The following is a 72,089-nucleotide window of genomic DNA, read 5'->3' on the forward strand; positions in this document are numbered from 1 at the left end:
AAACTATAACTCATTTCGATAAGTAGATTTAGGCCACAAGTTATAATTTCTGAACATAAGTGTAACTATAAGTATATCTAAAACTGCTGAATTTCTATGGGTTTGTATGTGTAAAACGTTAACCTAACTATAACGTCTCTGTAACCTTTGGCTTTTTCATTGACTTATACATAGAATTTTAGTAAAATTAAAAGGCCTTGCTTGATTAATTGTGTAGAATTATACACTACTCCATTGCTACACATTCAGAACTTCAATTCATGTGAATGCATCATATGAAAATTACTGCAATTCAGTATTTTGAAGGTCTAGTGCGGCCTTGCATAAGTAGTTATTAGGGGCTGATTCTCCATAAATTATTTATTGTGTATACTTTTGCAGACGCTCAGAGTGAATCTTCGACTTCTTAAGAGCTCAAATAGAATTATAGGCCTATTCCTATGATGGGGCAACAGTTACAGTCTCTCTGAAGTAATTCTTGAAGTCCTTTGTGAGTTCTTTGGTATTGAAATGTGAAAGTATGTTCACTTACGTGAATGTACCTGATGTATATTTTTTCTCGTATCTAAATGAGCTTTTGTTTTCGTCGCTGGGATTTTGTTGTTCCCAATCTTAACCAATTTTGGAGTGTCCCATCCACAAACCCACCCTGGATATGGAATCACTTCTCCCCTTGGCTGGATGAAATCCCTGACCACATTCCTGATAGGAATGTACCTGCCAAATGTTTATGTGTACCTGTAAACTTCCAGGTTTGTGGGTGATCACCTAATTAGGGAGGTTTCTCAGCCCTGAACGTCTACAGCCTGCAAATTGTACAAAGTTTGCTCATATGAAATAGTACCCCAGGGTGGTGTAAGAGAGCCTACGTTCACGTTTTGTCTATAGAAAACGTGATTTTATAGGTGGAGCTAGCTGGACGTGCCAGGGCAACATTCTACTTAGATTTTAACAAATTGGGGGCCTCATTCTACAGACCGTGGTATTTGGATTCAATACCTGTTACCAATGTTTGCATTTTTGCAATATTACCTCCCCATTGATATTCAACAATGTGGTTATATCAATCAATCAATCAAAAAATGTATAGAGCGCGCTACTCACCCGTAAGGGTCTCAAGGCACGGGGGGGAGGCAAGGAGAGGGGGGATTACTGTTCCAAAAGCCATGTCTTGAGGTGTTTTCTGAAGAGCAGGAAGTTCGGAGTCTTGCGGAGGTTGGTGGGGAGGGAATTCCAGGTTTTGGGGGTGAGGTAAGAGAAAGATCTGCCTCCGGTGGTGGCGCGTTGCATGCGGGGGACTGTGGCGAGTGCGAGGTCGGCAGAGCGGAAGTGGCGAGTGGGGGTGTGGAAGTTCACTCTTTCGTTGAGGTAGGTTGGTCCAGTGTTGTGGAGGGATTTGTGTGCGTGGATGAAGATTTTGAAGGTGATCCTCTTGTCAATTGGAAGCCAGTGAAGGGTTTTGAGGTGTGAGGAGATGTGTTCATGGCGTGGGAGGTCCAGGATGAGGCAGGCGGCTGTGTTCTGGATCCTCTGGAGTTTTAGCTTGAGCTTGAGCTTGAGTGTGGTGCCGGCGTAGAGGGCGTTTCAGTAGTCTAGCCTGCTGCTGATGAGTGCATGTGTGACTGTCTTTCTGGTCTCTGTGGGAATCCATTTAAAGGTTTTTCGTAGCATGCGGAGGGTGTTGAAACTGGAGGCGGTGATGGCGTTGATTTGCTGGGTCATGGAGAGGGAAGGGTCTAGGATTAATGGAGGTTGCGTGCATGGTTTGCGGGCGTTGGTGGGGATCCTAGGGCGGTGGGCCACCAGGAGTCGTCCCATATAGTTTTGTTGGGGTTGAAAATGATGATTTTGGTTTTGTTGGAGTTTAGCTTGAGGTGGTTTGTTGTCATCCATTTAGCGGTGTCAAGGAGACCAGCGTGGAGGTTGGTTTTGGCGGTGGTAGGGGTTCAGGTGAGGGAGATGACGAGCTGGGTGTCGTCTGCGTAGGATATGATGGTAATTCCATGTGGTCGGAAGATGTTGGTGAGTGGGGCCATGTAAATGTTGAAAAGGGTGGGGCTGAGGGAGGACCCTTGGGGGACTCCGCAGATGATCTTGGTGGCTGTGGAGTGGAAGGGAGGGAGGTGGACTTTCTGGGTTCTTTTTGATGAGGAAGGAGGTAAGCCAGTCTAGAGCCTTGTGTCGAATCCCTGCGTTGTGGAGGCGTGTGCAGAGTATTTGGTGGCCGGTGGTCTCGAAGGCAGCGGATAGGTCCAGGAGGATGAGTGCGACGGTTTCGCCCTTGTCGACTCTGGTTCTGATGTCGTCAGTACAAGCGATGAAGGCGGTCTCAGTGCTGTGATTCTTGCGGAATTCAGACTGGGAGGCGTTGAGTGCGTTGCTTTCCTCTAGTAAGTGAGACAGGCGGATGTTCACTAGTTTTTCAGCAACCTTGGCGAGGAAGGGGAGAAGCGAAATTGGGCAGTAGTTGGTGAGGTCATCAGGGTCTTCTTTAGGCTTTTTCAGGAGTGCGGTGACTTCTGCATGCTTCCAGGAGTCTGGGAAGGTGTCGTAGTCGAAGGAGCTGTTGATTATGGCGCGAAGCTTGGGTTCGATGGTTGGGCTGGCTTTGTTGAAAATGCGGTGAGGGCAGGGGCCTGAGGGGGGGCCTGAGTGGATGGAATTCATTGTTTTTTCAGTTTCTTCATCGTTGGTAGGGGCCCAGGTGAGAAGTAGGTTGGGGGGGTGTGTTGTTGCTGATTGTGTCGGTGATGGGAGTGTTGATTGCCTGTGGTGTGAAGCTGTTGTGTATGTGTAAGATTTTGAGGTGGAAGTGGTTGGAGAGGGAGTCGCAGAGGTGTTGTATGTGAGTGGGGTCGATGTTGCTGGCTTTGGGTTTGGAGAGCTCTTTGATGATGGTGAAGAGTTCCTTGCTGTTGTGTGAGTTACTGTCTATGCGTTCCTTGTAGTATGCCCTTTTAGTGGTGCGTATGAGTTGGTGATGTTTGCGCATGGTGGTTTTTGAGGGAGGAGAAGTTGGTGGTTGAGGGTTCCTGTCTCCAAGCTTTCTCTGTTTTGCGGCATTCACGTTTGGAGGCTTGGAGTTCAGTGGTGAACCAGGGGGCGTTCTTGATATTGCGGTGATGTTTATTCTAAGAGGGGCAAGTGTGTCTGCGCAGGTTGTGATCCATTGTGTGAGGTTATGGGCGGCAATGTTGTGGTCGTTGGTGTTGGGGGGGTTCTGTGCGAGTTGGGAGTTCAGGTGTTCTGTGGGGATCTTGTCCCACATGCGGTAGGATGTGGTGTGTTGGTGGTGGTGAGTGGGGGTCTGGAGAAGGAGAAGTGGACGCAGTGGTGGTGAGTCCAGTGGAGTTTGGTGGTGTGAGTGTAGGTTATGTGGTTGCTCGAGGTGCGTCTAGTGTGTGTCCTGCTGGGTGGGTGGGTGATGTGACCAGTTGTTTGAGGCCGAGGTTCGTGAGGTTGTCTAGAAGGGATGTGGAGTTGTGGTCGTGGGGGTTCTCTAGGTGGAAGTTAAAGTCACCAAGGAGGATGTAGTCTGTGGAAGTGAGGGCGTGAGGGCTGATGGTGTCAGCGATGGCGTCACAGACGGGGGGCAGGGACCTGGTGGTCTGTAGATGAGGGTTCCTCTGAGGGTGGTGTTGTTGTTTATGTGAATAAGGAAGTGCATGTGTTCTGCGCTGTCTAGGGTGTTGTGTGTGTTGGTGGTGACCTTCATGGTGTTTTTGTGTATGATGGTGATGCCACCTCCTGGTTTGTTCAAACGGTCTCTACGATGGAGTTTGTAGCCTTCTGGGGTGGCAGTGGCGATGTCGGGCTCAGATGAGGGGTTCATCCAAGTTTCCGTGAGGAAGACAATGCCTGGTGAGTTTGATGTGATAAGGTCCAAGAGTTCGATGGCATGTTTGTGTTTAAAGCGGGTGTTTAGGAGTATGCAGTTCAGGTGGTTGTGGTGGCTGTTGTTGTTGTGGTGTGTGATAGTGTTGGTGTGGGGGTGTTTGTAGTGTTGTGGGGTGTGTTGGTGTGGGGGGTTTTGGTGTTGCTGTGGGTTGTGGTGGTGTTGTTGTGGAGTGTGTTAGGGTTGTGGGGCTCGTTGGTGTTCGGGTAGGGTCTATTGGGGTGGGTGAGGATGTTGTGGTGTTTGTTGTGGGTAGCGTTGGGGTTGGTGTGGGGTGTGTGGGTGTTTCTGGTGTTTGTGGGGGAGCATGAGAACCGGCAAGCGTGGCAGGTAAAAGGTCCCTGCGTGTGTTTGGGGTTGGCTTGGGTGCAGGTGAGGAGTGGTCCTTCGTTGAGGGAGTGGGGTGTGGTAGTTGAGTAGTGTTGTCTAGGGGGGTCTGGGTTAGGGGGACCAGGAGGACTGGCGCTAGGCACGATCCAGGTGCAGACGGGCAGAGACGGGCTTGCCTCTGGCGCACCACCGGCGCGGACGCGCATCGGCCGCCATTAAAAGGGTGGGGTGGGAGGGTGGAGCAGCTGGGAGGCGGGAGGGAGGGCAAATGGGTGTGCGAGGGGGCAGGGCCGCAGTGGAGGCAGCGGCAGGGGAAACAGTGACCGGCTGAAGCCGGAAGAAACGGGCCGTGAAAATAGGCAACGAAGAAATACAGGGGGAACACGGGGCAGTATGCGGTATGCGAACCAGCGCAGAAAAACACAACGGGTCAGGAAAGTATGGCTATGACAATAAGGACGCAAAAAACGGCAATACAACAGCGATACAAATTACAAAAAGTAAAAAACACAGAAGGATTACTTATGCGACAAAACCGGGGAATGCCTACCACTATGCACCAGGGATGAGGAGCAGGCGGGTGCCTGCGGGTGGAGAAGGCTTCGAACTGCTGTCCAGGTGGCAGTCGGCAGTATCAGGAGCACGGGGGAAGGCTGGTGGAGCCAAGTGGACACCTGGCCAGAACATGGCCGATTGATGCAGTAGAACCACATGATCCCACTTCGAAAATATAATTTTTACCCCTTCACAAAACCCACCAGATGTTAAATGTTGAAATGTGTGCGTGGGGAAAAGAGCAGCATTAGGCCACCATTAGTAATCCTTCATCCGATCCAAACTCCCATTTGTGTCTGAATCTGGATTTCCGCGCAATATAGAATCAGATCCATAGTAGTTGAAGTTAATACAAATGCCTAATTTTAGTCATGTTTGAGTTATGAAACGTTTGACAATTGGAGCCTTCAGCATTTTGGATGCGCATCAGAAATGTAACCGACGCCCCAAAGGAATTTCCATGGAAGGCTGTGCACAATGACTCAAAGGGAAAAAAGTTGGTGGGCTGGGCCACACACACCTACAGAGCAAACTTCACACCTAACAAAACCTTTCCAGAGCCCAAAGACATTGAGTGAACCTGAAAGAATTTCAATTTCCTTTTGAACTGATTTTCATTCAATGAGCAGCGAAAGAAAAACAGCAAATGCGTCAAGCACAGGAGAGCCTTGACAGAAATGAGTGGCTGACAGCAGGAACTCGAGAGTAATCAATCGTGGGCGCAGGGCTGTCTACCCTGCCCTGGAGGAGCAATGGCAAAAAACACGTCCTGTCAGCTCTGCCTCTTGAGAAAATGACAACCACTTCTCCTCTGGGCAGCCTGGGAAAGGGCTGTTAAGGTTATTAGCTATCCACATCTTGACTATAGGAATGGACGATCTAGAATTTCAGAACTAACTGCAGAGTGGCCAAAATGATGTCTGCAAACCCTCTCGTGAGCTTAGAAAAAGAACTCTCAGTGTCACGAGCTCTTCATTAGCTCTCCAGTGGTCAACGCTGAGGCATAGGATGTCCGGAGATGTTCTTAAGTGCTTGTCAGTGGAGGCACCAGGTGCAACCCAAAATGGCTTCTTGGCCAGGGCACGCTTTTCAACAAGGTGGAGTGAATGAGCATCGCAGGTGCAGAGCAAATGCCACAATGATGATATCAGCAGGATGAAGTGCCTGTCAGCATGCCGTTGACTACATAACACCCAGGAAGGAGGAAAACAGATATAACTTGAGTCCACAATGTAATTTCGTCACGTTTATTTTGTGGTATGATATGATATAATACGTTATCAATACTTATACAACGCTCACTAGGTCTAAAGGATGAGGGTTCAATATGAGAAACGTGCATTTGTTGTATACATGACATGGGTTTCTACCCTGGACAGTCTGCACACAATATCAAGTGAAGTTCAAGGAGTCTGAAACACTGCCAACTTCCAGAATACTGTTTTGCACCCTGGGAGAACAGATACATGCGTTTAGAAATGCTCCATTCTCTGGCCCTTCTCATTATGTTTAGGCGCCCTTTGATGATGTGACAGTCCAAGAGTCATCCAACTGGGTAGCTAAGGTCCTGCAAGAGTCCACCAACGATACACAGGGCAACCTCTCTTCACATTAGTCATGACTCAGGGAATGGGCTTCTTACGTTTGCGCATAATAGGGTTAGCTGGATGAGTACATGCTTGTGTTACATTATCAAAAGAAGCCCCAACTTAATGTGGTGGAAGAGTAGAGTCTTCTGTCCACCTGTGAAGTTCAGCTAGTTGGCTGTCTCTTTGTCAGCAAGGCGCAGCGTATTTCATCCTTGACGCTAAGGCTTTTGCTGTGAAAAAGGGTGGTGTTTATTTAAGTAGTAAGGAGAAAATCAGTTGCGGATCATGATATGTCAATTGTGTAGCTAGAGGTCACAGTACAAGGCTCATGTATACCACCTGCACTCTGGAAGATGTATGCCCTTTCTATGATTCCTCCAATACAGGGGTCGGTCTGGGAAAATTACGTGGTATCTTTTGTACTTTTCATCCATATTGATTATTTCCTGAGTAGAATGAAACCCGTTTATAAATTGCTAGGCCCATGACATTTCCTTGAAGTGGCAAAGGTCATATGAATTGAAATGCTGCATCAGGTAAAAAGTATATCATTTTTCTGTGGGTCAATATTCACTCCATGATTGGTCTATTTATTTTACAATGCAGTTAAATTTGCCTCTTAGCTATCACTAATCAGGGCACCTTCCAAGTAATGTGTCTAATTTTTTCTATCAGTCTGGTGTACTCCCAAATCCACGAGTCAAAAAATGTGCAACAATGAAAAACCGTTTATTCTCTGTGGCACCACCCTGTGAATAGCCACCGTCTGACACTTATGACAATTCGTGGCCATCTCACGATCTGAAAAACCTATAAAATGTTGCTTGTTGTCAAGTAATGGCTAAGGTCCCAGTTCGAATATTAGCCCTGGTTTGGCATTGGAAGTCATAGTTCTGAGTCATCCTGATAGTAAAATGGCACCGAAAACAACACCTACATTTTCCCATTTGCCTCACTATGAGCATCTATTATCATCTGTGACTGTTCAAAGTCTCACTTAAAAACTGCAAATCTTAGTAAATTGTCTACGAATGGGAAGCATCATCAGCCAATTTATTTCATAAAAGCTATTGCAATATCAAAATAAATATTTAATCTAACTGAAGGTTTAAACCGGTATACTAAGCAACGCCATATTTAGAATGAAAAGAATGGAAATACCATTGGCTAACTAGGCTAATTTATATTAATTACACTGTTTCAAGAGTCCTACTCCAATGATCCCAAGACAGGTTCTACGTGGGAGTAAAAAGGGAGAACTGATTCATGAGATTTGGATTACACTTACACAAAGGCTGGTCAAGATTAACACTGGTATTTTCTCGCAGCTAATGATAGAGTATCCATTTTGAGCACTGGATCCTTCTCAAATCGATCACAGACCTTTTTCCAGGTAAAGTTCAGCTATTTATTGTAATTGTGTTTATTTGAAAATTCTTACCCAAGACAGCAGCCTCTATCTATTTATTGTGCAGTGTGCTTGCCTCTTTTTTTAATTCCAGTAAACCTGCCTCAATGGCACTTTATCCTGCGCTCAAAGGAACTCTGATTTGTCCTACATACAGATAAGGGTTTACTTTTCAGGAAGCATTCTCACATGGGAGATCCCCAGGAAGCCTTTCTTATCTCCTCAAGCCCCTTTCATGAAGGTTAAAATACACTAGAAGAGGGGCTGGTCCACAGGTGTACCCAAAGCATGAAGATCTTAAGGCAGCAATACCATCCATAGAATGTAAGGCTAGCTCTACCCTCAAGGAACACAGCGTGTACCTGGTCGCAGTTTTTGAAACCTATGAACTCATTGTGTCAGTCATTAGGGCCTTAAATGTACCGCACATCAGACTTCATTCACTTAAAGGGTTCCCAATGTGCCAAATAAACCTCCAGTGGGACCTCGAGTGAGTGGCAGCTAAACCTCTTGAAGAGCCTAACTCTGGCACCTGAGAAATTAGTCAAACTCTTACAGGTTTTTGAATCCCAAGTGGCCCACAGGCCTGATGAGCACACATGATCCCCAAACAATTGTCAAGAGTCACCTGCTCTAGATCTGTCCCACCTACAATGATGATATTCTAGAACAGGGTTCTGCAAAGCCGGTCCTGGAGAGCCGGGTCCATGCCAGATTTTTTGCATATCCACATTTAGAAACAAGATGTTTCAGAAATCTACATTTCTCTAAATGTGGATATACTAAAAATCTGGCATGGACCCGGCTCTCCAGGACCTACTTTGGAGAACCCTCTATAGTATACTTTGGCCTTGTGAGCATAACCTGTGTCTTTGTAGCATACATAGTAACACCACCCCACAAAACAATGAAGGAGGGAATGCAGATATTTTTTCGTCTAGACCATCAGTATAACATTGTCAACAAATTACAGAACTCTGATCTTCAGTATATCAGCTTTAGAAACACTCAGTAATCCCTAGGACAGCGTTTAGAAATGGGGATGACCAGTGCTTAATTTGTGCTTGTTGTTTCCGCTGCAGAGCACCAGCACTTATTTTTGAGGGCAGGCGCTTGTTTTTCTGCCTCAAGCATTTAGTGCGAGCAAAAGACACACATGGGAAGATGAGGAAGAGAAAAATAAATAAAGCAAAACAAAGGGAGAAAGCAGAAAGCTGCAAGAGTGAGCTGAATGGGCAGGGAGTGGATTTAAATGGATTGAATAGGCCTGAGATGGCTTCAGGAATGCGCTGCCTCAGTATTCCGTGCTCGCACCTTTAAATGCAACAGCCGCATGTTTCAGAGGAGAGTTTTGGGCACCAGCACGTTTTTAATTACAAACTAAGCACTAGGGATGACATCAATCATTGTTCAACAATTGGGGTCAACAGCATTGGTTCCATCAGTGACAAATCAAAATTAAGCATAATTCTTTTGAAACAATCAGATATGTTTTTCGCTGTTCTATTGGTCACACACTTAAGGAACAGTACACAAATGTACACCTTTGAAAATGCATGCTTTTTTAGTTTTCCAAGCCAAGAGAATAATGGCACACTTAAGGAACAGTACACAAATGTACATCTTTGAAAATACATGCTTTTTTAGTTTTCCAAGCCAAGAGAATAATAATATATTGAACCTGTGGAATTTATGTGCTATACCCATTTAATGTTATTAATAAAAGTATGCAGTATGTGTAGAATTTTAAAAAGATGACTGGTAGAAAAACTAATCAAAGGAACACTCAAAAGGCGACCGCTGAATTGGATCTTGGGAAAGAGAGATTAAACCGATCGAAGACAATAAATAGAAATGGGAGAGCAAAGACACTGCAAATTACATTTTCAGTGAATGTATTTAATACTTCAGCATTTTTTCTGCTTTTTATCTTTTGTATGAGGCCATTTTTTATTGAAGGGCAAGATGTTCAAAAGGCTGCAACGGTTCCGCAGCATGGTTATATTAGATTCTGCCTTTACATGTCACAGGCTAAATTGGAAACAAAGTCTTCCACCGTGTTATTATCTGGTGTAGGAAGCGTGAGGATTAACCTTCTGTTATTAATATTCTGCTGCAGCGGCGTTCTTATTTTTCTGAAGCGAGGCTGGCACAGATATTTCTCTACTCGATATCAAAGCAAATATAATTTTCAGGAATATCACGTCATGGGTCTTTTCTGTAGCGGCATTACTGCTGTTACTGTGTATAAAATCGGTGTTAGATGTCAAATCCTAAAACAAATTTGTGATCGGCAGAACAGAGGATGATACAAATATACATTGTTCGTGGAAACCGTGCATAAATAGGACCCTCATTTTGCTATTACAGCATAGTTGTGCTTCCCTTCTCTTAGTCAGAAGAAAATTACAACGGTGGTCTACTTTAATAAATTATTAATATTCATGTGAGATCTAGCAGGAGACAATAGACTTTGCAAAAGGCAAGTCTGTGAGTAGGTTTGGAAATGGGTTGAGTAGTAGAGAAGCCACAATTGTAGCTGGTCAAGCAGCGCTCCCAGTTCAAAACCAATTCAAAACCTCACGCTTGATACTGAAGGCTTTGTGTACTTGGGCCCTTCACTCTCTTTTCTTGAAGCTGATGCCTGTGTCCTGTCAGAACTGGTGCCTTTGGTCAGCCTGCCATAACAATCTGTTTCTCCATCTCGCGAGATACAAAGGAGCTCAGCCTTGATTGTATTCGCAGGGCACTACCCATTACAGTTGTCTCCATTTTCCTTTGCATAAAGATGAATGTCAGGAAATACAGAAAAGGCCTCAAGATTCTCCTCTACTGCATAACACACGGACCAGTCAGAGATTAAAGTATTCCATTTGCAATCCTGCTACGTCACAGTTTAGTGCTGTAACCCCTATTAAATGAATAAAATGCATTGAGGAAGAGAGAACGAAAGAGAGAGATAGTTCAATGTGTAATATGTGATTTGCAAGCAGCTAACATCCTATTTCCTTCTTCATGCCCATTTCTCCACCTTCTGTTTGTGTTTGTATTTTCAGTGGTTTGACATAGTCTTAAAAACAACCAATTTATCAAGCCCTAAGGTGTTGTGATGAAACCACCTTAGAGGAGGATGAATGTCACACTAAATAGACAAATATCATAAAGTGAGGAAGTAATACTCCTTTGGGTGGAGTCAAAGCCCACTCTCTGTTGTGTTATGTTATGGCAATTTGTATAGTGCACTAATCACCTATGAGGGTATCTAGTTGCTTGAGCATGTGTGTAGGTGTGTGATCCCTGTGGCGCTATTCTAACAGCCAGGTCTACAACTTCTTTTGGAACTCAAGAAATTATGAGGAGGCTCTGATCTGTTGATTGAGGTTGTTCCATGTTTTTGGGTGTGATGTAGGAGAATAAGCAACCTCCTGCTCTGCGTCTGTGAACATATGGAGTGTCTGCGAGTGAGAGTGAGGCAGAGCATAGGTGTCTGGCAGGCTGGTGGAAGTGTATACAGCTGTTCAGGTATGCTGGTCTAGTGTGAGGCTTTGTATGTGTGCGTGAGAAGTTTGAATTGGTAGAGCTTTTGAATGGGGAGCCACTGAATCTCTTTAAGATCAGGTGCGATGTGGGTGCAAAGTGGGTGGTTGAGTATGAATCTCATGGTGGTGTTCTGAATGATGTGAAGTCTGTGTAGGAGTTGCTTCCAGATTCCAGTGGAGAGTGTGTGTTGAAATGTTTGTGATGAGTGCTTGCGTGATGGTCCTTCTGGTGTTCTGTGGCAGCCACAAGAAGTTCTTACGTAGCATGTGGAGGATGTGCAAGCAGGAGTTACTCACTGTGTTGATTTGTGCAGTCATGTTGAGGTTGTTGTCAAGGATGATTTCCAGATTTTTTGCGTGGTCGGTGGATGTTGGTGTTTATCCTAGGTCCAACGGTCACCAGGTTGAGTCTCATGGAGCAGTCTTTTTTCTCAAGACCAGTACCTACTTCCGTCTTGTCAGAGTTGAGCTTCAAGCAGATGGGCCTCATCCACTCAGCTACAAAGGCCATGCAATTGATGAAGTTGGTTCTGTTGTTGATTGTCTTGTCTGTCAGTGAGAGGCTGAGTTGTGTGTCATCAACATAGGAGACAATAGTGGTGTTTTGGGATCAGATGATGTTGGTGAGTGGTGCCATGTAGACATTGAACAGGGTGCATCTGAAGGATGATCCTTGGGGGACTCAGCAGATCAGGTTCTTGGTCTCTGATGTGAAGGGTGGCAACCTTACTTTTTGGGTTCTTCCCATGAGGAAGGAGCAGATCCAGTTAATTGTAGCTCCTTGGATGTGGCAATCTTGTGGAGACTTCTGATGAGAGTGTTGTGGGAGCTGGTGTTGAAAGTTGCAGATAGTCTTAGCAGGGTGAGGGCTATTGTTTCTCCTTAATCTAGGATAGTCTGCATGTGTATGAGGCTGGACTGGCTTGTAGTGAGTACCAAGGGGTACTTACACCTTGCACCAGGCCCAGTTATCCCTTATTAGTGTATAGGGTGTCTAGCAGCTTAGGCTGATAGATAATGGTAGCTTAGCAAAGCAGCTTAGGCTGAACTAGGAGACGAGTGAAGCTCCTACAGTACCACTAGTGTCATATGCACAATATCATAAGAAAACACAATACACAGATATACTAAAAATAAAGGTACTTTATTTTTATGACAATATGCCAAAAGTATCTCAGTGAGTACCCTCAGTATGAGGATAGCAAATATACACAAGATATATGTACACAATACCAAAATATGCAGTAATAGTATTAGAAAACAGTGCAAACAATGTATAGTTACAATAGGATGCAATGGGGACACATAGGGATAGGGGCAACACAAACCATATACTCCAAAAGTGGAATGCGAACCACGAATGGACCCCAAACCTATGTGACCTTGTAGAGGGTCGCTGGGACTGTAAGAAACCAGTTAGGGTTAGAAAAATAGCCCACCCCAAGACCCTGAAAAGTGAGTGCAAAGTGCACTAAAGTTCCCCAAAGGACTTAGAAGTCGTGATAGGGGAATTCTGCAGGAAAGACACAAATCAGCAATGCAACAATGATGGATTTCCAAACGAGGGTACTTGTGGAACAAGGGGACCAAGTCCAAAAGTCACAAGCAAGTCGGAGATGGGCAGATGCCCAGGAAATGCCAGCTGTGGGTGCAAAGAAGCTGCTACTGGACAGTAGAAGCTGAAGATTCTGCAGGAACGACAAGGGCTAGGAACTTCTCCTTTGGAGGACGGATCTCTAATGCAGTGGAGAGCCGTGCAGCAGTGTTTTCCTGAAGAAAGACCACCAACAAGCCTTGCTAGCTGCAAATTGTGCTGTTAGGGTTTTTGGATGTTGCTGTGGCCCAGGAGAGACCAGGATGTCGCCAATTGCGTCTGGGGACAGAGGGGGCATCAAGCAAGACAAGGAATCCTCTCAAAAGCAGGCAGCACCCGCAGAAGTGCTGGAACAGGCACTACAAAGTGGAGTGAAACGGTGCTCACCCGAAGTTGCACAAAGGAGTCCCACGTCGCCGGAGGACAACTTAGGAGGTCGTGCAATGCAGGTTAGAGTACCGTGGACCCAGGCTGGACTGTGCACAAAGGATTTCCACCGGAAGTGCACGGAGGCCGGAGTAGCTGCAAAAGTCGCAGTTCCCAGCAATGCAGTCTGGCGTGGGGAGGCAAGGACTTACCTCCACCAAACTTGGACTGAAGAGTCACTGGACTGTGGGAGTCACTTGGACAGAGTTGCTGGATTCAAGGGACCTCGCTCGTCGTGCTGAGAGGAGACCCAGGGTACCGGTGATGCAATTCTTTGGTGCCTGCGGTTGCAGGGGGACGATTCCGTCAACCCACGGGAGATTTCTTCGGAGCTTCTAGTGCAGAGAGGAGGCAGACTACCCCCACAGCATGCACCACCAGGAAAGCAGTCGAGAAGGCGGCAGGATCAGCGTTACAGAGTTGCAGTAGTCGTCTTTGCTACTTTGTTGCAGTTTTGCAGGCTTCCAGCGCGGTCAGCAGTCGATTCCTTGGCAGAAGGTGAAGAGAGAGATGCAGAGGAACTCGGATGAGCTCTTGCATTCGTTATCTCAGGAATCCCCAAAGACAGAGACCCTAAATAGCCAGAAAAGAGGGTTTGGCTACTTAGGAGAGAGGATAGGCTAGCAACACCTGAAGGAGCCTATCAGAAGGAGTCTCTGACGTCACCTGCTGGCACTGGCCACTCAGAGCAGTCCAGTGTGCCAGCCGCACCTCTGTTTCCAAGATGGCAGAGGTCTGGAGCACACTGGAGGAGCTCTGGGCACCTCCCAGGGGAGGTGCAGGTCAGGGGAGTGGTCACTCCCCTTTCCTTTGTCCAGTTTCACGCCAGAGCAGGGCTGAGGGGTCCCTGAACCGGTGTAGACTGGCTTATGCAGAAATGGGCACCATCTGTGTCCATGAAAGCATTTCCAGAGGCTGGGGGAGGCTACTCCTCCCCTGCCTTCACACCATTTTCCAAAGGGAGAGGGTGTAACACCCTCTCTCAGAGGAAGTCCTTTGTTCTGCCATCCTGGGCCAAGCCTGGCTGGACCCCAGGAGGGCAGAAACCTGTCTGAGGGGTTGGCAGCAGCAGCAGCTGCAGTGAAACCCCGGGAAAGGCAGTTTGGCAGTACCCAGGTCTGAGCTACAGACCTGTGGGATCATGGGATTGTGCCAACTATGCCAGGATGGCATAGAGGGGGCAATTCCATGATCATAGACATGTTACATGGCCATATTCGGAGTTACCATTGTGAAGCTACATATAGGTAGTGACCTATATGTAGTGCACGCGTGTAATGGTGTCCCCGCACTCACAAAGTCCGGGGAATTGGCCCTGAACAATGTGGGGGCACCTTGGCTAGTGCCAGGGTGCTCACACACTAAGTAACTTAGCACCCAACCTTTACCAGGTAAAGGTTAGACATATAGGTGACTAATAAGTTACTTAAGTGCAGTGTAAAATGGCTGTGAAATAACGTGGACGTTATTTCACTCAGGCTGCAGTGGCAGGCCTGTGTAAGAATTGTCAGAGCTCCCTATGGGTGGCAAAAGAAATGCTGCAGCCCATAGGGATCTCCTGGAACCCCAATACCCTGGGTACCTCAGTACCATATACTAGGTAATTATAAGGGTGTTCCAGTAAGCCAATGTAAATTGGTAAAATTGGTCACTAGCCTGTTAGTGACAATTTGAAAGAAATGAGAGAGCATAACCACTGAGGTTCTGATTAGCAGAGCCTCAGTGAGACAGTTAGTCATAACACAGGTAACACATTCAGGCACACTTATGAGCACTGGGACCCTGGCTGGCAGGGTCCCAGTGACACATACAACTAAAACAACATATATACAGTGAAAAAATGGGGGTAACATGCCAGGCAAGATGGTACTTTCCTACAGCATGTCACTGGTGGTTGTAAAGAGTGCTGTTTTGGTGCTGTAGTTCTTTCTGAATCCTGATTGGTGTGTAGTCTAGCTGGTGGTGAGTTTTGAGGTGGGCTGAGAGTTGCTTGTTGACGGGCTTCTTAATCATTTTGAAAGGGTAGAGGAGTAGGGAGATCGGTTGAAAGTTCCTCAGTTGGTTTGGGTCTGATGATGATTTTTTTAGGAGTACGTTGACTTAGGCATGTTTCCAGCCATCTGGGAATATTATGGACCTGACTGAGTAATTGAAGATGTGGCAGAGAACAGTGGTGATTAGTGATGGTTCCAGGTTGTACATGTGGTGGGGGCATGAATCCGTTGGGGGCCCTGAGTGAATGGTACATATCACTGTCTCTATGTCCTCTCTGTTCCCTGAGGTCAGGTTGGTGTGTGAAATGGCGGTAGGTGTTTGTGCTTTTCTGTGGAAGAAGTTTGATGGGTTATTTCAGAATACTTGGGTGAGGGTGATGTTGTTGATGGAACCTGGGGGTGTTGTGAAGTCTTTGACAGTTGAGAATATTTTCTTGCAGTTGTTGGAGCTTCCTTTGATTAGGTCAGCTAGAGCTATTTTCTTGGTATCTCTTAATTGCTGGTGGCCTTGTAGGTGGATCTGTAGAATGTTTTTTGGCTGTTTTTCCATTTTCTCTCTAGTTGTTTACAGTGCTGTTTGGTGCTTCGGAGTTCCTCTGTGTACCAGCTGACTTGCTTTATGGACTGTCTTTGCTTGTTGGGCTTGGTCCAGTTGTTGAAGTTGGCGACGCTCTGGTGCTCAGCCAATCTGATTATATTATTGTTCTCCAGCTGCAGTTTGGTGGGCTGCTACTGGTGGATGCACTGACTAGCCATGTGTTGATTTGGAAGAGGATGATGAAGTGGTCGATCCAAGTGGGCAGGAAGAATGCACTGTATCTAATTCTCTCGCTGGCAACCAAGATGGGGTCCAGTACATGTCCTGTGGTGTGTTGGTTCAGAGATGAGATAAGTGAGTCAGATGTTGCCAAGGTTTTTGAGGAGTGCAGGAGTGGCTCTGTCTTCCAGGAGGAATTTGAGATTGTCAAGGAGTATGTTGGTTCTGAAGTCGATAGTGATAAGGCCCCAATAGAAAATTAAAATCAAATTACTGATTACTAATGTGGGAATGGTCTGCTAGGCCCAGAAACTGTTGTTGCTTTAATGTTTGAAAGCATGCTCTGAACTTTAAGTAACCTATGCTGCATGATTTGCAAAACTTGCTAGGCTGGCACATATCTCCATTTAATTATTTCTTCTTTAACATCTTCTTGACTTATAAGATGCTACAACATTTCTTAAAACAATAGATCCAGTATTACTTAGACCCTTACCCACCTACCAAACTGCTTTGGTATGCACTGACGTGTAGTTAGAAAATAACAACTGCTTGTGTGATTGAACCATTAAAATTATATGAATAATGGGTAACGAGTGGGCGTTGCACTTAGGTATGTAAAATTGTTTTTCCAGCAGTGTAGGAAAGCATGCAAAAGGAAGTACGAGTATCCAACCTCTGCTGTTGATCAAGAGAAACATGGTTCAGTTCTGCAACATCTCAAGAAATATATAGCTTTGTTAACAAATGTATTGATCAAACTAATTATAAAAGGTATCTTAGGGAAAAAGTAGGGTGGAGGCTTGTTTGTCTGTTTGAGAAGAGCAGAGATTTCGAGGATGGAGAAGAGTGCGAGAAGATAGAGAGGGAGTGAGACCACAGTGACCTTTGCTTTGGGCCACTACTTCTTCTGCCATTACGCTGTCAGAGCTGAGAGCCACAGGTGATTAGAGAACACTAGATATAGAAGGACAGAGATGATATTTTAGAGTAATGGCATTAAGCTGACTGCATTAACTAAAGAGAGGAGTTTTGAGTATAGAAAACGAGAGAACCACCTGGCTCCAGAGCTATCAGATACAACAGAGTTATTCATACTGCTGCAGATTTTGTGTTGAGGCTGGGAGAGAGTTGATACATTGTTTCTGAATAGAGTGATAGCGGTAAGCACATGAGATGGAGAAATGTGAGAACTGTAGCTAATGTAATAAATTGAATGTTCTTTTCTAACTTTCCCAGGCTATGAGACAGTATTATTCCAAGTTACTATATTCTGTAAGACAGAGACAAACAGACTAGGGACAGATTCACAACACCCTTCATGTGCGTTTCTGTAACTTTATGCTTGATGAATAAAATCATATTAATTCATTTAAATAAATACTTCAAAAATATTAAAACTCTCTTTATTGACTCTAGAAAACTGACTTACTAAATTAGTTTGCATTTCAAAATTATTTTTTGCAGCTTACTAAATTTCTTCAGCCACTTTCAGATAAAGATCCATACTGAGGGTCCAGCCAAACAGTAAGTGGAAGCAGGGAAAAGATATAACTAATTAAACTAATTAATCAGACTGTGATGGTGTATTTGGTAATAGAGCCACGCACCTAGTGGTTAATCTGGTAGCAGAGGGAATGGTTGAGTGCTCAGAAGAAAAGAACGGTAGAAATAAAATTCCTAATGCTTGAAGCTCGACTGTGTAATGAATGGAGTGCAGTAAATGAGGTGGTCACCTGCTGAATCTAAGAAGACTTTCGACAGGTGGGAGTATTAAAAGGGCTGTTGCGAAGCCTATTGTGGAAATTATTGGATGTTTTCTTCGTTCCAACTTTATGAATAGAGGTTATCAGACTAGGAAGTAGTCCAAGATTCTGGGATAGATGATAGATTGTTTTGTCTGCTAAGGTGAAATGTAAATTGTGAGACATCGTTGATTACACAAAATTAGGAATTATCATGTCTTTTTATGATTGTACTTTCAGAAATTGGTGATTGGGGAACCTGATGTGCAATAGTGACTCATCGTTAATTGGGTGAGTTTCCCCAGGCTGAGAACTCACTTGAATGAGTTGTGGATTAAAATCTCAGTAGTTTATTTTGAAGGAACTTACTCTGACAGGTTGAGAGACCATCTTCTTATTTCATTAGGAGAAGCAGACAAAGATTTAGTAAATTTTGCATTTTAGTGATTTTCTCTTAAAGACAGAGAGAATTGTAAAGGAGGGGAAGCTGCTGCAGAGATCAAGTTGTGATGTAATATGGTGCTGCCCGGTTATATGCCGGTTGGTGAAGATCTGTGCTGCAATTGGTGGAAGTTCAGTAGAGGAGAGACTTTTTTTTTTTCTTAAATTATTTTTATTTAATTCAGCTCAAGGTACAATACACATGAATAACCATGATAGTTCAGCTCAGCATAGCAGATACTGTGTACATCCATCACATTTACCATGCTCATCCAAGATTGACTATTTTTGGTGCTTTTACGGCCCAAGTCGTGTTTCTTTATCACATATGGGGTAATAAGTGGCTATCCCCCATTTCACCCAGTGAGCACAGGTGTGGTGTTTCCGGCCTCATGTGCCCCCTGGCTGAGGTCCAGGGTCCCCATAGTTTTCCCACTTCTTTGGACAATCCCGGCTCTGATACACTACCCTCTCCGCCCCTTGACACCAGTTAAGGTCAGACTCCCACTGCTGCACTGTTGGAGGGGCTGTGTGACCCCAGAGTCTGGCTTCGTCTTTTAGCTTGGCCACTCCAAATGCCAGCATCACCCATATCTTAGCATATCTGGGTATTAGCTCATCCTCCATTATGTGTAGTAGGATCCATTTTGCAGTTATCTGGTGCTGGAGTCCCAAGGTCTGTTTGACCCATACTGTGACCTCTTCCCAAAAGATCTGTATCACTGGGCATACCCAGAGGATTTGAAAAAAGGTACCCACTTGATCACATCCCCGGAGGCAAGTAGGCATGCCAACTTTGTGGATTTTGTGAAGAAGAGTTCTGGAACAGTATGCCCTATGAAGGAGCTTCAACTGAATTAGCCTGAACCTGGCTCAGATAGCTATTTCCCTTGGGCACTGTGGTGCTTCCTGCCAGTCCTCCTCCATGAATTCACCCAGATCCCTGGCCAATGCCTCTCTGAGGGAACCTAGGGCCTTATTTATACTTTTAGGTGCAAAACTGCACCAAAAAGTTTTGCACCGGCTTGCACCATTTTGTAGCACCAGCTGGGCAACATATTTATGGAATGGTGCAAGCTGGTGCAAAGGGTAGGCTAGCATAAAAAAAAGGATGTTAGGCAGGTTAGAGTAAAAATAAATGACTCTAACCAGATTAGCGTAATTTTTTTATGATAAGGGGGATATTTATACTCTGTTTGCACTGAATTAGCATCACTTTTTTTAACTCTAATTCGGTGCAAAACTAACTCCATATTTATACTTTGGTGCTAGACCCGTTTAGCGCCACATTTATGGAGTTAAAGTCATTTTTAGGAAGTGGAAGCCTACCTTGCCCTAATGAGATGCAAGGTAGGCGTTCCCGTGCAAAAAATTACTCTATGGCATTAACTCCATAATTATACTCCCATGCAAAAATGGTGCAAGGGAGGACGGAGGGGTCAAAAAATGGGGCAAAGCTTGCTTTGCCCCATTTTATAAAGCCTAGGTCAGGGCAGGTCTTAAGGGACCTGTGGGCCTATTTCCATGGTGGAACACCATGGAATAAGCCCACAGGTGCCCTCCCCAGTCCCCAGGGGCACCCCCACTCTCACCAGAGGGACTGCAGAGGATGGGGGACCCCATCCCAGGTAAGTACAGGTAAGATTGCATTTTATTTGTGAAAGTGCCATGTGGGGCCCTGAAATGGGCCCCATATATGGCACAGGGTGCAATGGCCATGCCCAGGGGACTCTCATCCTCTTTGCTGGCCATTGGGGTGGTGGGCGTGACTCCTGCCTTTTCTAAAGCAGGAGTTATTTGGCATGGTAGGTTTAGCACCATAACATGATGATGCTAATCTGATTAGAGTAATTTTTTTTTACTCTAACCTGCCTAAAGTAATTTTTTGGTGCTAAACCCTCTTCTTCTATACTGCCAGCCCCACCTGAAAAAAGTCATTCTTTTTTTACTCTAGCCTACCCTTTGCACCGGCTTGCACCATTCCATAAATTTGGTGCCCGGCTGGTGCACTGAAATGGTGTAAGCCGGTGCTAAACTTTTTGGTGCAAAACTGAGTTAGTACATTTTTGCAGCAAAAAAGTATAAATAAGGGCCAATATTTGTAAGTTTGTGCCACTTTTGCATAAAAAAATGACATTAATGTGGCACAAAAAAAGTATAAATCAGGGCCTTGGTGCTAGACGGGTCTAGCACCAAAGTATAAATATGGAGTTAGTTTTGCACCGAATTAGAGTAAAACAAAATGACACTAATTTGGTGCAGAGTATAAATATGCCCCCTAGTGGGTCTGGGGCGTTATTCCGAAATTTTCTATATATTAGGGAGATGTTTTTTTCTTGTATGTGTTCTGTGAGGATCCTGTCTTCTAGTGGAGTGGTAGACATCAATTGCTCCCCCTCCCGGATGTGGCACTCCAAGGCGTGGCCCAACGGTAAGTATTTATAGCGTTCTGTTTTTTCATGCCATATTTCTCTTCCAGGGTTTCGAAGGGGATATATGCTTGGTTTCTCCAGGCGTCACCCAATCGCTCGATGCCGAGTAGTTCCCACTTAGTGAAACCACCCAGCCTGCCCACTTCTCATAGGAGGTCGCTATCCCATGGGGGGTCTGTTCTGTTAAGATGCCTCATGTCCCCAGAGCACCCCTGGCCTCCCTCAAAGCCCTCGCCACTGTCCACGTGTGAACCGGGAGTGTCTTCTCTACGTTGTGCCCATACAGCACTGTTAAATAGTCCCTTCTTCCCATTTGAGCCCTGTCGACCCGATAAGCCGAAATATAGTCTGTGGGATTTGGTATGGTATATTTTGTAAGGAATATAGTAGGCGGGGAGGGACATCATTTTAAATAAGGCCGCTTTGCCCATCAATGATAATGATCTCCAGTGCGAGACATCGGTTTTAAGCCGCTATATCCGTGGGACAAAATTTGTGTCTAGAAATTTCTGGGGGTCCCTTGTAATATGTATCCCAAAGTATTTGAAACCATCCTGCGCCACTGATATCTCTATGGGCCGTGGTAATTGCAGCAATCTCTCTGGTGGTGGGAAGACACTGATTTGGACCAATTTATAAGATATCCGGAATAGTCACCAAATGTTTGGAAGATGTGCAGCACCCTGTCAACTGAACAGGTGGGCCGTGTTAGATATAATAAGATGTAGTCGGCGTATAGAGAGATGCTCTCCTCCCAATCTCCACACCCTGGTATGCCCCAAATCAGGGGGTCTTGGCGGATCCAGGCCACCAAGGGCTCGATAGCCAGGGCAAATATCATGGGTGCGAGGGGGCAGCCCTGTCTCGTTCCCCTGTGTATGGTGACGACCCGGGAAACCGTACCATTCACCCTCACTTGTGCCAGTGGTGAGTGGTAGAGGAGGCGTATCCAGTTGCTAAACTTCGGGCCAAATCCCAATTTATGAAGTGTGGCAAAGAGGTATGACCATTCAATGCTTTTGAAGGACATTTTGGGGTCAAGCGCCATAAGGACTGACCCTTGGAATGAGGGGCACTAGTCATATACACCACTCCATAGAATGTCCTAAGATTCAGTCTTGTTCCCCTTCGAGGCATTAAGCCAGATTGGTCAGGGTGGATCAGGGACATTATTATTGCCTGAAGCCTTTGCTAAAATCTTGGTTTCTTCATTCAGGAGGGAGATTGGCCTATACGAGCTGCATCTGGTTGGTGGTTTCCTCAGCTTATGTATCATTACTATGGTAGCCATGCATTGGTCCTCTGGGAGAATCCGATCCCGCAGTGCTGTTTGAAACATGGCCTGTAAGTGTGGCGCTGCCTTGGAGGCTATGGCTTTATGCATTTCCATGGGCCGGCCATTCGGACCAATGGCCTTCCTGGATTGAAGCCACTGCATTGCTTGCATTATCTCCTCCACCGTTAGATCTCACTCAAAAGATCCTCCCTTGGTTCCTCCTCCAATTTGTTTAAACAGATATCACTCAGGACCTCCGTACACTCAGTGTCACCCATGTGGGTGGCTGATTGACACAGTCCCTCATAGTAATTTGTTGGTGATGAACAGACTGTCCCGTCGGAGCACCCCCTCTTCGTCCTCTATTTCTAGCACCCAAGACCTTTCTCGGTCTCTCCTATCTAGTCATGCCAGTACTTTGTTGGCCTTGTCACCAACGTTGTATAGGCACCGCTGTATGGCCAATGCATAGCTGTGGGCTGCTCCCTCAATCAAGACCCTAAGGTCCCTCTACTTTAGACGCAGAAGGCGTCCGAGTTTGCTGTCTCGATCCAACTGCGCCCTCGACTCCAATAGTGCAATTTTTCGTTCCAGCTCTTGACATTGTAGGATCTATTATTTTCTCTTCCCCCCATTAGAGCGTGTGCCAGTCCCCTATAACTATTTTAAATGCTTCCCATAAAATGCTTGCAGAGGTCACAGAACCCAGGTTTTCCTTAAAGTATGTCTCCGTCCGGTCCTCAGTGCCGCCCTGATTTCCGGGTCCTTAAGATGCCAAGCACTTATTCTGGGGGGTAGAGATGTAGTCAGCACTGTACTCAGGAATGTTACTGCAACTGGGGAGTGATCTGAAACTCCCCGGGGTCTGATACTAGCATCCTGAAATCTCTGAATATCCCTGTGGTGCATAAGCAGGTAATCTATACAAGAGTAACTATTGTGTGGGTGGTGAGAAGTAGGTGTAACCTCGAGAATGTGGGTTGTGTGCCCGTCAAATGTCCACCAGTCCCATGGCATCTACAAATATATTCAGCGCCCTGCTGTCACCCCTCGTCATAGCCCCAGAGAGTCTATCTAGATTTGGGCCAATGATGGCATTCAAATCTCCCCTCAAGATCAGGGTCCTGTGTGGAATGCCCAGCAAGGTCACACTCAGCGCAGGGAATATTGACGAATGTAGGCAGGGAGGAACACATACAGACCCCACATTCACAACTTCTCTTTCCCACACGCCTGACTGTATTACATACCTCCAAAGAGTGTCATGCCACGTGCGTTGAGACATAAAGGGGGTTGACCTCTTAACCAATATCCCCACTTCTCTAGAGCTACTTGTGTATCCTGCATGGGCAATTAGTTTGTACCCAAATCTATCCAAGTCCTTGCATATGGTGCCTCGGAGCTGCTTCTCCTGGAGCAGCACCAGGTCTGGGGAGTGTTTCCAGAGATACTGGAGGACTCACATATGTTTTATCTTATTTCCCAGACCATTTACATTCCAGAACCATATACGTAGGCTATGTGATGTTGCCATTGAGTAGACTGTGGGGCTTCATTGGAATGGATGGATTTTTAGTGCCTATAACGAATCGGAAAAGGGCCTGGTACTGATGATTCACCACACCTTGCATCACCATATCGTCCCATAATTTACCTGAGCAATCAGCTACATATCTCAACAAACTGTAACACTTAACAAAAAACAGTTCAAATTTCCTGCTAACTCCCCCCACCCTGCTACCCTGCTTTGTGAGTTGTCAACCACCCACCCACCTCCCCAATTCACAGAGAGCCTGTTGCCCTAACAATATGAACAGGTGTGGGCATGTCATGTCCTTCGTGCTGTGTTGTAGTGATGACTGAATTTGTCTTAGTTCAAACTCCCCCAAAACCTTCTTCCTATCAGGAGTTCTCCTCCATTCATGCAGTTGGGCGTTGACGATCGCCGACCCAATTTAGGTGACCCTTCTAGGTGGCATACTCTAGGTCATGTCAAGTCTCATGGTTCTGGTGAGGTTTGCGTATTCCCTAAGCGGCAGCTCTCGCCCTATAGCCGTTGATTGCTTCGACCCGGCTGAGGATCCGGTGATATTCTGCTGGTCCGTTGTTTTTTTCTGTGCACTCTCCATCCCTCGAGCCAGTTCCATGCTTCTTCTGGTGTGCTAAACACAATGGGGGTGATTCTAACATTGGCGGGCGGCAGAGGCCGCCCGCCAATGTTCCCCCGACAAAATACCGCTCCGCGGTCACAAGATCTTTTGTCATAGAGGGCCAGATGTATCAAGCTCCCGGTTTGCATTTCTTAAGTAGCGAATTTTAAGAAATTGCCATTTTAGAAAAGCAAAATGGGATGTATCAAAATAGCGAGTCGGTATTTGAGATTTCTTATGATTCGCAAACGCAATTTGCAATTAGCAAATACCGAATCGCAAATCATGTGCGATTCGGTATCTGAAAATCGCAAATTGCGAAAACGGCAACCCGGAACAGCCTGATGACATCACAACCATAAAGTGAGTTAGCCCATGCTGTTTCCCAGGGCCACACCCACAGGAGCAGGCAGGGAGACACAGCCCAGCACCAGGGAGCCAGCTTTGTGAACCAGCCTGGACCAATTTGCAACAGGGCCGCTGATGGGAAGGTGAAGGACACGGGAGACAGGAAGCGCAAGCTCAAATTCAGTGAGCAGGAATTGGAGGTGCTCAGTGAGGAGGTTGTCAGGAACCATGACAAACTCTTTGGGAAGAACTCACTACAGGCCCCTATAAGTGAGAAAAGGAAACTCTGGTTGGAAATCCAGACAAAAATCTGTGCAGTGGGTGTTGCGCAGCGCTCTGTGGAGGAAATTCGCAAGAGATGGTATGACCTGCGTTCCCGTGCCAAGGAAAGGGTAGCCAGCAGGCCAGAGGAGGCAAGGAGCACCGGAGGAGGACCACCCATCCAGACACCGTCCACACCAATGAAAGACATGGTGGAGTACACACTGCTTCTGGAAGCCGTCAGTGGTGTCACTGACATTGACACCATAGGGACACCCAGCACCAGCAAAGGTAAGGGCAGCAATGATGCGTATCCCCATTTGTGCATGTACAACTGTCCCCTAGAAATAGCTATTAGCATGATGCAGCATGATAAGTAGTCCATGCCACATCTTACATACAATACAACAATGCCTTGTGGGAGTGATAGGCCACAATCCTAAGGTCAATAAAGCACATTAAAAACAACTTGCTGTTACGCCACATAGAGACACAACACACACAAGCCACAGTGATACGATGTCAGAGTAGAATATTTACTATTGTGCTACTTATTGTGAGATATAAAAAAATGACATGCTGCACATTGTCGTTGCAGATATTCCGGGCCCTGCTTCAGCAGAAAGTGGAAATAAGGGTTATGTTGAAACACAGCCACAGTCTGACTCCAATACAAATGAGTCTGTCAGTATTGCACCAACCAGATGCAGGGCAAGGATGTTACCTCTCCCAGGGTACAACCTGGACTCAGATGAGATGCCAGATGAACTCCCCACACCACCCGCAGAGGATAGATCCACAGGAAGACAGCAGTCCCTGCCCCAGCGTCAGTCAACTCCCCTCAGGAGGCGTCACAATACAGGCAGACAGTGCACAGAGGAAATAGAGGGCCCATCAATCTTTGGCGGACTTGAACTTCCATGCTGAAAGTGCAGCACCTGCAATACACACACATGAGGTCGATACACAGACAGTTGGTGTCATTCAATTAGAACATGGGCACAATGAACAAGCATTTGGAGTCACTGCATGAGGCACAGCAAGCAGCAGCCGAAAACACAAGGGACTTGAGAAATGCCATTAGGGATCTCCGCACTGAGATTCAGCAGGAGCGTCTTAGCCACCGTAGGCGCCATCACCAATTTATGATGGGTTCTGCAGGTCGTCAATCGGCTTGCTAGCTCAACTGCCATGATGGAACAACATGCTGTGGACATACAGGTGGAGATGGCACACTGCAGTCGGGATGTTGCACAGGGCCTGGCGCAAATAACCAATGTCCTGGATGCTATGCAGGCAGCACGCAGTGCTACAAACAGCGAACTGGGTGGTGGAGATAGTGAGGAGTTCTCTAGCCTCAGCAGTCTTACAGCCCCTGTGATGGATCCTAGGTGTTGCAGTACCAGACACAGTACTGCCAGTGAACCCACTACAAGAAGTGCCAGTGAGGCCACTGAGCACTCAATTGGTGTACGTGGACATAGGAAGTACTGTTAAGGCCTACATGGGACTGCCGTAACATGGAGCTGTACAGTAATACTATGATGCTAATAGTGTGACACTGTTATTTGCACATGGTAGCCTATGCTCCATGGCTACGTCCTATTGACACATACGTTACCTGAAGTCAAGATAATAAAGTTGCTAACTACAGAAAAACATAAAATTGGAGTGGTGTTGTCATTACTTACATTGGAAAGGGTTGCACAAGATGTCAGCACGTCTTTGCCCGCCCTCTGCTGCACTGGTCCTGTCTACTGGGTGATGGTGTGGTAAGGGATCACCATCTTTATCTGAGTCTGGCTCCATTGGTTCAACAGGTATGCCTCTTCTCGTTGCTATGTTGTGCAACATTGTACATGCAGCCACAATTTTACATGTCGTCTCTAGGCTGTACTGTAGTGCCGCTCCACTCTTAAGGATGCACCTGAAGCGGCTCTTCAGGAGACAGAACGTCTGCTCCACCACACTGCGGGTTGCCCTGTGTGCAGCATTGTACCTCCTCTTTGCAGGCATTGCATGGTACAGGTAGGGTGTCAGTATGTAGGTGCGCACTGCGTAGGCACTGTCTCCTGGAATGAACAGAGGGTAAAATGAGTACTGTTGGAATCTGATGTCATTATTACTGCAATTCAACATAGTCATCTATTACTTTACCCAATAGGTATCCTTTGCCAAAATCCCCAGCTAGCAGTCTTGTATGAATCCCGCTGTGGCGAAAGATGTAAGAGTCATGTGTGCTACCTGGGTATCTGGCCACAAGATCGGTGATGATGTTAGAGGCATTGCTAATCACCTGTGGTTGTTACGGTTGCGGTAAACATACTTGGTGGCCGATGGTGGACAGATAGCTACATGTGTCCCATCGATGGAACCTATGACATGAGGGAATTGTGCAAGCTAATAAAAATACATTTTAGTTTGTTGTAATTCCTGTGGGGTGTTGAGGAATCTTATGTGCTTCTGTACTTTGCTCAGCATGGCCTTTAGAAATGCTTTGAAGAATCGTGAGAGAGCACTCTGTGAGACCCCTTCTGCTGCTGCTGTGCCCCCTTGATAGCCCCCTGAGGCTAATAGGTTTAGGGAGCATAATACCTGCACATGGGTGGGTATGCTATTTGTCCTCTGTGTGGCGCGCTGCAGTAGGGGTTGTAAATCTGCTATCAGGTCAAGTATCATGACTGAGCTTAACCTGTACTTCTCATAGATTTCCTCCTCTGTCTGATCAAACAGGGTTATGCGCACTCTGAAAATGTGCTCCTGTCTACTCCTCCCCCTCCTCAAACCTGCCAAGATCCTCATCCTCCTCGCCATGATGTAGAGTGCGTATCGAAAATTGCACCATGATTTTGAGGATCGCTATCTGCGACTCACTAAACTGTGTCGCATTTTGCGTCTCGCAAATAGCGATTCGGTATTTCATGTTGCTTTTTGCGATACGCTGATTGAGACATGGAAAATCATGTCATATTCGCAAAAATTCACAATTTTGGGGATTCTGTATTTTCACACTGCAAATGCCTTTCATACATCGCAGGGACCATTTTTGCATTCACAAATGGCCGATTTTTGCAATTCGTACCGTTTGCGAATGCTAAAAAGCTTGACACATCTGGCCCTTACTAACAATTTTACCCAATTAAGAGACAGTCCAATGCAATGGTATACTCAGGTCAAAAGCTTTGTAAAATTGTCAAAGGTTTTGAGGGTTGATTTAGATACCTTCTTTGACATTGTGGTACTGAGTAATTTGTGGGTTGAATGTTAGGCAGCAGTTCAATGGCAAACCTCTGAGCCTGAAAGGGAAGTTGGCACAAATGCACCATCTCCTGTAGTGATGACTAAATATAACGAAGCAACTGAGTTTTTAAAAAAAAGGATTCCTCCCAAGGATCTGAATTACTTAAAGTCAAACAGAAGGCAGCAAGAGGTTAAGGAGACAGCGCATGAGTTTTATGAATGATTGATGAAAGCCTTTCAGCAGTAGACAGAACAGACACATTTAGATCCAGGAGATATAGGTTCCTTTATTACGACTTTTGTGCTTGGATTGTGACCTGAGATTTGTCAGTATATACAACAGAATGTGATTTGTTGGCAGACAAAGGCCCTCATTCTAACCCCGGCGGTCTCAGACCGCCGGGGCCAGGGTCGGCGGGAGCACCGCCGACAGACCGGCGGTGCCCCGCAGGGCATTCTGACTGCGGCGGTTTGGCCGCGGTCAGAAAGGGTAAACCGGCGGTCTCCCGCCGGTTTACCGCTGCCCTTAGAATCCCCCATGGTGGCGCAGCTTGCTGCGCCGCCATGGGGGATTCTGACACCCCATACCGCCATCCTGTTCCTGGTGGTTCGCCTGCCAGGAACAGGATGGCGGTAGGGGGTGCCGCGGGGCCCCTGGGGGCCCCACAAAGTATTTCAGTGTCTGCCTAGCAGACACTGAAATACGCGACGGGTGCAACTGCACCCGTCGCACCTTCCCACTCCGCCGGCTCAATTCTGAGCCGGCATCTTAGTGGGAAGGTTGATTTGCCCTGGGCTGGCGGGCGGACTTTTGGCGGCCGCCCGCCAGCCCAGGGCAAATCCCAAAATACCCTCAGCGGTCTTTCGACCGCGGAGCGGTATTTTGGTGGGGGAACTTCAGCGGGCAGCCTCCGCCGCCCGCCGAAGTTAGAATCACCCCCAAAGTCTTTAGATGAGATTTTGAAATATGCGCAGTATTGTAGTAATGAACAGGAAATGAAGCAGTGAAAGATTAAGGTGAAATTCATGTTAGCCCATGCAAAGTAGGCACAACAAGTTTTTCAAAACCCTACAGGTGTTGACAATGTGGCAGAGGAGTGGTGCAGACAGGAATTTAGACTTTACAGTATTCAAGTACAGGTGTTGATATCGTTAAGCTAAAGAACACAACTGCTTGTCATGTGTACAATAAGTTGGGGCCCTGGAAGCGAGAAAGTAGAATTAATCCTGATAAGAGTCAAGGTAATCAAATGCAAGAGATGAATGAGGCTCAATTTTCAAATGTTCCCATGAGGCAGATGCAAGCTCCTATACAGAATCAAATCATACTCATGCTGCAAACTCCTGCAATCCAGCCTGTTATAAATGGAGCCTGATTTAATCAAAACCAATTGCCTTGGATGACCCAAAATGTGATTCAGAATCCTGCATTAATATCACGATTCCCGATATTCAATAAAAGTGAGGCACTGAATTTTGGCACGGGAGTCAGATTGCATACTTGGTGCAATCTTAGCGGTAGACCTGAGTGGACCATATTTAGATGGAACAGTAGTGTTTTTAATAGACACTGGAGCTACCCGTTCCACTGTGAGAACAGCAAAAGTACCAGACCTACCAATCTCTGGAAAAATAATGGAAGTAGTAGGGGTTGCAAATAAGCTGGTTACTAATCCAATTTCAGAAAAGGTTCTGGGAAGGATAGGATCTTTCCGAGACAACCATCAGTTTGTGGTTTGCTATTCAAGTCCTTCTGACCTTTTGGGGAGTAATTTTCCAAAATTTCCAAAATCCACGATGATGAAGATATGTGAATCAGACCAGGTTTGAGAGAAACTGCAGAATTGTTCCTGATGTTGGTACTAAATCATTTGCCCACAGAAATGATTGAACAAGTGATGGCAGGTGTCTGGAATTTTACTGGAACAGACATTGGACTAATAAAAGGAGTTAACCAGTATAGGTTTGATTTTCCCAAGAACACCCCTTCACCCAATGACACCAGAAACAATAGCAGGAATTACACTCTTGATAAATGAAATGATAGAGAAGGGAATATTAAAAGAACTGATTGGAAGTCCATGCAATTCGCCAGTCATGGGATTACATAAACCAAATGGCAAATACAAAATAGTGCCAAAACCATATTTTACCTAATACCCTATACAGCTGAGTGGTTCACTGTGACTGACCTCTGCCATGTATTCGTTTCTATAGCTTTACATGAAGATAGTCTGTTCTTATATTCCCTTTTGTTCCATGAGAAGGTAATCACGTGGTGTTGTGTCCCTCAGTGGTATACACAGAACCTGTTGCTTTTAATCAGATTTTAAAGAACAATTTAGAGCCTTCAACATTGCCAGGAGATTCAGTTTTGATCCAGTATAGTGACGATCCACTGTTCGTATCAAGAACCAAAGTAAAATCTCAGGGAGATTCTAAAGCGTTGCTAAACTATTTAGCTGGGAATGGGCACAAAGTGTCACCATAGAAGCTGCAATATTGGCAAAAGGAAGTACAATACTTGGGAACAAGGAAGGTGTACGAAGACAGGATTGAAATAATTTTAAAAATGAACACTCTGAAAACACAAAAAGAGGTCAGAATCTTTCTTGGAATGGTTGGATAACCAACTTTTTCCTGATGGCAAAACATTTACTAAGGATGAACTTGTAAAGACATTACTGATCCGATTCCATTGAACAACAAATGCATGAATACATTCCTAGAGTTGATACATGCATTGGGAATGCCAGACTTATTCTGTCCTGCAGTGAGAGAGAACGGTGCGCTCTCTCAGTGTTAACCCAAATTCATGGAAATTACAAAAGGCCAGTTGCATACTTCTCTGTGATTCTTAATCCTGTGGTGGCTGCTTTGCCTGGGTGCTTGAAAGCAGTGGCTGCAGAGAGTGCCAGTCTTGAGACGTGTGAAAATATTATCCCACATTTAGTTGAGGCGTCCTAACTAAAATTAAAACACAGCAACTCACAAATTCACGACTCATCAAATATGGGCAACAGATATTGTCTGGAAGCAATGTGGGATTAAAAAGATATCATGTTTTAAATCCTAGTACTTTGTTGCCAATAGAAAATGAGTCAGATCATTATGAACATGATTGCCTGGTTGTCACTGATTTGTGCACCAAACCCAGATCAGACATAAAAGATGAACCACTGATTAACCCAGATAATGTCCTTTTTGTGGATAGGTCATGCTTGAGAACAAATTAAGGGTGCTGAAGAGCAGCCTATGCGGTTTGCACTATTCAAGAAATAGTTGAAGCATCATGGCTGCCAGGAGTTACATTGGTTCACATTGCAGAATTGATTGCTCTCACTAGATCCTCCAAACGAACCAATGGAGTGAGAGTGACACTTTTTACAGACAGTCAATATTGGTTTGGTGTTGTCCATGACGATTGGCAATTGTGGTCACAGCAAGGTTTCGTGACCTCTGCTGGAACGCCTATTAGAAACTGGCAACAAGTGATTGGAGGCTTTACAAGAAACCCATATGAATAGTTGCAAAATGTGTGGAGCATAGGAGTGACATTAGCTATGTCACAATCGGCAACAGGTATGCTGATGAAGGGGCACATTACAGTGTGACTGTGTCATGCACTTGCAATGGATCATACATGACTGGGAGTCAGGAATGGAGCCTTCTTGCACTGATCCTGAAAACTGCAGACAATTTGTATGAATTGAGATGCATGCAAGACAATGCACCAATTGAGGAAAAACAAGGTTGGATCACGGCAGGATGTGTGAATGAGGATAATAATGTTTGACTTTTATTTGAAGGACAACCATTATTACCAGACAGCCTGCTTATCCCAATGATACAACATCTACATACACATTTGGGTAGGAATGCCATCATTCGAACATTAAACAGTACTGGTATAACCCAAGCACAAGCAGAAGAAGTTTGCAACATGTGTGTTGAGTGTCAGCAAATGAATGTTGCTAAAAGGACACGTTACACTGAGTCATGTAGGCCGATCAGGAGGACCTTTCAACAGGATGCAGATAGATTTCATCAAAATGCCACCTTGTAATAGGCTAAAGTACATTTTGATGATTGTCTGCATCTTTTCCCGATGGGTGGAGGCATACTGAATGAGAAGAAATGACAGTCTCACAGTGACTAAATTACTACTAAGAGAACTGACACCAAGGTAAAAATATGCCTATCTCTCTAGAACCAGATTGAGGTACTTGCTTTAATAGTGAGATTATAAAAATGTATGTGAAGCATTGAGAATCAATCAGAAACATCATTGCAGCTACCATCCAGAATCTACCTTTAGCCCTAATGAGTCTGTGAAACACACCAGATTGGAGAACTGGGTTGTCTCCCCATGAAGTGTTGATGGGGAGAGCCATGAGGTTACCTGCAGCCTCAGAAAATGTGCTTGTGAATATAACAAATGACATGAAGCTGTAACCCAGAACCCAAGCAAAGAACAGTGCCACAATCTAAATCCTGGAGACTGGATTTACATTAAGAAGCATGTGAGAAAGTCCTGTTTAGAGTCTCATTGGAAAGGCCTTTTCATGTAATTCTGATCATGAACACTGCAGTAAAGTTTTCTGGAATTCCTAACTGGGTTCATGCCTCATACACCCAGAAGGTGAGAAATCCAGAAGAGGAAATAGAGCCCAGAGCTTTGGTGACCGTGCCATGAGAAGAAAACAGTGATCAGAATCAGCAAGAGAAAACTGAGGTGAAGAAACTCTAAGAGGTGAAGTGGTCCAATTGCCGGACATCCCATAGAGTCATGACAACTATGAGGTACAAACTGTAATTGTTAGAGACCAAGGTTTGGAAGGAAACACAGAAGCTTTCCAGAGAACTTGAAGTCCCAGGAAAGAGTACAAGTTCTGGAACCACACACAACAACAAAAGATCACTAACTAAGATTTGGCAGAAGAATGTTAAAAAGAAATAAGGATTGAGTGAGAGCAATAATCTACCACCATTGAAAACTATCAAAGAGGAGGAAAAATCGAATGGTGCCAGTAAAACAGAAGAAACATCAAACAGACTCAGAAGATCAAAAAGAGCACAAAAACCTTGTCCAAGATATTCATCACCTAAATGGACTTACTATCTGGGACAAATACTGAACAAACCCGTCTCTGACATACTTGACTGGAGAAAAGACCTACAAGAACCTCCCTGAAAGTAAAAGAGAAAGGTACTCTGGAAAGAAAATGGAAAAATCTAAATTGCAAAAGACTTTGAATGAACAGAATGAAAAAAATAAGTAGAAGTAATACGAAATGTACTTAGAGCCAAGATTAAGAAGAACAAATTTTGGGATATTGGATGAGAAGAGTAGAATTAGGGATTCTCTAATGAAGACTGTACTAACAAAGAAATAAAGAAAACTTATGCCACTTCTTGCAGTATATTGCTTAGCTTAGTATATAGATTGTGACATTTTGAATATTACTTTTCAAATTATGATATGGTGCGTTCTAAATTACCACTAATGAAATATATGAACTTACATCCAAAAGCTAAGGAAATGGAGACAGCTTGGCACTATTTTAGACTTGATTTTCCTGTAAATACAGTTAAAGCACATGAGACAAATTTAACATGTAAAATGAGTAAACAAAAGAAAGTTTTATACAAATTTTAGAAGAAAGAAATTAAAGACTTACAAAGGCTGAGACCAATACGAATGATGTGCAAAAGAATATATGGAAGAGAGAGGGAGATGAATTGGGGAAAAATATAACACCACCTAAACTAGGGTTAGAAGAGAGATTGACTGGAAAGAGATGTGTGTATAAATGATGAATACTAGGGGAGAAAATACCGATGGGAAACAGCAGGTGTGAACATACATTTGAGTTATCAAGAGGTGAAGGGCAAAATTTGCAAGAGGATGATCTGACTATACCATGAGTGTATTTTACTTGTTTAGCAAATGCTTATTTCAAATTAGCTGTATTTTGGGAAGGAATATGTTATTTAGGATTACCCTTTGTCATAATGTATCATGTAGATTTTTTAGATGCACTGACAATGGCTCCTGCATGAAGAAGAGATGTGAGAAGTGCGCATGAAGGTACACGAATGGTGGGAGGGATATTTGGGGCCATCATTCCAGCTGTGGAAGTAGTTTTGAATGATGAAAAGATAAGAAAGCTATCCACAGTAGTAGGCAGATTGGCCACAAGTACGTCTGGAGCCATATTGCTAGAAAACACTGAGCTTATTGTAGTTTGATCGACGGTTTTGCAAAATTGATATGCTTTAGACATTCTTTTGGCTGAAAAGGGCAGAGTCTGTAAAATGTAAAGAATTGAAAACTATTGCAGTTATATTCCTGATGAAAGTAAATAGATAAAGGCATAGGCAAATAATGTTACTGATTTGAAATTGAATTGGAACCTTTAGAGACTCCAGCAATAGTTGAAAGTATCTCAAATGGCTTTGCTAAAGTAGGAACATGGTTAAAGGGAACAGGAGGTGAAATACTTAGCTATGTACTAATTCCAATAGTAGTAATATGTATCATATTTCTTTATTGCTTCTGCACAATAATAAGGGTACTCTTAAAGAAACACAGAGAAAACAAATTAAACAGAAGAATGAAAAAGGATTTAGAACTGAGTGAAAGAGTAAGTGAAAAATATGATACTGAAAGAAAAAGAAAAGATAAAGCGAAACAGACAATAATCTGATAAAATTTAAGAATTAACCATTGTAGGAATTTTATGATGGTTCCAAACCATCACAGGGGGAATTGATAAGGCCCCAAAAGAAAATTAAAATCTAATTACTAACATGAGAATGGATTGCTAGGCCCAGAAACTGGCACTGCTTTAATGTTTAAAAGCATGCTCTGAACTTTATGCAACCCGTGCTGCATGATTTGCGAAATGTGCTAGGCTGACGCATATTTCCATTAAATTGTTTCTTCTATAACTTCTTCTTGAGTTATAAGATGATACAACTGTTCTTAAAATACCAGAAATGGTATTACTTACACCCTTACCTACCTAACAAATTGCTTCAGTATGCGCTGATGTGTACTTAGAATATACCAACTGCTGTGTGATTGAAAAATTAACATTATATGAATAACAGGAAACAAGTGAGCGTTACACTTATGTATGTAAAATTGTTCTTGCAGAAGTGAAGGAATGCATGTGAAAGGAAGTATGAGTGTCCAACCCCTTCTGTTGATCAAGAGAAGCATTGTTCAATTCTGCAACATCTCTGGAATTGTATGACTTTGTTAACAAATGTATCGAACAAACTAATTATAAAGGGTGTCTTAGGGAAAGAGTAGGGTGGAGGTTCATATGTCTCTTCGAGAAGGGCAGAGGGATCGAGGGTGGAGAAGAGTGCAAGAAGATAGAGAGCAAGAGACGACCACAGTTACTTTGCTTTAAGCCACTACTCCTTCTGCTGCTGCCGGAGCTGAGAGCCACAGATGATTAGAGAACATTAGCTATAGGTGGTCAGAGACAATATTTTAGAGTAACAGCACTAAGCTGACTGCATTAACTAAGGAGAGGAGTTTTGATTGTTGAAAACTTCGTGAGAGCCACCCGGCTCCAGAGCTATTAGATACAACAGAGTTATTGATTCCACTGCTGATATTGTATTGAGACTGAGAGAGACAATAAATTGTTTCAGAATGGAGTGATAGCTGTAAGCACATGAGATAGATAAATGTGAGAACTGTAGTTAATGTAATAAACTTAATGTTCTTTTATAACTTTCCCAGGTTATGAGACAGTATTATTCCAACTTATCACATTCTGTAAGGCAGAGACGAACAGAGTAGGGATAGATTCAGAACAGCCTTCATGTGTGTTTCTTTAACTTGATGGTTGATGAATAAAATCATATTAATTCATTTAAATAAAGACTTCCAAACTATTAGAACTCACTTTATTGACTTTAGAAAACTGACTTACTAAAAAGGTTTGCATTTCAAAATTACTGTTTGCAGCTTACTAAATTTCTTCAGCCACTTTCAGATAAAGATCCATACTGAGGGTCCAGCCAAAGAGTAAGTGGTAGCAGGGAAAAAGTATAACTATTTAATCAGACTGTGATGGTGTATTTGGTAAGCGAGTGATGCACCCAGCAATAGTGAGGGAGAGATGAAGTCGGTGATGAGGCTGGTGAAGGTGACTCGTGGCCCGGGTAGATCGCTGCTGAGGGTCCTGTTCAAGCTGAAATTTTCAAAAATTTGCACCATGAAGTGCAGATGTTCCATGAATGGGGCGGCATTCTCTGTGGATGTTGAGCATTTGATGGTTTCCTTGTAACTAACTGTAAGTCCTCCACCTGACTTGTGAGTGCAGTCCTGTCATGTGATCTTGTAGCCTTCTGGGATTGCGGCAGTGATGTCAGATGCGGATGTGGAGTTAAGCCATGTTTCAGTGAGGAAGAGGATTTCTGGTACATCACTGCTCACCAGGCCCCAGATTTCAGTTGCATGTTTGTCGAGTGAACATTTGTTGAGTAGAATGCATTAGAGGGAGTCATGTTATGTGAGTTTGCTGTAGTATAGGGCATGGATGTAGATGGTATTACTAGTGCCTGCAGGTGTGGGTGGTAGCAGGAGAACTGATGGCAGGTGTGGGTGAAGTCTTCTACTGTGGTGTGTTGTGGCATAGCAGCAGCAGGAGAGGCGTCTCGGGTTGAGTGATCAAAAGAAAGCTGCGGAGTATCGCTGAGTGGGGGGTGGTTCTACCAGGGTTCCTTGCGCTGGGTGTGGTCCAGAGATGGATGGGCTTACCTTTGGTGCACTCAGGAGTGCTAGCTGTGTTTGCCTGCTGTGCAGAAGTGCAGAGGTCACCATTAAGTAGGTCATGGGAAAGGGAGGAGTGTGGGGAAGTGGTAGGCAGGGCTACTGATTTTCAAGACAGAGTGGAGGGGAGGAGAATGCAGCAAAATCACAGGTAAGGTGCAGGTGGAGGTGGGAAAAGCACGGGAGGGGTGTGGTGGGCCACGAGCAGTGCCACAGAGGGCAGAAGAAGTGACACTGTACAAAAGTGCAAGTGGGTGAAAGGCACAGCAGCAGAAAAGTGCAGAAAAGAGCACAAAAAGCTCAAAAACTGCACAAGAAATGACACAAAGGAGTAGATTAAGGGCCCAAATGGTGCAAAGAGATCAGCAAAGAGGGTACAAAAGAGCACAGAAGAGTAGAGAAAGTGTAAAAAGGGCACCAATATCACAAAAGAGCAGAAAATAACACAGAAGAGCACCAAAGGGCACAAAAGAAGCCCAGAGGAGCCCAAGGAAGCACAAAGTGCACAAAATAGCACAGAAAATGCCGAAAGGTGCAAGGGGTGACAACAGGGAGCGGAGGGACAGCATGAGCTGAAGAAGCAAGGCAGGTGCCTCAAGTTGAAGGAACTGGGTCAAAAGGGCCTTGAATGGTCGGAGAACTAGCTCAGATCAGTGTGTGGTTGGTCCTGGGTCAGTATAATTTAAAGAATTGGTAACAATAGTTGAAAAATGATTGATTCTTTCAACAGTGTACTAACTGCTCTAAGTTTTTCCTGTGTTCTTTTTTTAAATTTCATTATGCTCAATATCCATCCACAAGTGGTCTGACGGAACTGATCAAATTCAAATTCAAAGCATGTGTGCATTTACTGAAAAATACAACAAAATTCATATTGGCTACGCTACAGTACACCAGTAATGAAGAGCTGTTATTGTTAACATCTGTTATTAATTAGCACGTATATGGAAAAGGATCTTGAAACATTAGAAGCTGGTTAAGAAGTAGCCTAAAAGCAATCACTACAATCTTACTTGATCACTGGTTGGGATGTGATGAAGAGTTGTTGCTCCAGTACAGATGAGCAAGTGCTTAATATGTATATAGATAGGTGCAGGTATGCAACATTTTTCGAAGCCACTGTCAACTCTCCCACTTGCACTGCCCACTTCCAGGTTGGAACCATGCACCTCCCCTACTGACAACACCCACTGCCTGCATAAACAATGTCCACAACCAGTGTGCAGAGAGCAAGCCTGTCTTCCTATCAATAGAGTTGGGTATTTTCCCCTGAGAAAACATTGAAAGAATCTAGTGAAATAGTGCAGTTTAAAATCCAATGTTTCATTACATTTGCTAAAATGTAATATAATAGGGTCTGAAAGGGTACTCTGTAACTCTGTAACTCTTTCTAATACTTTGATTGGGCAGAGCATTCCTAATTGACTTCTGGATGGAGGAGACAGAGGGCCTGATTTAGATCTTGTCAGAGATGTTACTCTGTCTCAACGGTGATTGATATCCCATCGACTAAAATCTAAATACCATAAAACATAATGGTATTTAGATTTTGGTGGACGGGCTATCCATTACCATTGTGACGGAATAACCCTTCCGCAGAGATCTAAATCAGGCCCAGAGTTTCACAAGTTGTAGAGATTCTCACCATGGAACTTCAGCTCTCACGTAATCTGTGCCAGAAGAGACAGACTCTCTCTAAGGGTCTCCAGCTTGAAGAAACAGACTGTTCTTTTAGAAGCATTTTGTAGACAGAGGTTATCACAATGGGCTCTTGGATGCAGGAGCGAGACTCTAGATAATGATCTCTAAATTGAAGCTTAGAAGATTGTGGGACTGATTTACAGTTTGGTGGATGGGTTCCTCTGTCACCAACGTGATGGATATCCTGTCCACGATATTTAAAGTGCATTGTAGCCTATGGCACTTTTAATGTGGTAGATGGGATATCTGCCACAGTTGTGAGGGAGTAACCCTTCCACCAAACCCTAAAGCCCTTGGGGCCAGATGTATGATTCTGGCCTATTGCGATTTGGTAATTGCGATTTTTAAGAAATCGGTATTACCGAATCGCAAAGGGCCATGTATCACATTTGCGATTCGGTAATAGCGATTTCTTAAAAATCGCAAATGCAATTACTGAATCGCAAATTGCGATACTGGCCCCATTCGCAGCTATGGGCCTGTTGGCCCATAGCTGCGAATTCTTTGCATTTCCTAAATTGCGATTTCTGAACCAGAAATCGCAATTTGGGAAATGCAAAAGGCCAGGGTGCTGGGGGCCTAAGGCCCCCTCTCCTGCAGCCCAATTTTTTTTTTTTTACCATGTAAAGTACACACATGCCAAAAGGGCATGTGTGCTTTACATATTACATTTAAAAATGCAGTTTTACTGCATTTCTAAATTTTGCACCAGGTTACCACCTGGTTGCAGACAATGGTATTTTGCATGTGCAAAATACCATTCTGCGAAAAATCGCAATTTGAGATTTTTTGCAGAATTGCCTTGCGACCTGGATTTTGAGAATCGCAAAATGCGATTCGCAAAATCCTGGTCGCAACGAAAAAAATCGCAATTTTTGCGATTTCTATTTTGTGGTCTGCGAATGCCTTTGATGCATTGCAGACCACGATTTTGCACTTGCAAACGGCCGAATTCGTCGTTTGCGAGTGCAAAATATTTTGATACATCTGGCCCTTAGACTCTTACCATGTGCACAAGGGTGGAAAAGACATGCTTTCTTTTTGAGGTCTGGAATGGAAGAAAGAGGCTCTTGTGATGGAATGAAAGAGAAAGATCGCCAGCACATACAGAGCTCCTACAAAGCAGTTGTGAGGGGCCCCAATATTGTATGTGGAACTGCCTTTGGACCTGTTGAATATTCCAGCTATGATGTGTACCAGGACTGACAAGTCTTAATTCCACTACCTTCCTCTTTCATCTTTCATCACACTTCCTGTCACTTTATCTCACTCTTGTGGGTTCTTTTTCATCCCTGTTTTCTCATGTATTCACTGTATCAATCTTTCGCTTCCTCCTTATTTCTTTTTTCTGCTTTTCTCTTTGACTTTCCCTGAGTCAAAGTCTAATCATAAAAAAATAAGTCCTAGTTCCCAAAAAGGATTGCCAACTACTGGACATCACCTACAGGAAGTAAGCACTGACTAGGGGTCATGGTATTGAAGGAACGTGGTGTGTTCTCTGAGGAACAAACAAATGAGCTTACAACATTGGTGCAACGGTCAAAGGGAAATTCGTGGGTCAAAAATGCTTAGAATGAAGGAAAAACACATACAATTTCCGTGTATTTTACAACACTTTTTACTGTTTCATGGCATTGTACATAAAAGGTGTTTTTAATTTCATGCTCCATTTGTCAGACTCAGGAAGATGAATGAGCTGACTTTTTTGATAATGAAAAATGCAGGTCATAGTTAATCATCTAAGGAGATAGCACTTTACTCACGAGGCTGAGCAGGTTATGCACTTTCAGCACTCTATTCCACTCCATATTTTCAGAAATGTTTCTATTTTATAAAATTTTCTAGAAATTGATTCTTGATCAAAGATATGGTCTCTCAGACCTATTCTAAGTACATTAGGCAGAAGCCTGGTCTGTTAAGTGTAAACAAGGAGACAGCCTGAGATGTGTCTATGGCCCAGCAAACATCATCGTTGAGGACATCGGTTGACAATGACTACTCGTTAAGTGTGCATAGCTACCACCCCACGTAGGCACGGTTTTGTTTTACCATTCAAATCTGGATATGATAAACATTTATATTACCGTAATTAGCCTTGCAGCCCGGTAAAGCGAAATAATAGCATTTACTCTAACAAAGGCACTTGAGCACATCAGGTGATGGCAGTAAACCCGATATATCCCAACAACATGCATTGTGTTTTTTAATCAGCTTTTTGCTGCATATAGCAGAAATAGCCTCGGCGCCCTTCTGAATTTATTTGCAAAACAAACAAACAGCTGGGCAAAAATAATTAGTATGACGGATCAGTGAGGGCGAGTTGCGTGAGGAGATTCACACAATCGGTAAACAAATCTCTGAGGAATAAAAAAGGTTGACATAATAAAAAATAAAATATTTGTAAGACAAATATAAAAATATGGTCGTCTTTGTAAAGAAAGTAATAGCAGCAAACGACCAGAAACGCCGTTGACCTGTTGTCTGAAAACTGACTTCACATTAAGTTTGTTCTGCTTCTGTTCTACACAGTTACACTGAGATCCATTATCTGAAGATTGCTGCCACCCCGGCCTCAGCACAGGCAGAAGAATCACCCTGGGTGTCCGGTGTGTGCCCTGTTTGGGTGGCAATTGGTGTGTGAGGGAGCACCACCTGAGAAAAAGACCAGGAGGAGGCCCTAGCCCTCTCACTGGCTTAGTCCAAGCTTGGGTGAACTGGAAGCGGGTCTGTCCATTGTAACTGCTTTACAGGACAAGGTCACAAGGTGGAAGCGAGCAATGCATTTGGGTGCAAACATGCTGGGCTTGGATATAACTGCTATACAGGGTGTATTGCCAGAGTCCACTGTCTATGGTCCGCACAGGATTAATGGTACATGCGGTAGGAACCAGCCAGGAGCTCTCTGTGCATGGCCACCGGTCACTCCACTTATATCCAGGGGCGGGAGTGGTGCAGGTCAGCCAATGGGAAAGACAGGCAGGCTACTCAGTGGCAGCCACTAGGCTTTCATGGTGGCATGACTGTTGGGCTTCAGTCCAACACTGGCTTTGAAATACAGTTATAATCACTTGTGGATATTTTTTAACATGGCCGCCCCTATTGGAGGGACAAAAAGAGCCTCGGTTCCCTAAAATAAGTGCCAATGAGGTCCAGTAATGTGCACTAGCACAAATTAAAAGCAGCATGATCCACTTATGACTAAAATACAATAGAGCACCATGAGCCTTGCTGCTGCGCCTTCGGGCTGGGGCTCCCTCGCTGGCATAGTTTATTTTTGGCTGCGTGGTGTGTATACTGACGGTTTCAAAATATCATTGCTGTTGTCTTATAAATATTTGAGAAAAGCTGTGACTTTGTGATTCTGTTGAGCGTCCTCTGGGTATGTTTGTTTATAACTGTTGGCACTCATTTGGGTTTCTGTTATTAATGAGCTATTCTTAACTACGTGGCACTGATTCTTTAGAGCTGGCTTACTAAAGACGTGGCCATTAAATTTACACGAGCTTGCTGAGCCAACTTTAGTAAACCTCACACAGGTGCACACAAAATAAAACGAAACGCTTTTGCCTTCAGAGGTAAGTATAAAAAAATGTCGAAAAGTAGTCACGCAATGCGTGCGGTTTACTTATGACACATATGGACTGATCATGACGAGCTGCCAAAATCCAAATCATGTACAAGTTATACACCTGTTAATTTGCAATTGTGCATGGTTGCCAAATTTGCACGGGATACATTGGCACCCATTTACAAATTTGACCGCTTAGTTCGGGAAATAAAATGGCAACAGCAAATCGCAGTATTAAGCATCTAGACTTGCACATGAAAACGAACCAGTAGCCCAAGCCTGATTCGGGCCAAACAGACCTAATGTGTCTGTTAGCTGCAATAAGGTAATGTGTCCTGCTTAATTTATAATGTTTGCTGACCTAGTTCTAATTACACTAATGGCTGATATCAGGGAAGGGTGGTGGGTCAAGGGGTGGAGGTTGGAGGGGAGTTCGGGGGTGAAAATAAGAAATTAAATAATAAAAAAGAACTTAACTAACTCCCAAGGAATCACCACTGTTCTACTCCTCTGGTTCTAAGGCAGGCAAAGGCTCCCAGCCTGCCCTGCGGCCAATCCTAACTCTGCTCTCATGCTGTTGGCCTGAGTGCCCTGGCTTTGCACTCCCATGGAGACTGGGAGCCTGTGCCTGTTGTCTCCAACCAGGCAACACAGCTCGGGTTGGAGACAGCTCAGTGCACGTCAGCTTGATCGTCCTGAGATGGAAGGCCAAACCCACATGCACAATGAGGCGCTAGTGCATGCCACACCACCTCAATGGCTGTCATCAGGATGATGACCCCGCCCCCAAGACTCCGTCCGGAATGAAAAATAAAATTATAATAAACATGGTTTATTATCATTTTATTTTTCAAGTTTTACCTCTGCTGGCAGGGTGGCGACACTCTTCCACCTCAACGGAGGAGTCACCCCAGTCTAATTAGATGAAGAATTTTAGCTCTGGCATTAGCCAAGAGTTTTTGATTTTACAAAACATTATGGGCCTCATTATAACATTGGCAGTATATACCACCTACCGCCGCGGCGACGGCCGCCAAAAGACCGTCGCTGCGGCTACCAGTCGTCAGCCAGATAATGACCACAGCCGGATTTCCGCCAGAAGGATGGTGGAAATTCGGCTGTGGCCATGCCAGCGGATGGCGATAAGGTGGCGCTGCTGCCATCAGCAGTGCCACGCCAGTAGACCGCCGCAGAGCGTATCATAACACATGATACAGCCTGGCGGTGTTCTGCTGGCGGATGCTGCTGCTGGCAGCAGCGCCCCGTCCCGTCTCCTGCCGGATTACCCCCCTCACAAATGGTAAGTAAGGTGCTCTGACAGGGAAGGGGGCATTGTGTGTGTGTGTGTGTGTGTGGGGCTGTGGGTGTATGTCTGTGCATGCATGAATGCGGGTGTGTGTTACATGTTGTGTGTGTTTGCATGAATGGATGTGTGAGTGCGTATATGTTGTGTTGTGTGTATGCGTTTGTGCCTGTATGTATGTAAGTGTGTGTGGATGTGTGTGTGAATGGATGTCTGCATGCATGTTTGAATGTGAGAATGAGTGTGTGAATGCATGTGTGTGTGTGTGTATGAAGGTGCATGACTGAAGGGGGGGTTTGGAGAGGGAGGCGGGGTGGGAGGGAAACCAGGGGAGGGGTAGGGGGGCAGGGAGGACCCCTATCAGTGACAGGGAAGGAATTCCCTGTCACTGATAGTTCCTACTGCCATGGTATACATGGCGGCAAGATTGCCGGGCTAGTCTCTAGCCCGGCGGCCCTTACCGCTGTGGCAGACTGTGTGGTACTTTGGCGATTTGGCTTGGGGAAAAGTACCGCCAGCCTGTTGGCAGTACTTTTCTCCATTTTACCGCTGTCCGCCGGGCTCATAATGACCCCCTGTATGTATACTATACTTATAGGGATTTTCAGCCAGCTCTCTTCACCTATTTTAGTTTAAATGTGTTATTCACATTTTCTTCCACCCTTCTACAGCCTAGGTATTGGGTAAAAGGACAACCCACTTCATCCATTGGATATGTCTAGTCTGAGTGATGGCCTTCTTCCCCTGCACATGTGTGGACAGCAACTCCAGTAAATAACCCATTCAGTGACAGGGCTGGTGGGCCAATGTGTAATATAATTTTACACATACATTTGTTTTAAATTACTTGGTGTTCACATCTGTGAACTTTTGCTCTGACCACATTTTTTTCAGTGCTGAAGTGCTGTCCCTGCATCTGCTCTGCCTCCTCTCTCCTCCATAGCATGGCAGAGGCTCACCGGCTTCTGCTCTGCCACTCTCCCTCAGCCCCTCTAATGTTCTTGCATGCACATTGTCATGTATTTCAAATGTAGCAAAACGAAGTACTAACATAAATATGAAACATTCGTTATGAAAGGAATGTTTTCTGAAATACTTTTTTTTATTTGACAATCATTAAACGCCACTATTTCTTTATCTTTGACAATGGCTAGTTTATAGTTTGCGGTGTGATGCTCTTCCTTTCCATGATATCGCCCTTAAGGCCCGTATTTATACTTTTTGACGCTAAACTGCGCTAACGCAGTTTAGCGTCAAAAAATTTTGCGCCGGCTAACGTCATTCTGAAGCGCCATGCGGGCGCCGTATTTATTGAATGCCGTTAGCTGGCGCAAGCAGACCGGCGCTGCCTGGTGTGCGTGGAAAAAAACCACGTACACCAGGCAGCGCCGGCGTTGGGAAAAGTGGCGCTAGGGCGTCTTAAAAATGGTGCAAGTCAGGTTGACGCAAAAAATCGCCTCCACCCGATTTGCGCCATTTTTAACGACGCCCAGACGCCATTTACATGACTCCTGTCTTAGTAAAGACAGGAGTCATGCCCCCTTGCCCAATGGCCATGCCCAGGGGACTTATGTCCCCTGGGCATGGTCATTGGGCATAGTGGCATGTAGGGGGGCACAAATAAGGCCCCCGTATGCCACCCAAAAAAAAAAACAAAAAAAAATGTATACTTACCTGAACTTACCTGAATGTCCCTGGGATGGGTCCCTCCATCCTTGGGTGTCCTCCTGGGGTGGGCAAGGGTGGCAGGGGGGGTCCCTGGGGGCAGGGGAGGGCACCTGTGGGCTCATTTTGAGCCCACAGGCCCCTTAACGCCTACCCTGACCCAGGCGTTAAAAAGTGGCGCAAATGCGGGGTTTTTTGACCCGACCACTCCCGGGCGTGATTTTTGCCCGGGAGTATAAATACGACGCATTTGCGTCGCCGTCATTTTTTTAGACGGGAACGCCTTCCTTGCATCTCATTAACGCAAGGAAGGCGTTCACGCAAAAAAATGACGCTATTTGCCCATACTTTGGCGCTAGACGCGTCTAACGCCAAAGTATAAATATGGCGTTAGTTTTGCGCCGAATTTGCATCGAAAAAAACGACGCACTTTCGGCGCAAACAGAGTATAAATATGCCCCTGAATCTCTTAAACAAAGGGCTGAAAATGGTTTGTCCCTTTTCTATGTCAATACTATGCTTCACCCTTGCCTGTATCTTCATTGCTGGACTGTTTATCACATAAAGCAGTGGTTCTTAACCTTTTGAATTCTATGGTTGTAACTCAATCAATGCTGAAACCTAAGAGACCCCACTGAATATTTATTGGGTCCCAGGGAACTCCCCACTGGGTCATTGTTGGAAGCTCGGGATGCTGACCTAAGCATTTTCAATGAACTGAGCCACAAAGCAATACACATTCATCAATGAAATACATAAATGCTGAAATATTTTTATTTAGTTACCACAAAAATATATTTTTTAAAACATTTTAATCGGAAGGTTAGAACTTCTCTAAATTCAATTAAGGCCGTTCATTGTCTATACTATGCTCTGTTTGATGCACTTGCACTGCTCTCATGAATCAAGTCGCAGGCCCCCTAGGTAGGCTTCATGGACCCCCAGGAGTCCCTGGATCACAAGTTAAGAACCACTGACATAAAGTATTAACACAAATGTGATCTGTGTTAACCCAATCAGAGCGTGCGTCGGCCACTGCGATCCACGGCCAGGAAACCCCACTAGACACCAGGGATTACACTCTAAAAATGGGCCGTTCCCCCTGGGGGCATTAAAAATATATTTATGTATATTAGTTTACCCCGGGGGCACCCCGGGGTTAAAAATTAATGTTAAAAAAAAATTAAACCGAGCAGGGCTGACCCCCTGTGGGGGCATTTTTTTTTTTTTAATAGCTGTATGATTTCCCTGGTGGCCACAATCATCCCCCAGGGAAACCGTACAGCTATAAAAAATAAAAAAAATAACAAAAATATATAATAAAAAAAAATAATATATATATATATATCTTCATAGATGTATAAATTGGGAGATCACTTTTGTCAATGAGTATGTGGTTTCCCTGGGGGCTGCGATCGACCCTCAGGGAAACCACACCCACACATAAAAGTGATCTCTTTACATCTACATATATATATATATATGTATATATATATATATATATATGTTTGCCACCAGTTGTCTCGCAGCGCATGTATTCAAAGCAATGCACATACTCCAACCAACATGTTTCAACCGTAGCTTTTAGACAGCAATAAAAAAGGCAAGATAACCCTTGTGACTGTGTTTCTGCTAGAAAAGGATCTGACTTTTGTCTAGTGGCAGTGTTGATGCCATAAAGTAGCGCAGAAGGTTTATATGCCTACTGCAAAGATCAAATCTGTATTTTATGTGACTAACTGAGTGGATCCGTAAAGCCAGCCATTACGTGTGCTATAATAGAAATTAAATGTATGTGCGAGGGGGGCTATTGAGAGATGAAGGGCACTTTTGCTGGGTGGTAGAGAGGGAATCCGAGGAGGAGGTCATGGGAGTGGGAGCATGAATAATGATTGTCAGACTGAGTGCCAGAAGCGCTAAAGACTATGACGATGGGTACGTGACAAGGTTAAGTAATAGTGTGTCTTTTTTGTTTTTTTGAGTGTCTTGAGAGAACGTTCTAATTGAGGGAAGAAGCAAAGGTAAGGTGATCTTTACTGTTGCACGCATTACACACACACCGACCAGCAATTTTGTGACTGTCTACGTAGGCTAGTGTTTTCGAGGGACAGTTTAGCCAGTAGCAGAGATGGCGTCTCATTGGATGACTGCTGCTCAAGCCCTAACTAGGGTTATAGAGGACAGCTCTGACGAAGGATCAGAGACTGAGACAGCAGATACTGAGACAGCATCTGAGGGATAGGGCAGAGGCGCAGACGCTGGGAGTGATTTTTCGGTTGGAGGAGTCCCATCCGACAACTCCTCTTCCAGTGATTGTGAAGGAGGTGATGAAGACAGTCCTGCTGTCCCTTCGCAAGCACAGTCTGTGCAGTGGTACAATAGCGGGTTAGCCCAACCCAGAGAGCAGGTGCATTTGGCAGCAAGCACAAAGAGAGTGCTCTTTTGGGAGCTCCCCAATTTAGTTCAGCCCCAAATTTCACCGCCCAAATCGTATTGTGGAAATATCAAAATTCTCTAGCACAAAACAACCTGGTTTTGTAAGGCAGGCACCTGCGTTTTTGGTCCTGGGCTCGGCGGCCATATAGGGAAACCTACCAAACCCAGACATTTCTGGAAACTAGACACCCAAGGGAGTCCACAGGGGTGTGGCTTGTGTGGATTTCCCAAAGTTTTCTTATCCAGAATACCCTGCAAAGGTGAAATGTTGAATAAATACTTTATTTTTGCTTGCATTTCTGTCACACAAACTACAGGAACTTAAAAGAATGCTGGGTGGAAGGCAGTTTGTGGCTCCCCTCAGATTCCAGAATGCTGCAGCACCAAAATATGAGGAAAATGTGTTTTCATAGCCTAATTCTGAAGTTTGCAAAGGATTCTGGGTGACAAAACCCAGTGAGAGCCCAACAAGTCACCCTATTCTAGATTTCCCTAGGGATCGACTTTCCATAAATGTATAGGTTTTGTAGTTTTCCCTAGGTGCCGGCTGAGCTTCAGCCCAAAATACACAGCTAGGCACTTTGCAAAAAACACATAATTTTTCAATGGAAAAATGTGATGTGTCCACATTTCGTTTTGGGGCGTTTCCTGTTGCGAGCACTAGGCCTACCCACATAAGTGAGGTACCATTTTTATTGGAAGACTTGGGGGACCACTGGGTGGAAGGAAGTTTGTGGCTCCCCTCAGATTCCAGAACTTTGCAGCACCGAAATTTGAGGAAAGAGTGTTTTTAGCCCAGTTTTAAGGTTTGCACAGGATTCTGGGTGACAGAACCCACTAAGAGCACCACAAGACACCCCATCCTGGATTCCCCCAGGTGTCTACTTTCCATAAATGTATAGGTTTGGTAGGTTTCCCTAGGTGCCGGCTGAGCCACAGCCCAAACTGCACACCAAGGCACTTTGCAAAAAATACATCATTTTGCAATGGAAAAATGTGATGTGTCCATGTTGCGTTTTGGGGCGTTTCCTGTCACGAGCACTAGGCCTATCCACATAAGTGGGGTAACATTTTTATTGGGAGACTTGGGGGAACACAGAGTAGAAGAACAAGTGTTATTGCCAATTGTTTTTCTCTACATTTTTGTCTTCCAAAGGTAAGACAGTGTGTAAGAAAGAAGTAATTTTGAGAAATGCCCTGTAATTCACATGCTCGTATTAGGACCCCAAAATTCAGAGATGTGCAAATAACCACTGTTTCTAAACTCCTTGTCTTGTGCCAATTTTGGAAATACAAAGATTTCCTTGATACCTATTTTTCACTCTTTATATTTTACCCAATGAATTGCTGTATACCCGGTATACAACGAAAACCCATTGCAAGGTACAGCTCATATATTGGCTCTGGGCACCAAGGGTTCTTGATAAACCTACAAGCCCTATACATCCCCACAACCAGAAGAGTTCAGCAGACGTAACCGTATATTGCTTTCAAAAATCTGCCATAGCTGGAAAAAGTTACAGAAGAAAACGTGGACAGAAATGGCTGTTTTTTTCAACTAAATTTCAATTTGTTTTTTATTTCAGCTGTTATTTTCTGTAGAAAAACCTTGACAGATCTACACAAATGACCCCTTGCTGAATTCTGAATTTTGTCTACTTTTTAGAAATGTTTAGCTGTCCAGGATCCACCATTGGTTTCACACCCATTTCTGTCACTAAATGTAAAAAGGGCTGAAAGCACACAAATTTTTTAAAATGGGGTATGTCCCAGTAAAATGCCAAAACTATGTTGAACATTCTTGTTTTCTGATTCAAGTCTGCCTGTTCCTGAAAGCTGGGAGGATGGTGATTTTAGCACCACACGCCCTTCATTGATGCCATTTGCAGGATGTTTTCTTCTTCAGCACTTTTTCCCATTTAAAACCCCCCCACACATTTTAGATGTATTTATGCTTGTTTCTTGGTCTCCTCCAGGGGAACCCATAAACTCTGGGTACCTTTACAATCCTGAGAATGTTGGAAAAAAAGGACGCAAATTGGGCGCGGATAGCTTCTGTGCACAAAAAGTTATGGGAGCCAAAGTGTGATTTACCCAAATAGCCAAAAAAGGGCTCAGTACTGGGGGGGGGGGTAAAGGTCCACAGCTAAGGGATTTAAATTGCAATGTCAGTTTCAATAAATGTATTTTAATTATATAGATCAATTGTATTTACAAATACAATTGGTATTTGTATCAAGTAATAATTAAGCTTGCAGCTTGTACAATGCTACTTTGCATACATGTTCTTTTATTTTTTAGCTCATAGCCTACCAGACAGTGCAGCTGTCTGATTTGCTAAGGACATTTTAGGAACTTTCAGAAAGTTGACCTAAGGATGCATTTCACCGTTCATTATGATTAGCTTTGTAGTTTTTAACTCACATATTTTGGCTTTCTAGTTGCTAGCGTAATTTGCTTTAGGCTCTCCAGGTTCAGTTTGTCTCTCGAATTGCCTAAACCATGTTTACTGTATCCTTCCACGAACTCCCTTTCTGTAAACAGGCCTTCTAATCTTCTTATCTTGTCACATTTACTGTGCATTCAAAGGCCAAGGTCAAATGTCAGGCGCTGTCTTCCGAGGGCACTTGCTTACTTTTCTTTCTCTGACTTCAAAGTGAGAGGAATTATATGGCAATCTTGCTGGACCCTGGGGGTAAAGAAGAGTTTGTTTTAAAAAACATGACAACATTTATTTGAACTGTGTATGTATTTCAGAATATAGACAAATTAGTAATCCAAATGAAGCACATTTTCTGCTCTTTCTGAAGTGTGTTTGACAAAAATACTTGAATATGATCAAAACAAATCATTACACTAGGTGTTGCAATTTCTTTTGTGCACTTGTCTGTGCAAATGTAATGGTCATTTCAATTGAAAATGTGTTGTCTGTACTGGTAGTGCACTATCAAACCATGTGTACTCCAGTCTACGCCACTCCACTCTACTCTGCACCATTCCATATCACTGCAGTCTATTCTGCACCACTCCACTTAACACCACTCCATGCCACTGCTCTCTGCACCACTCCACACTACACCACTGCACTCTATGTCACTTGACACAACTCCTCTCTACTATACCCTGTACCACTCTGTTCAATGCCAATGCACTTTTTGCCACTCTACTCTAAACCACTACACTCTTTGCCACTACCTGCTACACCTCTCCAGTCTAAGTTATACCAATCAACTCTGCGTAGCTCCACTCTATGCCACTGTACTCTACACCACTCTACAACCCTACACTCGACACCACTGCACTCTGTTCCATTACACTCTACACCAATGTACTTTTCTCTGTAACTCTCAACTATATACCCCAGCACTCTACGCCAATCCTCTGTACGCCACTCTAATCTACTCTGCACCATTGCACCCTATGCCAGTGGACTTCTTACCACCTTACTCTACGCCATTACACTCAATGCCACTCTATGCAACTGCACAATTCCGTTCACCATTCCACTTCACTTTAGTCTGAAACACTGCACTCTGTGACACTTTACTCTTAACCACTGCACTCTACTCCAATGCACTCTACACAACTGCACTCTGCCACTGCAATATGTGCCACTAACCTCTGCATCATTGGACTCTACCCTACTACTCTTTACGCCACTCTACTCCACTGCACTCTGACACTCTACTCTGCAACACTGTACTCTCTGCCACTGAACTTTCTGCCACTCTAATCTGCACTACTCCATTCTGTGCTCAACAGCTCCATACTCTAATCTGCACCACTCTGCTACTCTACTCAGCACTACTCTATGCCACTGCACTCTATGTCACTCTACTTTGCACTTTACACCACTGTACTCTTTGCCACTCGAGTCTACTGTGCACCACTGCCTTCTGCATTACTCCACTCTGCACCACTCTATGTCACTGTACTCTACACCATTGCACTTTAAGTCATTGCACTCTATGTCACTGCACTCTAATCTACTCTTTGCCACTCTACTCTTTGCCACTCTACTCTGCGCCACTCCACTCTGTGACACTCCACTCTGCGCCACTCCACTCTACTGTGCTCCACTCTAATCTACACTGAATTTTAGGATGCTGCATAGTATGCCATTGAATGAAAAGCCACTGCTCTCAGTGCCACTGCACTCTATGCCACTATACTCTGCAGCGCTCTATGCCAATGCACTTTCCTCTCTATTTTATGCCACTCCATTACACAACACTCTCTGAAACTCCACTCTACAACATTCGACTCCACTCCTCGATATACCACGCAACTCTCCTCTACATCACAAACGTTTAGCCATGCCGGGGTACAGCATGGCTAAAACACATTGGCAAAGCTAATAGCTCTTGAATAGGTGAGACCTATTGGCTTTGCCAATGTTTACTCTTTAATTGAATCCTTTTTCAAGATGGCCATCACACACGTGTCTCATATCCGATTGTACGACAGTTGCCCCTTTCGTCCCGCTTTTATTTTCATTGTGGAACTCCTTGCTTGCTGTTCTGTGCTAGATGTTTGGCAGCTAACATAGTCCTACTAGGCCAGCATTATAATGGAAGCTGAGAGCCTTAAATAAATTGATCAAGAGCTATTCAGACTCATATATTTGAAAATTATATTATGTGCTCTTCACACGTTGTTCACTCATCTATTTTGTGTCTGCTCCTGGCACATAAAAAGGTGTCAGGATGTACTATTAACACGGAAATGACCTCGACACCTGTGACTAATTAATACTCATGCCTTCAAACTGTAAATACCTGAGCGCTTTAAAGAGTGCCCCATAACATTTCCTGCCACCCACAGAGCAGATTCAGTAACACGGTCTCACTGCACAGGGCTGTAACGAGGCACGTATAAAGGTACCAGCATGCCCACTCTTTTGATGTCATACTGAAGAAAGCGGAACATTAGTCGCTGCTGGTGGGTTTTCCCTGTGTAAAACAAACACAAAGCAGCAACTACTAAAATAAATCACTTTAAACCTATAGCTGTGCAAACTATTCCTCAATGATTATCAAGATCATTTTTGTCGGTAGTTTGAGATTACTCTTTGAATCTGTTTTCACTAGAAAGCCTCAGATCAGTAAAGGGATGCCCCACTTGTTTTCTGGTCATTTAAACACTATCTTGTGTTTGAGCTAAGAGACAGTAATATTGTTCTATGCCTAGTAAGAATCTAGGCCCCTTAGAGAGTGTGCATGGCAAATGACTTGCCTCTTTGGTCACTGGTGGCATTGTTATCAAAGCACGAATATTTCGAATGTCTGATTTATCACTTGTAATAAATGCCCCCAATGCAGGGAGATAATCTGACGTACTGCAGTGAAAGGCCTGCGTGTCTTAAAGGAATTCACTTTTTCTGTCTAGTTTGGAGATACTTGTTTAGCCAGCCTTATGATTGAAAAAAGCAGAAAAAATATGCACATATGTACAATCATACATGGGCTTTCAGTCCCTTTTCTTTGTCCATTGGCCTATTAAAGTGTCATTCACATTTTGCACCCGCCCAACACAGCACCATATAACATGGAGCAGTGGGGCAGCCCTTTTTATCCATTGCCTATCTTGTACCGTGAGTAACTGCATTTTGCTTGTTTATGTCTGCATCCGTAGTGGAAAGGGACAGGCACACACCGAAGGGAAAGAGCGCCTGCAAAATGATTTCTTTGAGTGGCCCCTTGTAGAACTAGAAAAACAGACCACTGAGAATGTGAACTGTACAGCTACTGACCATCTTTAAAGAACGTTCTGAATGGTGGACAAATTGATACTTTCAACGGAAAAGTGAAACGTCTATAAAAATATAATTATCAGTGCTACAACACGAGATTGGCACTAAGATGCAGTTCATCTATCTTCATATCGGGGGTGTATGTTAATTAAACAAGATTTTATTCAGCGTGCATTGGTAAAAATGTTTTACAAAATAATAGGTATATTAACAAGTTAGTGGACTGAAGGCTTTATTTAATTGAATAATAATTTTGCATTTTGAAATGCCTGCAGCTTAAGCACCATCATAGATGCAAGCAGCCTCGATTCAGGCAGAAGCCTCACACCCAATTTTTTAGGCCAAAAATGGTTAGGAGTCTCCCACCTAAAATTGCTTTTGCTTTAAGGCATGTCAGTGGAGAAAATGAAGTCCTATGTTTTAAAAAAAAAATCTCTCTCTTCATAGTTTTAAAATGTTGACATGCATAGCACAACATTCAATACGGCTTTCAAACATGTTTCCCTCTATTTCACAACACTTCTCCTTTTTAGGGCAAGCGTAAGCGTACAGCCTTTTGTATCTTTTTAAGTATACTTCTTCCGTGGGCTTCCAGCAATTTCATTTGTTAGTTTCAGTGTCATTTAAAAATCCTTGCTAGTTAGTGGTCAGTTATGCCCCTTTGTCACTTTCTTTGTGGGAGCAGGGACCAACTACTGGATAATTATGTTTTGTCCCGTTTATCTGGCTTGTAGGGTACTTTTTTTAACTTTTTGCTCCTGTCCAGGGAAGCTTCCCTGTTCATTGCAGAACATTCTTCCTCTGTGCTTAGCTGTAAACGAGACTATAAATCAGGCTGTTATCTTGGTCACTTTTGGTCTTTGTGGAATCTCTGCATCCTCTCTCAGCTGGCTGGCTCCCGCCCTTCTTTGGTCTGGATTTTCTTTACCAAGTGTGCCTGCCTGTGTGCTGAGAGGAAGGGCAAAGGATTGCTTGTAATTGCTTTTAGCCTAGGCACCCAGCTCTACCAGGGCTCCACAATACTTAGAGACAGTGCCCACTTCTGCTCTGGGATCCCACTTTCAGCTCCATCACTGCAACTCAGTTCACACACTCAAATCCCTCAGCTACACTGGTGCCAGGATCCCCCCACACACTGTCTAACAGAGCACCTAATTCAAGAACACTCAGTTCACTTTGCTGCTTCATTACTGGGACCTTGGATGCAGCTCCATCACCGCACCTCAGTTCACATACTCCAAGCCCTTAGCCATGCCAGTGCCAGGAAACCCACACACGCTGTCTGCCAGAGCACCTCAATTCTCGCAGTCAGTACACTCTGCTGCTCCAGTACTTAGACCTCAGGCACTGCTCCATCAGTGCACTGCAGTTCACACACTCCAATCCCACAGCTGTGCCAGTGCCCGGAACCCCACACACGCTGTCTGTCAGAGCACCTCAGTTCTCGCAGTCAGTACATCTGCTGCTCCAGTACTGGGACCTCAGGTGCAGCTCCATCAGTGCACCTCAGTTCATACACTCCAACCTCTCAGGTGTGCCAACAACCCCACATATGCTGTCTGCCAGAACACCTCAGTTCTTGCAGTCAGTACACTCTGCTGCTCCAGTACTGGTACGTCAGGTGTAGCTCCATCACTGCACCACAGTTCACACACTCCAAGCCCCTCAGTCGTGCCTGTGCCAGAACCCCACACACACTGTCTGCTAGAGGACCTCAGTCCTTACAGTCAGTACACACTGCTGTTCCAGGTCTGGGACCTCGGGTGCAGCTCTATCAGTGCACCCCAGTTCACACACTCCAAGCCCCTCAGCTGTGCCAGAACCCCACGTACACTGTCTGCCAGACCACCTAAGTTCTTACAGCCAGTACACACTGCTGTTCTGTTACTGGGACCTCGGGAGCAGCTCCATCAGTGCACACATTCCAAGCCCCTCAGCCGTGCCTGCGTCAGAACCCCACACACGCTGTCTGCCAGAGCACCTCAGTTTTTACAGTCAGTACACACTGCTGTTCCAGTACTGGGACCTCAGGCGCAGCTCCATCAGTGCACCTCAGTTCTACCCTGGTAAGGTCACTTCCTTTCCTATACTATGACCCCGCTTACATACATTTCCATTACAGCAGCTCAATTCTAAAATTCAGTCCCGGTGCCAAGCCGATACTGGACCCAAAAGAGCAAAACACAGCTCAGCCAGTGCACCTAAAGTCTAACACCCAGCTTCACTGTTGTTGGGAACCACCACAGCTCCACCAGAATCCATCAATTGTAACATTCAGTGAACATTACTTCTCAGTACTAAGGCTCACACACACCCTTAAGGACTCCTTGCTTCTGTGGTTCAGAGGCAATGCCACTCCCATACTGGGCCCCACTCGCAGCTTCACCAGGGCACCTCAAGGCTAACACTTGGCAACACTGGCAAGTCAATACTAGGTTCCACACATAGCTCCATTAACATACCTCACTTCTGACCTTGTGTACTCATTACTATTCCATTACTGCAGCCCACATGCAACCATGTCAGTGCACCTCAACCCTAACCTGTAGAGCCCCATTATTCCAATACCAGGAGTTACACGCCGCTCCGTTACTCGTTCCTCACCCATTGCCTTTCTGTTATTCTAGCAATGGGTCGGGACACAGCTCTGTCTATACCCCTAATCCTGATCTCAAGCACCCCAATATTGCTGTAAAGGGGTTCACATACAGCTCTGCTAATGCACTTCCTGCTGTTCTGCAGTGTCCCCTGCAGTTCCACACTCTGACTTCTGTTTGAGGACGTTGTGGAGCCAATTAAATCTATTCTTAGCTGCCATCTTTATTTGGGAGCGTCTGTTTCACCTATCACACTCTGTTCTTTCCTTTACTCTGTTTATTCTCAATGTTTTCCTTCTCCCACACTTTTCTCCTTCCAGCTCCTAAAATCCACATGTTAACAGTTTCTCTCTTTCTTCCAGCTGTTTATTTCTACTCCTTTCTTTTTTTTTATTTCTCTCTTCCTCTTGCTACCTCCTCTTTCAAACTCGCACAATCTTGGTTATTTCTTTCCTTGTTTCTTTCCTCTCTTTTTTCTTCATCAGGCGTTTATTCTTTCACTATTTTTTCTCTTCCCTTTTTTCTTTGTCTTTTTTATTTGCTCTTTCCTTTGACTCAGTATGTGTCCTTTCACTTTTTTACAGATCTTTCCTCCTTCCTTTCTCTGGTATTTTCTTATCTTTATCTGTAAATTCACGGTTTACTGTAAATCCCTCTTTTTCCGTCTGTATGTGGAAGCCAAAAGTTGCTTATCAGGACCCAGAGTGTGGAAGTGGTTTTCCCATTCTGTGTCTGTGGGAAATGTGTCGGTACATACATGCCCTGGTTCTTTTGCTGCTTGTTTCTCTCACCATCTCTCTTTTTTTCTCTAATGTTCATTTTCTCTTTCTTTTCACACTTCTTTCATTATTGTTTCCTCTTTATCTTTTGTTTGCTAGTTTCCTTCCCTTTTTTCTCACATATTTGCTCTATTTCTTCTCCAAGTTGTGTTTTCATTTTCTTGTTCTTTCTTTCCCTTCTTTCTTTTATTTCCTTGTGACCCCTTCTCTTTCTTCCTTTTGTCTGTTGTATTCCTTTCACTTCTCTTTCACTGCGTCATCCGCTTTCTCTCCTGAGGCCTAGTTATCAATGGAGCAAAAGGTGCAGTGCCACTGGGGCCCAGAGACCAACTGTATTTACTGCTGTATTTTTCTACCGAAATTGCAGTCAACCATTTTTGTTTCTTACTCCACAGCCCATGACACTGTTACTATTCCACGTGTCCTCTCCATCTTTACTCCTGACTCCCTCTTTCCTTCTACCCTCCAATTCGTCCCAAATTATATTTTTGTTATGGTGTTTTGAGCATTACACTCTAATGCCAAATGTTTATTTATGATAAAGGTTTATATGATAATTGTATATGTTTTAAGATAAAGGAAGAATGTAAATGGAAGTGTTTTAGTTAAATGCTGGGCCACTGGAATTATATGGCAGGACAAGACGAAATTATGAGGCAGAGTTGTCCAATTTATGTGGCAAGAAATGTCCAGTTATGAATTTACAATGCCAATAGCTCTATAACAAGAAAATGTGAGACCTATTGTATTGCAGATGCTTGTTCTGAAATGTGAGCCATTTACAGTTACCGAAACTCCACTTCAGCGGCAACCACAGGCCAGTTAAGGACATCTGCAATTCAGCTTGCCTTGGCACAGTAAGTATTCCAGGGCACAGGAATAGTTAAGGTGCAAACACACAATTCATATGTGGTTTTATCTAGATGTCGAAGTGTCTGGGATCTGAGAGGTATGACGTGCCCATATATTTACTTTGCCAAAAACAGTTACCCTTCTTTATATTAAAAGATAACCATCCAGGTATGGTTAATTCTGAAATTTGCGATGACCCATTTGAAGGAGAAGGGGAGATTCTCTAGTGCTGAGAGGCGGAGGGAAGGGACTGATAGCTAAACAAGAAATACATATTCTCACCTATCTGTGTCCTGTAGGAAATGCAAATGTGTGCAATTGATTAATCTGCAAGTTTAAAGACTGTTTAGAAGTTTGTAATGGCTTTAATTGATGGAGTCACTTGAATATTCCTGATGACAAAAACTTATTCCTTTTGAAAGGCAATGCTAGGGTGTATTTAGCTGAGCTGTGTAGTGCACGCTTTAAGTGAATAGTTCTAAAAAATGTTTGCACTAAGTTTAGTCTACATATTGCTAAGATGCATATTTTGGAAGCGTATTTTTATGTTAAACATAAATCTTTTTTTCTTATTTGCTTTCTTACACTGTGTGTAATGCAAGTTTTAAATAATGACTTAGATATTCACAGTGCTTATGTGCCAGAGGAGGGGGCCTCGTAGCACTAAAAATACACTAGTCAGTCCTCCCCACTTCACCAACCTGGATTCAATTCTGTGAGTCCCTGTTCACACACAGACATCTGCATTATTCACATTAACCAACAGAGATTTCACAACATAGAACAGTGTATCTTCCTCAGATTAGTATAACTTGCATTTATTTTTCATGCAAAAAATGTTACTTTATAAGCAGGTACCGGAAGGTAATAGAGCAACAAAATAGAGTGCTCGTTCTTTTGGCATACCTTTAACCCCCACCCACCCAGTGACTCCTCCCCAACTGCACTCAGCGTAGCAGTTACCATACTTTTTTAATGCACTTCGACCACTGTTTTTTAAGTTCACTAAGTTTGTAGGCATAGTGAGAATGATATTCGGTATGCAGATTCCATGACACCATAAATAACCTAGAACCATGGGCATTTGTTTTGTGAGTCCGACTATCCCCCCACATTTTATCCCACGTTTCCAGCTGTTTCACTATAAACTCTGTTTTGACCGCAAATTAAATGATGGACAGCATTTTAAATGTGTCTCCCAACCAAAAATTATTCATTTATAGCAACCTGAGAAAGTTGAAATTCTTAGTTGGAACCTGGTACTCGAACAAGTGTGGGATGCACAAAGATAATGCACAATGTGACAATAATATATAAAACTAAGGGGCATATTTACAAAACCCTAGCGCCTCCTTCCGCCACCCTAGCATCATTTTCTTAACACTAAGATGCCCTTTAAGAGGCCTTTCTCCCACACCATTTTTACAAAGTGGTACAATGCTTGCATTGTGTGCAAGGGGGGCATTCCGACACAGGGGGCCCGAAAAAATGACTCAGTGAAATTTACAACATTTCGTCATGTTTGTCATTTTTAATACCTGCTCAGAGCAGGCGTTAAAATGATGCATCCATTTTAATCAATGGGCCTCCCTGTGCTTTGCTGCACTAGCGCCAAATGTTTTGACGACAGTGCAGCAAAGTGCCTCAATAGCGTAAAAAATGTTGACGCTATTGTCCTTGCGACCGCCATGGTGCGCCGTATTGTAAATACGGCGCAACCATGGTGTCTTTTGGTGGGGCAGTGGTGATGCAAGAAAAGTGGCGCATCGGGACAGAAGCACCACTTTCTTGTAAATGTGCCTCTAAATCTCTACCCTAAATAGATATTAGCAACAAACACGCAACCCATTGTGCTGAGTTACTGAAAGCAGTTTGTTCATTTTACTCAAAATATCTTACTTTTCTCACAGTTATATCCACAACTGCATTTTCTTTAGAGCTTTGCTGTCAGAAAAGTAGCTTGGGGGAAAGATCCACAAGTTGCAATACAAAAACACTTAATAAAATGTGAAAGGTAGTGCAAATATTATTCAGGAGTTCGCATGTCTCCAGATAATGATATTCACAAAGTTGTTTTTGTCACTAACACCTGTGACTAGAGTTTGCACAACTACTTATGAAAATGTATCTATTTTACTCCGTTGCCTAATTATGCGTAAGTGCCATAGTTTGTTCAAGGATTTGCTGCAGCTGCTCTATCTGCAGGTGTTACATAGCCAACGAATAGCTGAACTACATGCATACGCAGACATTCATACTTGAACACGTGCATGCCCCTATGCACACACTGTTGTACACTTTGCATGAGGGTTGGTGCTTGCCATATTTCCTCTGCATCAAATGCCAGACGTCTGCTCAAGCCCCATGCTCCCAGGTGCTTATATTGTCTAGGTTACATGATGTCAAATAAGCTGTCCCAGCTCGCCACTGTCTTGTCCAAGCACTACAGTGATATGCGGTGGCAGTTCCTTATTATTAGATTTTATTGATCTACTTCAATATAAACAGGGTAGTGCTGCCATTCCTCTGCGGGATGGATAGACCTCATCTTCTGCCATTTGTAGTCTTAAACAGTTATTTATTAGGTGCACTGCTTTACATGCAATGCTCGATGCCTCAGGATTGGGGTATGGCGCCATTTGTGTACAGGTGTTATTACGTAGCTCAGTGTTTTTCATTACATCGATATTGAGTTCATGGTTCATGAGTGTTGCCCTCCTGGTGTTCCCTATGCTCTACCTCTTCCATTTGTGAGGGAAGTTTACACCTCAGTTGTATCTGCCATGCTTAATCTTTTCCGAAGGGAAACATGCACTGTTTCCTTCTATGTTATTCCTGTCTTTTTTGTAAATCAAGCTTGCACCACTGCTCTCCTGTGTAATACATTACTACAGACAAATTCTATGTAAAAAGGTTGTTTATGTTGATGTGAATCGTGAGGCATTGCTGAACACTAGAATGTAGAGGTGGTTTGACACACACTGGGGTTTTAATCATGGCTCTACTCTATGCCAGTGTACTCATCTCAGGACTCAAGAATGTGTGTTGTGTATTTTAACAAACTAAAAATCGTTGTCCATAAGGCCTGGCAGGTGGTGCCTTATCTATGGCAAATGCATACATCTCATCCTCTTGACTTAAAATTGTGGGCCATGTGAAGTATTTTTGGAGAGTGATCCCATAAAAGTACTTTTTTGGGAGAATGTTTGAGGTTTAAAAAGGGGGTGACACTAAAATTCTATGTATGCATTTTGTTTGTTACATGGGTAAATAACAAGAAAAAGAGGGTAACAACCATCAAATGTGGGTGACGTGGCAGATATGCTGTGTCCAGCATGTGGTCAAAGGTTATGCCCATTATTACTTTATAGAAAATTGGGCACAGGTATGAATTACTTCAAGCCCACAAACTCAGTGGAGCTATGTCACAGTAACTTCATAACTTAATTATTGAGGCCAGTTTCAATGTCATTAGTGATGTCATCAATAATGTCATTTATTTAGCATATCATGAGTGCAGTCGCGGCTTGCTTCGCTCATAAAAAGCAGGATGGGTGTGGCGCGTGAGGGGGATCTAAAATTTTATAAAATGAAATTTTAATAAATGAACACTCACCTTTTCGACGCCGTCCCACGCTGTGCTACTCTTCCTTGCTGGCTGCATGCAGGCACAGGCTCCCAGCCTGCCCTGCGACCAATCGTGACACTTCTCAAAGCAGCATCAGGATTGACTGGGAGCCTATACAGGCTCTCTCCAGCCCTGAAGAGAACCTTCTGCGCATGTGTGTTTGGGTGGCCCAAGACGGCCAGCCAAACATACATGTGCAGTGAGACTGCTTCTCATCCCAGATGCTCAAGCCCCTTTCACAATGAGTGGATAATAAACACAGTTTATGTGAAAGTTTTGCAGCTTCTGCTGCTGGCGGAGGTGATGCTCCTCCGCTCAAACGGAGGAGCTGCTCCCGCATGAGTGATGTAATGGGTGCGGTTGTAAGCAGAGCATAACGGAGGCACAAGTTGTAGTTGGTTGACCAAACTATAACTGGATAATTTTTGTGCTTTTTTTTGTAAATGTTAGCTCTTATCTCATTTCAGCATGTACAGGTAGATACATTGTATCATTGATGTTTTTCTTCTGTCCACTATAGCATGGGGCAATTTCACAAGGAGCACATCCGCACACATAGAAAGAAGCTTGCTAAAGTGCTAGGGACTACTACGGTGTGCTTTATGAGATCAAAACATATTTTTGTCTTTAGCCAATATTTCTTTTAGATTGATATGGTCCCTGCAACTTCCCCAGCAATAAAGGTTTGCGCGAGCCTTGATAAAACAAAACAAGTGATAATAAAGCTGAAAGCCTGGTGTACACAGCCAGACTAATTGGCTTTGTAACTAGACCTTTAGATTTTAATAAATATGTCTAATATACTTACACATAGAGCTTTTCAGCAACCTCTCTTCATCCATTGGTCTTTTATTGTGTTACTCATATTTTGCTGCCGCCCACTGTAGCAGATAGTACGGAGCAGTTGGTAAGCCTACTTATGCCAGTATTTAACATCAGCTGAGTGACTGCATTTTGCTGTCTCACAAGCAGCACATTTGCAAACAAGTTAGTACCCTTCAGTGCCATTGTTTTTGTTTTTACTTTATAATTACTTTAGTGTGGCCTTTCTGTTTTGAGTGTGATGTGATAGCAGATTGTGTCTGATGCACATTCCATCTTTATCAGAACCCATCTCCTAACAATGTTGTTGTAAAATCCTTTTAGAGTGCTTTGCTTTTCTGACTGCTACTATTTCGCAGCATACCAGATTGTGTCTACTTGAAACTGTTGTGTATTAAGTTATCCTCTTTTTACTTTTTCCATCTTTCCTTCTTTGTTTCATTCTCCTTTTCCGAATTTCTTTCCTTCATGTTTTGTTTTCTTTTTCTTTCTTTCTTCCTTCCTTTCTTCCTTTCTTCCTTTCTTTCCTTCTTTCTTTGTTTCTTTGTTTCTTTCTTTCTTTCTTTTTTCTTTCTTTCTCTTTGCTTCTTTTTCTTTTTTCTCAGCCAATGCAAGACTGTGTCTGTGTTAGCCAAGAACTTTGATTTCACTAAAATTATGCATTTAACATAATTACTTATAGGGGTTTCAGAGACTTCAGCCTTTAGTATGTGGTTGATGTCATTCACATCGTTCTTCCACCTGCTCCAGTATGCATTAATGAGCAATGTATCAGCTCATTCAGTCACTAGTTGAATTCAGTACAAGTCATGGCAGGCAACCTATTCACAAGGAACACATCCACACACAAAGTAATTCCCTTCAGTGCCAGGGAGTACTATGGTGATGTATGTGGGTGTGTTTTTAGACAAAAAAACACAGTTTTGCCTATGGCACATTATTTTGTTTTCAGGTTGATGAAGGCCTGGCATATTCTCAAACAATAAAGTTGTGCAAAACAAAACAATTGCAGAAAGGCTTGTGGCCAACAACATACCTTTTGGCTTTTCCTATGCTTGTTATCTGGAACGCATCAGGTTGCTTTACTGTAAATTTCTGTTATTGGTTGGCATTAAATGTGTTCCTTGTTCTCTTTAGCACTACTGCAACACAAATGGTTTCGAACAGACCTGACTCAAAACTATTTGTGCACCTAAGTGGAAGGGGTGCCCAAACAGCAGCATATATACATGCATATTCAAATTTGCTTTCACAAAATTTACATTTTCGTTTGCAAATGGGTTTATGCTCATGTAGATTACAAAAGGTTGATGTACTTTTGCTTATGAGTAAATCTCCTCGAAGGGTGATTATCAGTATTTCAGAAAGAGGAAACCTGCGAAAAGGAACAAACATCCTATCCTGAAAGTTTGTGGCTGTTCCCAAATCTTTTGCCAGTACTAAGGAGCCCCAGTGGTGGCTGCCGCAAATGTCAAGTGGGATAGGGGCGGCAAAGAGGACGGGAATTATTATTATTCATTTTTTTTTAAAGGACTTACCTTTCCCGCCATATCCTGCTGCCTCGCACTCCTCTGCTCCTGATGGTTGGTGTCTCAGCATTCACCTGGATACCAGCACAGGCTCCCTTGCAATCCTGATGCTGCTATCATGCTAAACATAGCATAAAAGCAGCGCCAGGATTGGTCTGAGGAGGTTGGCCAGCTGCTCAGACACAGATTTGAGGTCTGCGTAGTTTCTCCAGCCCTGCTGTACAACACAGCCAGGCTGGAGAAACGTAAGTGTGCATGTGTGTTTGGCCTGCCTGGGCACTTCACTCTCTCTCCCCACTCCCAGCTCCCGTGGCCCAGCCCTGCCCCTGCCTGCACTGCTAGCTGAGCTAGCAGATGAAAAATAAAATGATTGTGTAACTATCATTTTATTTTTCATCTCCTGGCTCTTGGCCAGGAGTGCAATGTTCCTCCGCCATTGCGGAGGAGTCACCGCTGTCTAGCTCTGATAACTGGAAGAATTTTGCCCATGTTAAGGACACAATTAAATCCACTTCCAGGATGGGAAAGTGGGATGTTGGTGAAGTTAAAGAGGAAAGAGATTCTTCAATTAAAAAAAATGTTTTTTTCTGTGAAGAAAATGAAAGAAAAAAGTGAATAAGTTCAAATGTACTTATGCATTACAATGTTTCATTCGGAAATGCACATTTTCTAATGTGCGAATGTTTAAACACATGACTAGTACTGGAGGCTGCAACAGTTCTTCTCAGGAGTACTCAACATTTTTTTATGATTTTCAAGAAAGTTGGAAACTTGCTCCAAATTTAGGCATAAGCACACAAGAGCAAATTTCCAACTACTTTTATGAATTGGTTTGAGAACTTGTAATAAATAATCTAACAAATTGATTGACAATGTCCAGTCCACTTTGTATTTAATTAAAAGTGAGGAATGACAAAGGGGCAAGCACATGGCCGTTCAATGAATGTGACAGAAACATTACAGAGTAAGACTGCTGCTTGGAAATGCCAGTGCTCTTCATAGGATTGAAGAAATCTGTTGGCTCACAGATCTGAATCTGTTGACATGCAACTAATTATACAATACATTGGGTATTTGCCATGCCCTTTCTAAATATGCCCCTGGACAGGGACATACTACAGGCCCCTGTAGCCCCTGTGGTACAGGGGGCCCCCAACCTTTTAGAGGTCACAGCCCTTTAGCCCCCGTCCCCCAAATGAGCCCAAGACCAATGAATATCTGTGGGATATGCGAAACCCTAGAGCCCCTCATCACATATTGTATTGGGGCCCCATCATTTTGCATAATACCACAGACAATGGAGACATCCTTTAACCGGCCATGCACATGGATGGACGAGGTGCAGTCTTTGCATTAGCTTTGCTGTGTACTCTCTATACCATGGAAAAGAAGAATCCTAAAGTATTTATGTGGTAGAGACAGGTAAAACCTATACACAAGCTGGAAAATGTGTACAGGTTAAGAGATGGACAAATTATTCATTTTATAGTGTATATGTTATCAGGTGTGCAAATAGACCCGAAGTTTCGAGGGGGGCAGGTCAACCAATGCAGGGTGGCAAACACTTCAAACAATGGGGTGGAACTATCCTAAAAGACAAAAGAAGAAAAGAGTGACACATTGTGCATTGAAAACATATTAGTTAAACCCGATATGATTACAACAAATATATTCTAGTGTAGTTTGACAGTGTTTGGTAGATTTTGACAGTGTTTATAGACTACTGATAAAGAAGCTTAAAAAGAGGAGTGAGTGATTTGACAACTAACAAGCAGCCTCTAGTGTATTCAAATCCATTTTAGCAGTGCTATTTCAAGAGGCGGCCCTTTTTACCAACACTCTGAAAATGTGTTTTGTCAAATTACAGTGAGCTCATGAAATATTTTCAATTCCACCTTCATAAAGGTGCTCCTCTCTGACTGTTGATGAAAGGAACGTTTTCTGTCTGCTCATAGGGAAGTTGAACCTATGCTATTTGGCCGTTGCACACATATTTTTGTCCCAGAAAATTGAACTTATTCCGTTTACGCACTTGATTTTGGGACATGTGACTGGCAAGTCACAAGTTTGATTTCTCAGTGTCTATAAGCCGGCAATAGTACTGTCAGAAATCTCTGCTAACCTAAATAAAAAAATAAAACAAATATTTGTTTTTTCAGCTGATGGACAAAGTCCTGCAAAGAGGTCACTCTAACTGAGGCACAAATTGTGCCATTAAATAGCATATGTTATATTAATAAAAAACATGCTTTAAATTATGTTCTGATGCCCCAAAACATAGAGGGGGTGATTCCGACCCTGGCGGTAAAAACCGCCAGGGTCGGGGTCCGCGGGAGCACCGCCAACAGGCTGGCGGTGCTCCTTTGGGCATTCTGACCGCGGCGGTACAGCCGTGGCCTGAAACGGAAAGTCGGCGGTGTACTGCCGACTTTCCGCTGCCCATGGGAATCCTCCATGGCGGCGCAGCTTGCTGCGCCGCCATGGGGATTCTGACCCCCATACCGCCATCCTGTTCCTGGCGGTTTCGGCCGCCAGGAACAGGATGGCAGTATGGGGTGTCATGGGGCCCATGGGGCCAATGGCATGGGCACTGCAGGGGCCCCCGTAAGAGGGCCCCACTTTGAATTTCAGTGTCTGCTTAGCAGACACTGAAATTCGCGACGGGTGCTACTGCACCCGTCGCACCCCTTCCACTCCGCCGGCTCCATTCGGAGCCGGCTTCCTCGTGGAAGGGTGTTTCCCACTGGGCTGGCGGGCGGCCTTTTGGCGGTCGCCCGCCAGCCCAGTGGGAAACCCAGAATGACCGCTGCGGTCTTTTGACCGCGGTACGGTCTTCTGGCGGTTCCCGCTTAAGGCTGGAATGACCCCCAGAGTGTCATATCCACTAAAATATACATTTTGCTTTTGAGTCCTGCAAGGACAGTGTGCAGTATATAATGCAATATTTCTTATGAGTTTCTCCAAAATTCCTTTTGTAAAAAAAGACAATGGCCCTCATTTGTACCTCGGCGGTCTTTTGCAAAGACCGCTGAGGTACCACCGTGCTGAAGACCGCCAGTGTAGGCTGTTTTCTGCCCAGCATATCATGACTGCTGGCATCCCTCTGCCCTTTTTCGGACGGAGAGCCGCCAGCAGCCATACTGGCGGTCGGCGGTGAAGTGGAGGCTGCTCCACCGCCACGTCATCAGAACAGTGCCCACCGAATCACATCCCAGAATTCGGTGTGGCAGTGTTCTGGTGACAGGGAGCTGGCGGCGGAGCAGCCCCCATGGTTCCCGTTCCCTCCCGGAGGATCACCGGACAAGGTAAGGTGATCGTCCATTAGGGGAGGGGGACGAGGGAGTGTTGTGTGTTGCATGGGGGTGTGCGTGTGAGTGTGCAGAGGGGGTGCGTGAGTGCGTGTATGCATGCGGGGGGTGTGTTGTGTGTATGGGAAACGTGTGCATGTATGTCAGCGTGTATGCGTAGTAGTTGTGCGAGTGTGTGTGTAGGGGCGTGGGGGGTGTGTATGTCAATGTTGGGGGGTCCTGCCACCTTTGGGGGTGGTAGGGGCATCGTGGGTTTGGGGGGAGGACTCTGGGGGGGGGAGGGGTGGAGGAGACCCCTATCAGTGTCAGGGAACGAATTCCCTGGCACTGATAGTGCCTACCGCCATGGATTGCGTGGCAGTGGAGAACCCCACGAAATCCGTGGCGGTATACAGGGTTGTGATACTGCCGGCGGTCTAGTAACGGCCGCCGGGCTGGAGACTGAAGTCTTCAGCCAGCGGTCATTACCACCCTGGCGGTCGGAGTGTAGAAGTGGCAGTTTGGCATGGCGGTAACCGCCATGCTTGTAATGTCATTTAATTTACCGCCGGCCTGTTTGCGGTATTACCGCCACTTATACGCCGGATGCCAGGGTTGTAATGAAGGCCAATATTATCTATAATCGTTGTTCCTAAATGTCTATATTTATTACAGTAGTTAGATTGGCTTGGGTAGAGAAAGTGACAACCTTGAATGGAGTACAAGAGAGGTGCCAGGCAGACAACACAGTTACCAGTTTGACATTGATACACTAGGATAGGTTCTGCACCAAAAGTAACCTATTATACACAATATCAGAGTAATGTTGCTTTTGACAGGCCCAACCATTTTGTTGCCAAACTGCAGCAGTTTGGGTACTACTTATGTACTGCCTCTACATAGACACACAGAAAAACCACTTAACGCATACATCAAAGGTAATGCTACATCTGTCTTAAAAGATGCTCTCAGAAACCAATCATAGAGATGTTTGCTTTAGTCAGAAGGGGTATGACTTTGGTTAGGCATAAATTACATATTCAGGCTTCACATAGCTAGGTCAAGCACCAGACACTTCGGATATCCCTCAGATGCCAATGCACCATCACCAAAGGATGAGCCACAAACCATTATTTGTGCTCGACTTGTGAAATTGCCAACAGTTTTGCTTTTAGTTCTTGAAGGCGCTCACTATATATGTTGAAAAACTATATACACAAGTTATGAGTTGAGTTGTTTCTCATAAAGTGTGTTTAACCCCCTAAGGGATGCGGCACTGAGCTGACCAACAACCTCAGTGTGACGGATTCCCCTCCCTGCCCAGTTCCTTATCTGCAAAATGGATCCACGGTCCTTCCTTTCCTTGCAGGCAACAGAATCTGAAAGAGAACCAAAAGACACAATTAGAGGAAAGAAGGGGAGGAGCAAAAGACGAGGACACAGAACCCTGAGAGGCCGGTGCACTGGAGGATCGGAATGGAGAGCAGGAGAACACCCAGTCCAGCGCTGAAGTCGAGGAGGATCCATGGGTTAGCGGCGAGTCGGAGGAGGCACCTGAGATTGGGTATGAGACAGAGTGGTGGACGCAGACAGACAAGTCACAGCAGGTTGACACAGCTCAGGAGAGCTGTGGCTAGTGTGGTGAGTAGCTGAAGCAGGGAAGCACTATAACAAGGAGAGCACTATTATGAAGGGAGCAATGTTATGATGAGAGCAATTGGGAGCAGGGGAGCACCATTACAGAAATCAACTGTGAGCAGTGGGAGCACTGTCACTGAGAGGATTGGAAGTGTTGGGATCTCTATTGTTGCACAGTTGGCAAGCAGCACTAGCGTGGAACCCCTAAACCAAACCCTGTTTTTTTTTTTGCTTGTCTGTTTTTTTCTCCATGGTAATGCCTGACAGTACAGGCTCAGAAAACCCATGGCCCTTTTTGATTCCTATTGACTTACCTGCCCCTTTTGATGGTCCTCTGCACTCCATGTGGTCCAGGGAGTAGGTGAAAGTCTGCCACCGTTGAGAAAACCAAAGAAAGACAAAGAGAGAGCCCAATTTAGGAAAACACAGGTGACCTGGTGATGGTAGAACAATATTACTAAAATAGACTACAACACTGACCGCACATTGTTCCTATCTTTTGATGGTGCTGGCAGCAACATCCCACTTCAAGAACACTTTAGAGGAAAATATTATCACTTCAAGACTAGGAACACAAGTCCTCCCCTTATATTCTGGAACTTTGCCATACTGCTTTATCTTTTGTTTAGTTTTGGCACTCAAGACATCTGTATCCTATCCGATACCAAACCCACCAATAAAAAGTCAAAATTAATTGAACAAACAAGCCTCCAAAAGCCATACTTTCACCTGTCCCTCTCACAATCGGAAAGGATATTTAATCAAACAGATACACGTTAAGAGCCTTCTTTAAATTTAATGGCCCTCTACTATGGGAAGTCCATAATGGAATGCATTCCAAATAGATGAAGAAACAACAGAGAAGGGTGGAGCCTCTAATAAGACCCCACCCCTATGCTGAGCCTTTCTGAATTCAGGGACTGATGTCACTAGAGGCAAAATGAAGGGATCACTTAGACTTGGAAGCAATCACATAAGCAGCATGGGCGCTGTTTCATAATAGGCTCTGTGGACAAAGTAGAGGACCATGTAATAGATCCTACTTGAAACTGGCAACCACTGCAGCTTAAGGCAAATCTATCAAATTTCCTGAAAGGTATGACAAGTTATGATGCCATATTCTGAACTTCTCAAAGCTTGCAAATACCTGACTGAGGAAGGCCAGTGAAGCAAGTACTGGCACGGTTCAACATAGAAATTATGGTAGCATTAACAACACAAGTTTTTAAGTGGCAGGGAACAGAACAAAGTTTTTATCTTCAGATTCACATTTAGAGGTAACAGGACAATGGAACTACAACAGTGGGAAGAGGCAGGTGAAAATGTCATCATTATAAACTTGTCTGACTTAATTCAATAAAGCCACGGGGGTAGTCTCAGTGCCTAAACCTGGACTCAAACTCATCTGGCTAGCCTCTAGAGAATGCTTCTCTTCAAGATGTTTAGAAAGTTGGTGATCTAGAAATTCTCACCAATTTTAGTGACTCCTGGCAAAAGAAGTTGACTCTATAGTTAGATTTGGTCCACATTTGATTTCTTTAAAAGGGGTTTGATGACCCCTTTCATCTAGCTATTAGGGACAGTGCCATGTAAAAATAGGTGTTAAGGATGAAGCTAAAGGCAAGTGTAATGACTGCAGAAAAATATTTTAAAGTTCAGACTTGATATACATCATCAGAGGAGAGTGACCTCAGGAGGTAAGCAAGGAGGTGACCTTCTCCTCATCCTTAGGCACTGGAAGAGCTGTGAGATGACTGACAAAAAAGGTGAAGGTTTGTCCTTGTAATCATAGTACATGGTGTTGTGGTCTATCTAGATGGCAGGCTGTTCCTGTTGATCAGTAGTGGGGAAGGCTAGGCCTTCATCAGGATACAGTTTCACACACTAAGAACTACAAAGTGGCACTTGTGTTTGCGGAAGCCTCATGCAACTTCATGGCCGCTTATTTATACTCTTGGCCGCACCCAGCTGAGAGTTGGTATGCTCACGTCACCACCTGGCTAAATGGCCTAAGTGGCTCTCCACATATGGCACAGGATCAAACCGAAAGCTGGGCAATACATTTGTAAATGGCCTTCATCACATGGAAAATAAATGCTAAATTGTCACAAACAACTTGGGAGGTCTAATAGTTATTTTGATGCAGGGCAGATTGATGAGATTGGAGAATGCTATGGAAAGAGCTCTTGAGGAACTGGTGACTTACGACACAGAATGTGAAATAAAAAGGGCTTGGTTTAAATACAATAGAATTTGTAATGCCTTAGTTGTTAACATTCATTTGGTGCTTTCAAAGACTGATGTCTGTGTTTGTGAACGTACAAATTTGTATTTGGCTAAATGCAAAACTGGATATTTTTTTATATACAAAGGTTGAGGGGTTGCAGGACTTTCTCTTTTCCTGTTCTGAATTGGATATGCCTAAATTACCTCAAGCCTGTCCTACTATCTAAAGAAAGATGCTTTGCTGTTTATCGGATCATTTTGGTTTTGGATTTAGCATTATGTACTGTGTAATGATTGTTTCAAGGTACCAGTAGCAAAGACAAAGGTGAAAACCAAGGAAATCATTTAGACCTTGGTAGAGTAGGAGCACTACCATAAATCTACAGTACTTCCACCTCAATAAAATTGTCATTCCTCTCTCTATGTAGACTTGGCAAAACAGCCATGTTTACACCGGTGAAAGCTTGACTGGCTCTGTTGACTTGAACTGCCCTGGCCGCCAATCTGCCAACGGGGTGCCAAGTCACAGTGATGGTTGTCTTACCCTATTAAGAACAAGACTACCATCACTCATTAACAGGGAAAATGACAAATAGCCCCCACACACTGGGGAAAAGTTCCCTATAGGTCAAGCCATCTGTGTTTTGTACTGAGAAAAATCACTCAGGGATGCCTACTCCCCAGAAGAAATGTAAACATGTGCACTTGGTTAATGAGCAAATAAAAAGGCTGTTTAGAAGCCAGTATATGACTTTAAATGTTGGAGTGATTTGAGCTTCCTGGCGACAAAGTTTATTCTTTTAGGGTAGGTAATATAAGGGTGCTATCAGTTCAGATCTACAGTGTGTCCTTCTAATTGAATAAGGTTTCCCCTGGGTGCAGTCTGAGGGTACATCACTAAAAATATATAATTGTAACCCACTTTAAACACTTAGGGGGTCATTCCTACCCCGGCGGGCGGCGGGTGCCGCCCGCCAGGCGGTAACCTCCAAAAGACCGCACCGCGGTCAAATGACCGTGGCGGTCATTTTGACTTTCCCGCTGGGCTGGCGGGCGACCGCCAAAAGGCCGCCCGCCCGCCCAGCGGGAAAGCCCCAGCAACGATGAAGCCGGCTCCGAATGGAGCCGGCGGAGTTGCTGGTGTGCGACGGGTGCAGTTGCACCCGTCGTGATTTTCAGTGTCTGCTTTGCAGACACTGAAAATCTTAATGGGGCCCTGTTAGGGGGCCCCTGCAGTGCCCCTGCGGGGCCCCACGACACCCGTTCCCGCCATCTTGTTTCTGGCGGTGAAAACCGCCAGAAACAGGATGGCGGGAAGGGGGTCGGAATCCCCATGGTGGCGCTGCTTGCAGCGCCGCCATGGAGGATTCCCTTGGGCAGGGGAAAACCAGCGGGAAACCGCCGGTTTCCCTTTTCTGACCGCGGCTTTACCGCTGCGGTCAGAATTGCCCCTGAAGCACCGCCAGCCTGTTGGCGGTGCTTCCTCCGTCCCCGGCGGTCCATGACCACCAGGGTCGGAATGACCCCCT

Source organism: Pleurodeles waltl, chromosome 3_1 (genome assembly GCF_031143425.1).
Source record: "Pleurodeles waltl isolate 20211129_DDA chromosome 3_1, aPleWal1.hap1.20221129, whole genome shotgun sequence".
In the NCBI taxonomy this organism is placed as follows: domain Eukaryota; kingdom Metazoa; phylum Chordata; class Amphibia; order Caudata; family Salamandridae; genus Pleurodeles; species Pleurodeles waltl.